This window comes from Aegilops tauschii, chromosome 4 (genome assembly GCF_002575655.3).
Source record: "Aegilops tauschii subsp. strangulata cultivar AL8/78 chromosome 4, Aet v6.0, whole genome shotgun sequence".
NCBI classification, from domain to species: Eukaryota; Viridiplantae; Streptophyta; class Magnoliopsida; order Poales; family Poaceae; genus Aegilops; species Aegilops tauschii.
Window position 1 is genome coordinate 305,466,924 of NC_053038.3, and position 71,392 is coordinate 305,538,315.

The 71,392-nt window shown below is 48.7% G+C and overlaps 2 protein-coding genes across 12 annotated transcripts; one reads left to right on the top strand and one right to left on the bottom strand.

Moving 5' to 3' along the window:
- Positions 1-9,101: 9,101 nt before the first annotated feature.
- On the top strand, positions 9,102-43,249 carry LOC109771626 (uncharacterized). Of its 11 annotated transcripts, none has more exons than XM_073496638.1 (10): positions 9,102-10,393; positions 10,534-10,681; positions 13,961-14,826; positions 14,920-14,999; positions 15,108-15,194; positions 15,586-15,702; positions 16,213-16,313; positions 16,867-16,978; positions 17,063-17,124; positions 42,540-43,249. In XM_073496638.1, exons 5-10 carry the CDS (start codon positions 15,158-15,160, stop codon positions 42,792-42,794), a joined length of 684 nt encoding a protein of 227 aa, XP_073352739.1. In that variant the 5' UTR covers positions 9,102-10,393; positions 10,534-10,681; positions 13,961-14,826; positions 14,920-14,999; positions 15,108-15,157; the 3' UTR covers positions 42,795-43,249. The 11 variants fall into 11 exon arrangements, 8 of the variants coding, with proteins under 8 accessions (XP_073352739.1, XP_073352740.1, XP_073352741.1 ...); XM_073496639.1 differs by having other exon boundaries at positions 9,102-10,382; positions 10,554-10,681; XM_073496637.1 differs by having other exon boundaries at positions 9,110-10,393; positions 10,554-10,681.
- Positions 43,250-43,377: 128 nt separating this feature from the next.
- On the bottom strand, positions 43,378-47,175 carry LOC109771624 (uncharacterized). Its single transcript, XM_020330321.4, has 3 exons — positions 47,020-47,175; positions 45,259-46,926; positions 43,378-45,145 (listed from the first exon to the last, which is right to left on the bottom strand). The coding sequence occupies exons 2-3, from the start codon at positions 46,710-46,712 to the stop codon at positions 43,678-43,680; spliced, it is 2,922 nt and encodes a 973-aa protein (XP_020185910.1). The 5' UTR covers positions 46,713-46,926; positions 47,020-47,175; the 3' UTR covers positions 43,378-43,677.
- Between the last annotated feature and the right edge of the window lie 24,217 nt (positions 47,176-71,392).

Genomic DNA, 71,392 nt, shown 5'->3' on the forward strand with positions numbered 1-71,392 from the left:
TATTTCTTTGCCGTCTGCTTTGGAGAAACTGACGACAAAGAAGCTATTTGCCGTCAGCTAGCTGACGACAAAGAAGAGGCAGACGGGAAAGATGTAGATTCCAGTAGTGATAGTTGGCATACAAACAACTCCCCTTTGACCTTCTTAGTAAAAAGAGTGGGGTCGATTTTCCCAATTTCAAACCCACGATCTTGCAACAACTCGGTGAGGTGCTCATACCACGCATGTGGGGCTTGTTTAAGGCCATAGAGTGCCTTATTGAGTTGGTACACATGATTGGGGAACTCGGGATCCTCAAACCCGGGGGGGTTGTTTGACATACACCAACTCATTAATAGGACCATTAAGAAAAGCACTCTTCACATACATTTGTTGCAACTTGAAGTTATGATGAGAAGCATAAGCAATCAACAAACGAATAGATTCAAGGCGAGCAACGGGAGCAAAGGTTTCACCATAGTCGATACCCTCGACTTGGGAGTAGCCTTGTGCTACCAAACGAGCCTTGTTGCGAACGATAATCCCATGAGCATCTTGCTTGTTCTTGAATATCCACTTGGTTCCAATAACATTATGGTTCTCCTTTGGCCTTGGCACCAATCTCGACACCTTGTTGTGCTAGAAGTTGTTGAGTTCTTCATGCATGGCATTAAGCCAATCCGGATCCTCGAGCGCCTCATAGACCTTTTGGGGTTCAACACAAGAAACAAACGCGTGATGTTCACAGTAGTTTGCTAATTGTCTACGAGTGCTTACCCCCCTTTCTTAAGCTTCCAAGCACATTCTTCATGAGATGATCTTTGGTAGTGAGCTTGTACGCAATCTTTGCGGCACGACGCTCCAATTCCTGCTCAAGAGAGAGAGAGAGAGAGAGAGTTGAGGAGCGGTAACTTGATCATCTTGAGCGTCGTCTTGAGCTTGTTCTTGATCTTGAGCTTGCTCTTGATCTTAAATTTTCTCGATGGTAAGAACTTGACCTTGGGCATCACTTGGTGGTTCACCACCATCTTGAGGTTGATCTTGCCCTTGATCTTGTTCATTTGGTTGAGAGCCTTCACTTTGTTCTTCAGAAGCGTGTGGGTCTTGGGTTGGTGATGGTTCCACTTGAGTGGAACATTGTCCTTCTCCTTCGGCCACAAGGGGTTCCTCAATGGGTAGGCCCATTCTTCTTATAGCTTGGGGAGGAATTTCATCACCTACATCACAAGTACCACTTCGCTCCACTTGGGAGCCATTATTCTCATCAAACTCCATGTTACACGTCTCCTCAATGAGTCCGGTGGACTTGTTGAGGACACGGTAAGCATGAGAGTTTGTAGCATAATCAACAAATATTCCCTCATGAGCTCTAGCCTCAAATTTAGACAAACGAACACCCTTTTTGAGGATGAAACACTTACAACCGAACACCCGGAAGTACTTGAGGTTGGGCTTGTTGCCGGTGAGTATCTCATATGGAGTCTTGTTCAAGCCTTTGCGGAGATAGAGCCGATTGGATGCGTGACAAGCGGTGTTGATGGCTTCAGCCCAAAAGTTGTATGGAGACTTGAACTCCGCCATCATGGTTCTTGCCGCATAAATCAAAGTCCGGTTCTTCCTCTCCGCTACACCATTTTGTTGAGGGGTATAAGGTGCGGAATATTAATGCTTGATCCCCTCATCACTAAGAAACTCATCCAAGGTGTAGTTCTTGAACTCGGTGCCGTTGTCACTTCTTATCGTCAAGATCTTTGCATTGTGTTGACGTTTAGCTTCATTTGCAAAGTCGATGACGGTTTGTTGGGTCTCACTCTTCCTCTTGAAGAAATATACCCATGTGTATCTTGAATAATCATCCACAATCACCAAGCAATACTTTCTACCCCCAAGACTATCAAAAGATGGAGGCCCAAAGAGATCCATGTGAAGGAGCTCCAAGGGCCTCTTCGAGTAGATGATATAGTCGTGGGTGGGTGAGCCTTCTCATGTAGCTTTCCTTTGATACAAGCACTGCAAGCACGATCTTTGGCAAAACTAACATTTGTTAGTCCACGAACATGGTCCCCCTTGAGAAGACTTTGCAAAGATCTCATATTGACGTGGGCTAGATGGCGATGCCAAAGCCATCCCACGTCAACTTTAGCCATTACGCATGTCGCGGTCTTAGTGGGTCGCTCCAAAAAGTTAATCACATAAAGACCGTTCTCGACATGCCCAGCAAAGGCTACTTTAAGAGTCTTGCTCCACAAGAGGGCCACGGTATCAATATCAAATAAAGTGGCAAATCCCATGAGTGCAAGTTGACGAACGGAAAGTAAGTTGTATGCAAGGGACTCAACAAGCATGACTTTCTCGATCGTGAGATCATGAGAAATGACAACCTTGCCAAGACCCAATACCTTAGAAGATGAGGCATCACCCCACTCGACATTGGTGGGCATAAATGAAAGCTTGTGCACGTCCACCACCAAGTCCTTGCTTCCGGTCATATGATTTGTGGCTCCACTATCGAGCAATCATGATCCCTCACCGGAAGCAAACACCTACAAGAGATCAATGCTTGGTTTTAGGTACCCATTTTGTAATGGGTCCTTTGATGTTAGTAACAAGGGTCTTAGGAACCCAAATAGACCATTCAATGTACTCATAAAGAGAACCAACAAATTTGGCATAAACATGTCCATCACTAGCGCGGCATGACACATAAGAAGGGTTAGAGTCGCCGGCTTTGTTGGAAGGAGCGGCATTGCCCTTCTTGACACCACCACCCTTCACATTGTTCTTCTTCTCCTTAGAAGTACCCTCTCCCTCCTTCACAAAAGTTTGCTTGAGAGGAGGAGGTCGTTTGGCCTTGTCATTCTTCTTCTTGTTTTTGGACTTGGGTGCAAACCCAATTCCCTCCTTGCCCACAACTTCCTTTTGATTGCTCAAAAGGTCGTTAAGGTTCTTCTCACCTTGTATGAAAGACACAAGGGCTTTCTCAAGTTGCTCCTTCAACTTGGCATTCTCCTCCACAAGATGCACATGCTCACAACACGGGTTAGTAGCATTTGCATTATCAATTAAAACCATATGAGGAAATGTGGCTTTCTCATTGGTTAGCTTCACTTGGAGTTGATCATGAGACTCTTTGAGGCTAGCATGAGCACTCTTCAAGCCCTTGTGAGCCTTGTCAAGTATATCAAACTCCTCCTTGAGTCTAGCATGGTCAACCCCAAGTTTGGCCTTCTCAGAATTGAGCACACGAGATACAACAAGAGCATGATCAAGATCTTTATTTACTTTAGCATGATCATCATTGTGTGACTCCTCAAGAGCCAAACGATGACCATGCTCTTCCTCAAGAGCATTAGAGAGATCGGATATCTCATCGGCATAGTCATGACTATGCCCTTCCATCTTAGAGATGGTTTCTTCATGAGCCTCGATCATGTCATTGGCTTCACCAAGTTGTTCCAATAGAGCAACGAAGTGCTTCTTGGATTTACCCTTGAGCTTACTCATAAAAGACTCAAACTCATTTTCCTCCTCCTTCGTCCCCTCACTTTCATCAATGCAATCCGTCAAGGAAGGATTAGTAGTGATGGTAGTTTTGATGTTGGGGGTTACCTTGTTGGTGGCTTTAGCCATGAGGCACTTGGCGGTGATGTTCTCGTTGGGTGAATCAAAGAGGGACACCCGTGGAGTTGTTGCAATGGCAACGGAGGCCATGGCAACCGTCTCACCATCTTCATCATACTCGTTGTACTCTTCTTGTGCCACCAACCCCTTGGGAGGAGTCTTCTTGGTGAAGTTGTTCTTGTTGGGGAAGGACTTGGCCTTGTCTTTTCGGATAAGCTTGCCACCATTTTCTTCCCTCTTATCGTACAGGCACTCCGCAACAAAGTGGATCACATTGCCACAATTATAGCATGTCCTCACACGTTGCTTGCCCTTGGCACCACTTGAGTTGTTCTTGTTGAAGTTGGGCCTTGAGTTCTTCTTACTCCAAAATTGCCGTGAAGCGAGAGCCATGTGCTCATGATAGGCATATTTGGTATCTTTGGGGCAACACTCCTCTTCTTCCTCTTCACCCTCTTCTTCCACACTAACCTTGGCCTTCAAAGCAAGGTTGGGCTTCTTTGCTCGTTGAGAACGCAACACCGCATTGTCAGCAGTCTTGTCCAAGATCCTCATTGCAACAAACTCATCCAACACTTCACTGAGGACAAGGCGTCAAAGTCCGGCCTTTGACGGATGACGGAAGACATGGCGTTATGATACGGCATCATGGCCTTGAGAAACTTTCACTTGATCCAATTATCATCTGTATCCTTGCTCCCATGATCTCGGAGTGAGACCGCGAGAGTGGTTAATCTTCAGTAAAGCTCTCGAGGTTCTTCATCTTCAATCATTGCAAACTCATCGGCTTCATCTTGCACCACTTCAAAGTTTGAGCAGTGAATGCTTGTGCTTCCCTTGTAAATGGACACAACATGTTGCCATGCTTCCTTGGCCACGGTGAAAGGTCGGAGGTGCGCAATATCTTCGGGTGGAATTGCTTCTTGTAGAATGAAGAGAGTGGACTCGTTGAATTGATGATCCGCGACTTCTCTAGGAGTGAAGTTTCTTGGGTCGTGCGGGTAGAAACCTTGCTCAACAATTCTCCAAAGATTAGTAGAACTATAATTTAAATGACGTTTAAAGCAATACACCCAAGAGGCAAAATGCTCATTTTTCACAAGCTTAGGAGGAGGACCAACATGGTTCATATGTATGGAGGGAACCGGTCATCCATAAGTAAGAGGAGGTTCAACATGGGCAAAGATGTCATTCCCACTTCTACCACTAGTCAAAGGAACTTTATCACTAGTAGCTTCTTCCTTGTCGGAGTTAGCATCCGTCACCTTGTTAGTGGGATCGACCACTTCCAACGGTGCGGTGGATAATTTAAGACCATCAAGAAAATTCTTAAGCATGCCTTTGACCTCGGCCGTCATGGAGGTTTTCAATGTGTCCAAGGCCACATTGAATTCCTCACGAGAGACCGAGGATCCCCCTTCGGCCGCAGACAAAGTGGAACTCGCACCGGGGTGCTCCTCCACCTCGTTTATGGTGTCAACCATACTCTTCAGACGACAAAGTCCTTAATAAAGAGACGAGGCTCTGATACCAATTGAAAGGACCGATAAGGTTGACTAGAGGGGGGTGAATAGGCAACTAACAATTTTTAGCTTTTCTTTACCAAATTAAACTTAGCATCAAAGTAGGTTATCTAGATATGCAACTAGGTGAGCACCTATAAGATGCAACTACAACAAGCACACAAGCAAGCAAGGGATACAACACAATATAAGCTTGCACAAGTAAAGGTAAGAGATAACCAAGAGTGGAACCGGTGGAGACGAGGATGTGTTACCGAAGTTCCTTCCCTTTGAGAGGAAGTATGTCTCCATTGGAGTGGTGTGGAGGCACAATGCTCCCCAAGAAGCCACTAGGGCCACCGTATTCTGCTCATGCCCTCACACAATGCGAGAAGTCGTGATTCCACTATTGGTGCCCTTGAAGGCGGCGACCGAACCTTTACAAACAAGGTTGGGGCTCTCTCAACAACCGAATTGGAGGCTCCCAACGAAACCACGGAGCTTCACCACAATGGAATATGGCTCCGAGGTCACCTCAACCGTCTAGGGTGCTCAAACACCCAAGAGTAACAAGATCCGCAAGGGATTAGTGGGGGGATCAAATTTCTCTTAGTCGAAGTGTAAATCGGCGCCTTCTCAACCAATCCCTAGAAAATCAACAAGTTTGATTGGCTAGGGAGAGAGATCGGGCAAGAATGAGCTTTTGAAAGGCAATGGAGCTTGGGGGGGGGGTCAACCCTAAGAAGAAGAAGACCCCCCCCCTTTATATAGGGGAACCAAAATCCAACCGTTTTCTGCCCAGGCCCGCAACTAAGCGGTACTACCGCTTAGGCGGTTCTACTCCGCACAAGCCTAAAAATATGCAGAGTGTATCTACGGTAGTGTCGCCTGAGCGGTACTACCGCTGACCCCGGTGGTACTACCGCCTTGGGTTTTAGACCTGGAGAGGCAGCGGTAGTAGAGGGTTCCAGGGGCGGCAGTACCGTGCCAAGCAGTACTACCGTCCTTGTGCCTCTCTACTACCGCTTGGAGCAAAGTGGGAACAGAACCTTGCATAGAGGAAAACCCCGCAAGCGGTAGTGGAGACGGTGGTACGGGCTGTAGTACCGCCGGAGCGGTACTACCGCGCTACTACCGCCCTACTACCGTGAATTATAGACCGACAACCGAATGTTGCAAGCTCGGGGAAACCCATAGCGGTAGTGCCACGGAAGTACCTAGCGGTACTACCGTGGGCACTAGCGGTACTACCGCTGGCAAGATGCTGAAAACACGACAGAAAACATGGAAAAGCTCCAGAGAGGGGAAAGGAGGCTGTGGGTCCATATGGGGTTGTGTACGTGTTGATTCCAACCATACCTTTCCGAAGCAGACCCCCTCTTAATAGTACGGCTTTCCTACGACTCAAATCCACCGAAAAGAAACATAGAGAACCGCCATCTTCGAAAGGCTCCGAGGGGCATCGAATCGTCTAGTGCCTAGACATGAGATATCTGAAATGCTCAATGCACATGATTAGTCCGCAAATGCATTGTCATCAATCACCAAAACCACGTAGGGAGAAATATGCCCTTACAGAGAGCATCTCCACTCGCCCCCCCCCCCACCACAGGCCCCTTTTTTGTCGCCGGCTCCAAAAAATGGCCCAGTCGCGTCCACAGGAGCTCAAATTTCGGTGGTTAGGGTCAAAATTGGCGCCGGCGGACTTGGGCCAAACCCAGCGCGCTAGGGGGCGCCTGGGGGCACCGGGGGAAAGAAATTTGACGCGAAAACAAATTCCTCCCACGTGGACCCGCCGAGTCAGCGACTGGGCGATGCCGAGAACCTTCGCCGTCCTCATTGCCTCGGCTCCCGCGCCAGTTTCCAAGGTCTGGAGGCGTAGTGATGGCGAGTCGTCGCGCGTCCTGCCCTTTCCCACCGCGTGGCAGCACCGCTCCCGCCCTCCCCTGGCTATAAAAGTCGTGCCTTGCCGCACACTCGCATCGCCGAAACCCTCTCTCGCCTGAATCTCCATCGCCGGAAAACTCTCTCTTGCCTCAGGCCCCCCCCCACCACCACCCGAGATGGCGGAAAGATTCCCCGGCGACGGAGCGGCGGCCAATGGCTTCGGCCGCCGCCATCTGCACGAGTGGGAGGCACGCGCTCTCCACGAGGCAAACTACCCGGCGTCGCCCGACATGCGCGTGTCGGGCGCTTGGAGGCTTAGCGCCGGAGGCGTCCCCGTGCCCCCGCCGCCCTCCGACGCCGAACGCCGCGGCGAGATCGCACGGATCTGGGCGTCCTTGCTGGAGGAAGCACGACAGCAGCCGAAGTATGCCCCCGATAACCACCCTCTGTGGATGGCGTACTTCCAGCGCCACCATGCCGACCAGCTCGCGTCCACCAACGGCGCTCCGGCACCAAGGGGGCGCCACAACTCCAACGGCTGCCGTCAGTGGTGGGGCGTCCCCGGGCGCACGCTCCACGCCGTCCTGGAGCACATCAAGGGCGGCAACGAGCTGCCGCTGGAGTACCCGGCGTCGTTGTTCTCGCGCCGGAGCGGCAGCTCGTGGTTGTCGAGGCGCATGGCAGGGGCGTCCTCCTCTTCCTCCGTCTCCCGCTCCTCCGGCACGACGCCGCTCGCCGCCGTCAAGCCCGAGCCCCAGGAGACGCTGGAGCGCCGGCGCAGTCGCGGCGGCAGCTTCGTCATAAACGAGGGCCGCCGCCAACCTTCACCTCCCCGCGGCCATCTTCGCCTGGTCAGGCCGTAGAAGGAGCCGGCGACACACGTGGTCGTCAAGCAAGAGCACGGTGAGATGGCCGCAGACCTCGAAACCGGCCTGAAATGGGCGCGATGACTACGTGCGGGAGGAGATGGAGCGCCAGCGTTGCGCTCTGGAGGAGATCGCTGAGCGACGCCGAGGCCGCAAAGTGGGTGGCATCATCCTCCTCGATAGCGACGAGGAGGAGTCGCCGGCGCCGACCAACCCTGTCGGCAACGGCGATCCTGGGAAGGGCTGCAGCAAGGACGGTGGCGTGTAGGACGACGACGGCGACTACACCGCCTTCTACAAGCTCCTCGGCATGCATTAGGCTCGGGGCGGCGGCGGCGGCGTAGTGTTTTTAAGTTTTTTTTATGTCTTTAAATTCATACAAATATAAATGAAATCGTCTAAATTTTGTCCAAAATAGCGCCGGTTAGCTCACAGACGGCGCTATTTCAGTTCCTTATGGGGCCGAACGGGCTGGAGATGCACTGGCCTCCTTAGCACTACTTGGTTGGACTGGACCTACCTAGTAGCGTATGCACTATCCAGGAAGAGTCGGTGGCTTGTCCCGCCTTGTGGTTTCTTGTGCCGAAACTGAAAAGTTGCAGTAGGAAACGGGGAGAAAGCTAGACCTGATTGGACTGGCAGGTCCACTCCAAGTCCAAAGGCGTGGTGCCAAAGCTGCTCTTGCTTGGTGAGCTCTGAGCTGTTATGCACTAGTAGTTGCCATCGCCCATCGGTGCATAAACATCTTGGTCACGACGTGCTCAGGTGACTCCGGAGACGACGCAACGAATACAATGGGGAACTGGCCGTCCCTCAAACAAAATACTGGTACTGGTAAAAATGCGAGGCAAGCGGTGACTGACGTATGCTTGAGAGGCAGCCAGCGACTTGACGACAGACAGCCGGCCAAGCAATGCAGAGCTTGCATTGCCTAGATGAAGGATAGATAGATCGGCTCTTCATTTGATGGACGGTCAAAAAGCTGCATCATATACTAAAACTAAGAGCCCGATTATATATATATAGAGTAGTAAAACTTTCTTATGGTTGGCTGATGGGAACAGGCTTAGTTTACTCAAGACAGGCCGCTCTCATTCTTTGGGTGTAGGAGTCGAGAGATTAAAAGAAGAAAGATACTCCTACAGCTGTAGCGGCACGAGGAAGGGGACACATAAGCAACTTTCATTATGCACTAGAGTCTAGAGTTACAGTTAGTCTCCAGCGTGTGGTCAAATCCATATCAACCTCTTATGCTCTGTCTGCTCTGTCTGTCTGTATAATTCCAAGCAGAGTCAGGTTAAATCAAGAGACAAAACATCAGACCTTCTCACACATCACTTGCTATGCACACAAATCGCTATGTATGTAGTGTAGTACTTGTGGACTGGTTCAAGTACAACAAAAAATGGTTAAAATTTTAAACGAAGGCATTTCTGAACCAGATGACACATACTGGGCGCTGAAATTGCCGGAGGACATGAAATGAAAGCATCGTTGTTTCCCTCTTTGATAGAGAAACAAGGGAGCTTCTACGGCAATACAAGGCTTGGCTGAAATGCAAAAGCATTTCAGGTGAAGCACTACATACACAAGAATTTTATAGTAGCTCAAGTGCATATAAAGTTTTAATTTACAGCTAGACCTTGCTAGAGATGACAGGATTAGATCAACTGGACCCGCCATACATCTAATCTAACATATAAAGCCTCCTAGACTACCCGCGTAACTGGAGGCATCGAGCGCGCAAGAAGTTTTTGACCGCCCGATCAAATTACCGGTGGAGCGACAGTGTTCTTTTTGGCCGCTGGCGTCTGCCCAGCCGTCGGTTTGTTTTCATGTCCTTGGCCGCTTCAGCAGAGGATGACGGGTGGGGTCGTGAGACCATGGGGGCCAGCGACCAGAGGTTGGGTTTCTCTCGGTACTACGTGAAGGTTGACAGAGGGTGGGCTGTTTCTGATTGGCTAAGGGCGAAGCACGCGAACCCTAGCCCCAATCCACAACCCCCACGCCGCTCCCTCCTCCCTCCCTCAGCCGCCTCCATGCTCCCTCCCACCTTCTCCTCCTCCTCCTTCTCCGCCTAGGAGCCTCGCCGCCGACGGCTACTCCTCCACCGCCTCGCCTCTTCCTCCTTCTCGCCTTCCCATCGCTCGCGCGCAGGTCACCCGACGGCAGGGGTGGTCATGAAGGCTTCCCAGACTGACGGAGGAGCACGCCGCCGCCGCAGGCCGCCCGTCCCGACGCGCGTCCGCATCCGCCCCGACGCAGCCTGGCCGATCTTTCTCGGGAGGCAGCGAGAGTTGCAGGCGCCGCGGTTGGCGTGCACGCGCTGCTCAACTGGGTCGTCGTGGCCAGGCTCTGCCGCGGCCTCCTGGGCGCGGCCATGGTCGGCAACGCCTCCTGGTGACTCATCAACGCGGCTCAGTTTGTGTACGTCGTCGGCGGCTCCTTCCCGGAGGCGTGGACGGGGTTCTCGCGCAAGGCGTTCGCCAGCCTCGGCGGCTTCATCAGGCTCTGCCTCACGTCGGCAGTTATGCTCTGGTTTTTACTTCCGTTGCTTCCTGGTCTAATTAGTATATACAAACGCTTTGGGTCGTACTTCCGTTGCTTCCTAATCTAATTAGTATCTACAGACGAAATTCTTTCATCACCCATCAGCGCTTCTGTTTCCTTCTGAGTAGGAGTGATTTCTGTGCTGCAGCTTAGAGATGTGGTACTACACGGCAGTAATTGATGGCACGGCCGAGCAAGAGGATTCCGGTGCTGTGCACGCACCTGATCGGGTGGTCGTCATTTTCTCCGCCTTGGGCAGCACCAGTTGAGCTATAGGTTGTCAGATCTGTTGTATGAGGCAATAATGAATAAGAACAATATCAGCCTTTTAATGTGCAGGTTTATGACTGCATTACGGATCTTGGTGGCTGCCTGTACATGTCATTTCTGTAGTTCGATTATGCATTACCTGCAATTAGTCAAGTGATTAGTTATTACCTGTAGTATCTGGACCTTATTTGGTTTGGTCAACTTAGTCATTCATCATCCATTTTTCTAAATTTATTGGTATTTTTAATATGTCATTTGTGTCAGCATACTAATGTCACATCTTGTAATTGTTTGTCTACCAGGAAATCAAATTATTAAGCTGCCTCTGTTGCTAATGGATAATGAGTAAAAACTACATTTATGAATATTATATGCAAAACTCTTCCTTTGTGCTGCTCCTGTGTAGATTGGGTCAAATATGTAGTACATGCACTAATTTGGCTCATTGCCTCGCTTCATCGTTGTGTAGATGCAAAACATTTTTCCCTTGTGCTGAATGTTTGCCACTGTTTCCATTTTTGCTCATTTTGATATAACCAAACGGACCCCATGGATTTGAGGTTGTCATGCATGTAATGCTTGGATATGCCCTTATTTGTATCTAAATATATGCAGAGCCGGTCCTGAGATTCTAGGGGCCCGGGGCAAAACTAAAACTCGGGGCCCTTTAATATAACATCAATAGTTACTATTACTAATATATTTTTAAATGCATTCAAAATCAATATTATACTAGATAACTTGTACGTATTACCTTAACATTTTTTTTTCTAATTCTCGATGCAAAGTCTATCATGAGGGGGTTGATCTTAATTTCAAACATTAATTTATTTCTGAATTACCAATATTAATCTTGAAAATTTTGTAAATAGCTTCTCTCCGTGATTCTATAACACTTAGTGGCAAAGCTATAAACATATGATAACTAACTTATAACATGCAAAAAATTATCTAATTACAACAAAAAATGTTATAGTAAAAATTATATATTTGGCACCAACATACTTGTTATATAGTCCACTCGAGAACCAAAAATAGACAAGATTGAGTATGATGGCAAATTCATAAATAAATAGCATGCCTGGATCTAGGTAAGTTCTCACAATGGTTTAGGTGACATGAATATGCAACTGTTTTAACCGTGAAAGCACGGCATAATGATGTTCTCTTTATTCTCTCTAACGATGACTTCCTGAATGCAGGTAGGGGAATGTTCTCCATAATTACCTACCGTCCTACTCCTATATAACAATTCAATCATTAGAACACTACTCATCTTGGTACATATCCATTCTCATTCGAGGGGATGAAAATTAGAAAATAGCAAACCTCTTAGTGGCAGGATCGGCGGAAGCACGTGCAGGCTGCAGACGTGAGGAGCAGCTGATTGTGGATCATAGCAGTGGAACGCAGATTGAGGGAAGCCAAACGGTGGCGTGTACTCGTGTGTTTGTAGCAGATCGATGACCTCAAGGATGCGGGGGCTGAGGGCACCACGAGAGATTGTTGGCGGCGTGCCATGGGAACCTCAGATTAGGGCTTTTGGAAAAGGGCGCTGATAGGCGCCGGCGCACCGGCCGAATAGCTGGGCCGGTCAACACGCGAGCGTCCGATTCAGCATATTTCACCCATTCGATCTGGGTCTCGCAATAGAAAAAAAAAGTGCATCGCGCTCCGCTTTCGATCTCGGTTCCTCCTTCCTCGTGGGAACACAGCGCTGCCGCCGTGCCTGCAGCAGGCGCTCCGGTCTTGCCGGTCCCCGCCCTTGCCACCGGTTGCCGCCCCTCGCCGCCGCAAAAACTGGAGATGGGGGTTCCAGCAAAACACACAACACGGTAGCAAAAAAATGACTGGTTCCAGCAAAAAATGAAGACCATGGTAGCAAAAAAAAATATCGATCAGCAAAAAGAAGGTGGTTGCAGCAAAAAATCATCGTCGTCGCCGTCCTCGTCTGCAGCTTCGTCGTGATTGGATGTAGAAAATCATCTCGCCGGTTGTAACAAAAAGAGATTACGGTTGTAGCAAAATCATCATGACCAAAAATGCAGTAGAAAAACAGAGTAGCGCTCGCCATGGTCACCATGGTTGCAACTCTCACACCTGCCGGTTCCAGCACGAGGTGACTACGGTTGCAACATCAATAGCATCATCGCCTCCGGCTCGCCGCGGGTCGGAGTGCCAAGCAACAAAAATCTTTAGTTGGTCGGTTGAAGCAAAAAATTACTAGGTTCCAGCAAAAACAAAAGCCGATTCCAGCAAAAACAAAGTCAGCATGAAAAAGCTCCCAGTGACGATTGTAGCAAAAAAATAGCTAGTTCCAGCAAAAACACACAGTGGTTCCAACAAAAATAAGGTTGTCGCCGGCGGCAAGGGCCCATCGGGATTTGCCGCCATGGTTCCAGCATCTGGAAGCCACGGGTTCCAACATTTCTAACCGCTGGGTGTAGCACCGCAGGAGCTGCTCGATGCAATCGCCGTTGAATCACCATCGATGCAGCCCACTGTCGACGCAGCGCAGCCGCCATGGGAACTCCTCTCGCTCTTTTTTGCAGCAAAAACAACAAGGATGGGAGAGGCGAGGGGGTTCGGTGAGCGGCCATGGCTGGCTCCAAGTAGCAGCGGCCGGTGCTAAATCTCATGGAGGGGGATTTCTCTCGCTGGAGAAAGAAAGAGAGAGAGATGTGGAGGGGATGGGGGTGAAGGGAGGAAGAGGATAAGGGAGGGAGGTGGAAAGAAGAAGATAAGGCGGAGAAAAAAAAGCTGGGCGTGCGGTGGAGTCACGGGGCGTACGATTGTGGTGGGATCGAACGCTGCGCGTGGGACCGGCCCAATGTTCCGCCGGTGCCCCGGCCCCAAACGTTTCCCTTTGGAAAATAGGGACTGAGGAGATTAGACGACCTGATTTTCCGTTGCATTCCTTTACATTCCCTACGTACAACTAGGAGGGCAGGAAGCAATACAGATGTAATCTCAGTCGTGCGCTCGTGCGTCTACCTCTCAGCATGATCGATCGATTGGGCCCTCGCCTGTACACCAGGCTCAAGAAGTTCATGGGCTAGCCTGCCTACTTGGTCGGGAGGGGGGCCCTGGATGTTGGGGGCCCGGGGCGGCCGCCCCCTCTGCCCCCTTCTCAGGGCCGGCCCTGAATATATGGATGGTTGCCTTTTTATCATTTCCATGTATACATTTCACCTGACTTGCCATGTGTCATGGGTTTGCTACCAAATAAACAGTGTTTTTATTTGCATTGTTTGTCATTCTCATGCTTATTATTTTTTGTTTCAGTTTGTAGGGGTTGTACGCTCCATCGTCTAAAATAAATCTAGCCAACAGGTGGTTTAGAGGCATTTTGTGGTGCCACTATTTTCTTTCAGGTTTAGGCACTTTGACTCTACTAACTTTAGCCCGGTTTGTATCATTAGATTGCACGCTGCCTTTCATTGATGTATTTACAAGCTATAGACAATTGCAGATCAACATGTTCAAAGTTTTATCATCTTATGTTTTGCTGCCAATTTCTATGTTCACTTCAGTAATGTCTAATTTGGTGTTCTTTTATTCCTTCTGTACTGATGCTATTCAATACAACCTTCATGTGCACCTTGACTTACATCGATAATCTTGCACGTAATTCCCTCTTTTTTATTGATGTGTGGTTTTATCGTTGTGATTAGTTCCCTCTCTTTTTACTTTTTCATGTCAGGTACTACATGTACTTTTTGTGATGGCAAGGGTAAATTAGCAGCCAATTTTGGTGCTAGCCAGATCAAAGATTTATGTCCTAAAAATGATTTGCTCGGCTTCATGCAATTGAATTGTTATCACATATTTACGAGCAAGCTCATATTTATATCTCCATGATCTCTTAACAGCGAGAAAAGGGCTTACTGCTCCCCTCTAAACTCATATATTTATTGATAAGTGCTGCAGTTTATGTATCTATTTCTCTCTAGAGCTAGCTGAGTGGTCAACACTGAGGAAGATGGGGAAGACAGAGCCAGCGAGGAAGATGGCTCAGCCCTGCCACCGATGCCCACCGGCCACTCCCGTCGGTCGCCATCGTAGGAGGGGCGCACCATCGAGGAGCAGCAGGGGAGGAGAAGAGGATACACCGCCGGACTCCCTCTTCACTTTATGGCCGCATCTCCCCCGTGAGCTCTTTCCTCCATTCCCTTGCTTCCCTACCGTGCTCCTCATGTGTATTTTTGATTTGGTTGTGTAATTGGACTCCATGGTGCTTGCAGGTCCGTGTACAATTTATTCTAGTGCTCGACTCGGTGTTCGTCTCAACAAAACCTAACATGTCGGTGCGAAATTCTGCTAGGTATGCTTCTCCCTCCCATCAACTCCTTCTGATTATTCATATAGATACATTTTTCTCATTTTACTGATGCCCTTTTGTTGCCATGTTTTTGGGTGTTCCTTCCTACAGCCAGCTTGACCATTTGCTTTGGAAGGAGTAATTCAACTCAGAAAGGACAAATGATTGGCGACTATTTTTTCCCTACAATCTCTTTAGGTCGATTATTCTTTTTTTCCTGTCATGTTTTCTTTGCTTTGGCAGTGTATTTGGTTATTTCCTTCTCTGGAGCTTGGGCATATTGGTTGTCTTGTTGGCTCTTTTACTAGCAGTCTTTCCTTTTCAGTATATGGAAGAGATTACTAGCTCACACATGTAGTTTAGTTATTATGCTTCTAAATAAGTTCTGCCTGAGAGTACATATTTTGTATCCATTGCTTATTTAATCCATTGAGATTTATTCTCTCCGGTTCATACAGTATGTTTGCATTTAACTTGGAAATTGCATGCTTACTTCAAAATTGGAATGTGACTTTTGCTTGCTGATAGATTCAGTTATGGTGTGGTTGCCTGCTACTCAAAATTAGTTATATCGCATCATAAATTTCAAGAACCGCATCACAACAGATCAATGGCATTGTAGGTTCAGTGGACATGTATGCTGAATATCCCCTCACTAGACAAGATTGGATTTTAATCTATACAAGCCATCCTCTCAGCTGCTCAGGTAGTTCTTCTTCCTCATTATCAATGAATAATTAAGTTGGTTACAAAATATGCTTGAAGATTGCAACACAGAGATTGCCTGGCAGACTAAAATAATTAGGAGCTTCTTATTGGACCCTTCAAGCAATAGTGTAGTTAATATGTTAATTATTAGATTATGTTACTAGAGTATTAGAAGAATTTTTTGATATATGTATTTATAGGATTCTGTGATATTTGATGCAAAAAAAATGATGGCCAGGCACTATACTGCGCATAAGTAAAATTTCCAGTTTTTTCTTTTTGTGGTCAGTACCAGAACCTATAAAGAATGTTAGCTTCTGATTGGACCCTTGCTGATTCATTTACTAGAACCCAGAACCCAGGTTGTTACAACTCCACTTTGTAGTTTTGTTCCCCGGTAGAAAGTCGCTTAGCTGACGTTACAGCATGAGGTCTGTTGAACTTTCCCTGTCATGCCTTTGGTACCTACACGTTGTTGCATTTGTCCGACAGTGTCGTGTCTCTCTAGACACAGGTGAATGCACTGGACTTTATGAGATCGAGGCCACCAACGGCATATGCCAAGGGCGTCCATTGATTACCTGCCCAAGGTCTGGATTCACCGAGGAGGTACAACCGGACACTTGGTCGGCTGCCTGCTGGTCTGGAAACTACACAATATCTCTGAAACCCACTATCCTCTAATGCATGAATCTCTATGCTCAGTTGGGCTACAACTAATTTATCATCGTTTCATCTTATTCTATAATGCAAACATCATGTTTTTTCATCGAGAGAAAGAACATTAAGAAAAAATTATCATTCTATTGTAGCAATAGCGATTGTACAAATAGCGGTACTGTGTTTGGTCGGTTGTTCTTGTGGCTTCCTGGCCATGGGCACTTTACTGCTTTGTTCCAAAAAAAACCTGGTATGTTTATTCTGCTGGTACAGCTACTCTTTGGCTGGGACATTTTGGCTTGGAATAACATAAATGAACCTAAAATTTCTTATTATTTTATACCACCTTTTGTATTTATGTCCTTGTGCACACCATCTGGATGCTTTGAAAGTATTTACCCAGCTTTCTTTTGATTTGAGTTGTCTTTATGTCAAGGACTATTACATAGAATTAAGAAAGGCCATAGTTAACCAGAATAACAACTGCGGCATTTCCTTGCAGAAAATCTATAATGTTATTTGCAGTGGTGATGATAGCGGGTCTTCCGAATCGCTTCCTCAGCCTAACAACGCAGCCTACAAACCAACTTTTATCAACATCAGTAATGATGCTGGTAAGCACACCACGACAGATTTACTTTTTAAAACCTACTGCTTATACTCACCTTTTAAACCTCTTACTGTTTATAACTCTGTAGGCCCTTCGCACCGTCGCCTGAAAGCCAAGAAAAAGAAAAGAAAAAGGAGCACACATTGCATGGTACAAAACCGTCTACCATTACCGTTGTCATGCTATTATGCCTAATTTTATTTGCCTGCCTATTCATACTAATCTTTCAAGCCCTCTTCATGATTATCATCATACAACACCTACAACTAAATCCATAAAACCTAAGAAGGCTGAACACAAGGATTACATAACCCGTACGATCAAACAATGTTTTCATTTGCTCTACTAATACCAGTACATGCATATGCTTACACCAACCATTTTATATACCATTGAATAGGGGCACCAGGCACTATCTACTTTCTAAGTTTTGATAGTCATTGCAGATGGGGAAACAAATGAGGCTATTGTAACACCCCGGATGTAACTTTCCATATTTGTAACTCCAACTCTTGCCATTTTCGATATGTGTTATGATATTCCCTCCGTGGTTGGGTTTTGTCTTTCGTTTTGCATTTTGTTCATGTCATGCATCTCATATCATGTCATCATGTGCATCTCATTTGCATACGTGTTCGTCTCATGCATCCGAGCATTTTCCCCGTTGTCCGTTTTGCAATCCGGCACTCCCACATGCACCGGCGCCCCCCTCTTGTTTCTTTTCGTGAGCGGGTGTTAAACATTCTCGGAATGGACCGAGGTTTGCCAAGTGGCCTTGGTATACCACCGGTAGACCACCTGTCAAGTTTCGTTTCATTTGGAGGTCGTTTGATGCTCCAACGGTTAACCGGGTAACCACAAAGTCCTTTTCTATGTTGCAGAAAAAAAAACCTCCAAACAGCCCAAACCCCATCTAAGTCCCCTCCATGCTCTCGGTCGTTCGATCACGATCGTGTGGGCGAAAACCGCACTCCATTTGGAGCCTCCTAGCTCCCTCTACCTATAAAAACACCCCCTCCGAAATTTCGGATCAAACCCTAGATCAAATCGTCCTCCGCGCCGCCGGACGCGTCCACTCCGCGCCGGACGAACCCGCCGCCGCGCCCGCGCCAACCACAGCCTGCCACGTGGCAGCCGCCGCCGCCCGCGGCCCGCTCGGCCCGTGTGGGGCCCTCCCGGCCCGCGTGCTCCGCTGCCTCCCGCGCGCCGCCCGTGCCCGCCAGTCGCCGTCCCCGCCGCCCGTCGCCGCGCGACCTCGCCGCCGCCCGTCACCGCGGCCCCGACGTCCGCCGCCGCCTCCACCGCGCGCCCGGCGTGCCCCCTCGCCGGATCCCGCCGTTCCCCGCTCTGGTGTCCTCTCCGGCCGCGTCTCCCTCTCCCTCCTCCGGCCGCCGCGTCCCTCTTCTCCGGCGAGCTCGAGCCCGCGCCGATCCAGATCTGGAGCCCGAGGGTTGACTTCTTCCTCCCCTCAATTTTCTCCAAGTTCCGTAATTTTTGCAACATGTAGCCATGTTCATTGCATCATAACTCTCTGCATAGATCCGTTTCGTGCGTGTAATATATCAAAATGTTCGCCTCGAGATGCTCTTCATTTTGTTCTATTATGTGATGCTCATTTTAGTCCATCTTGGTGCCCAAATCTCTGGTGCAAGAGTGCTATATGCTGTTACCTGCTGTTACTTATCAGAACTTGAGGAATTGTTATTTTTGTTGCTTTTGATGTGTGCATCTTATGGGCATGAGCTCTACACGTGTTTTGATGTATGCCATGCCATCTTTACAGCGGTGTATGCCATGTATTTTTGTGATCTCTGTGGTCACTAGCACAAGCATGCAAACTAGGCTTCATGATGTTTCTGTTTTCAGGGACTTAGTAATTTCACCAAGTCTGTTACTACTGTTATTTTGTTGCCATATATCCATGTGTCTACAAAGAGATCCATGCTTCTTTTGGGCATGTTCAGTAAAGATGTTTTGTAGATATGGTTGTGCTCTATCCATCCATGCCCCTGTTTGCAATTATGGAGTGCCTAGCGTGACTCAATCTTGTTCTACTTTTGCTATAAAATATTCCTGGCAGATTGTTAACATGATATTCAATTTTGCCAAGCTTGTTATAGTTGATGCATACATGCTATGTATTTGCTCTTGCCATGGATAACTTCATTAACATGCCATCTTTCTGTAGGTATACTTGTTTTGTCATGCATTGCTTTGTGGTGAGTGAATCAAGCTCATAAATATGCCTTTATAATACTCTGCCAAGTCTGAAACCTGTTAACGAAACTTGCTATGTTTACATGGGTGCCATCATATCTTCTGATCCTTTTGGGCTCATGGTCAGTAAGGGACTTTTGTTCTATGCATTTAGTAGATTAATGCCAGGCCTTGTTTTGCTATGTTAAGTTCCTGTAGCATATTGTTTGCTTGCTCTGAACATTGCTACCTGATGCTGTTTATGCCATGTCCAGTAATTTCACCAAGTCTGTGATCCTGATATCTTTTGCACTTTTGCCATGCTTGTTGAAACCTATTATGTTGTGATCTAGCCGTAGCTCAGTGTTCATATTTTGTCAAGAATCTCCTGTAGATTACTGACATATGTTTTGTTGCTACGTTGGGGTTCTGTAGTATAGTTACTTATTGCATTCTAAGTGCTATCATGCTGTTAATCGCATAATCGTGTCATTCTTGTTTTGCTTGCCATTTGCAAACCGTGCATCCGTTTCCGGTGATCTTTATATCGATTTCGACCGAAATCATCTCATATTTCCAGTGGCATACTTGGTTTGCCAAGTTACTGCCTTGTTCCTCCTTTTTTTCCGGAGCACGCATATGCATCGCATATCATATCTCGCATATCATGCATGTTTTGCATCATGTTGCTTGTGCATTTCCCGTGATTGATTGTGGTTTCTTTGCTTGTATTCTTGCTGTGGGTAGAGCCGGGAGACGAGTTCGTGAACGAGGAACCTGTTGAGTACGCTTACGAGGATCAAGTTTTTGACAACTCTGAGAACCTTGCAGGCAAGATGACCATACCCTCGAAATCACTTCTATCTTTGCTTTGCTAGTTGTTCGTTCTATTGCCATGCTGCGCTACCTACCACTTGCTATATCATGCCTCCCATGTTTCCATGTCAAGCCTCTAACCATCCTTTCCTAGCAAACCGTTGTTTGGCTAAGTTACCGCTTTTGCTCAGCCCTTCTTATAGCGTTGCTAGTTACAGGTGAAGTTGAAGTTGGTTCCATGTTGGAACATGGATATTTTGGAATATCACAATATCTATTATTATATTAATGCATCTATATATTTGGTAAAGGGTGAAAGGCTCGGCCTTATGCCTGGTGTTTTGTTTCACTCTTGCCGCCCTAGTTTCCGTCATACCGGTATTATGTTCCTTGAGTTTGCGTTCCTTACGCGGTTGGGTGATTTATGGGACCCCCTTGACAGTTCGCCTTGAATAAAACTCCTCCAGCAAGGCCCAACCTTGGTTTTACCATTTGCCACCTAAGCCTTTTCCCTTGGGTTTTCGCGAGCCCGAGGGTCATCTTTATTTTTTAAACCCCCCCGGGCCGGTGCTCCTTCGAGTGTTGGTCCGAACCGAGTAGACTGCGGGGCCACCTCGGGGAAACTTGAGGCCTGGTTTTACTCATAGGATGTCTCATCCGTTGTGCCCTGAGAACGAGATATGTGCAGCTCCTATCGGGATTTGTCGGCACATCGGGCGGCTTTGCTGGTCTTGTTTTACCATTGTCGAATGTCTTCTAAACCGGCATTCCGAGACTGATCGGGTCTTCCCGGGAGAAGGTTTATCCTTCGTTGACCGTGAGAGCTTATAATGGGCTAAGTTGGGACACCCCTGTAGGGTATTATCTTTCGAAAGCCATGCCCGCGGTTATGGGGCAGATGGGAATTTGTTAATGTCCGGTTGTAGAGAACTTGACACTTGACTTAATTAAAATCTATCAACCGTGTGTGTAGCTGTGATGGTCTCTTCTCGGCGGAGTCCGGGAAGTGAACACGGTTTGAGTTATGCATGAACGTAAGTAGTTTCAGGATCACTTCTTGATCATTTCTCGCTTCGCGACCGTTGCGTTGCTTCTCTTCTCGCTCTCATTTGCGTATGTTAGCCACCATATATGCTTAGTGCCTGCTGCAGCTCCACCTCATTACACCATTCTTTCCTATAAGCTTAAATAGTCTTGATCTCGCGTGTGTGAGATTGCTGAGTCCTCGTGACTCACAGATTCTACCAAAACAGTTGCAGGTGCCGACGATGCCAGTGCAGATGACGCAACCGAGCTCAAGTGGGAGTTCGACGAGGAACGTGGTCGTTACTATGTTTCTTTTCCTGATGATCAGTAGTGGAGCCCAGTGGGGACGATCGGGGAACTAGCATTTGGGGTTAACTTATTTTCATTTGGATTTGACCGTGGTCGGTCTATGTGTGGATTTTGGATGATGTATGAATTATATTTATGTATTGTGTGAAGTGGCGATTGTAAGCCAACTCTCGTTATCCCATTCTTGGTCATTACATGGGATTGTTTTAAGATAACCCTTCTTGCGACAATACCACAATGCGGTTATGCCTCTAATTCGTGCCTCGACACGTGGGAGATATAGCCGCATCGTGGGCATTACAAGTTGGTAATCAGAGCCATCCCCGACTTAGGAGCCCCCTACTTGATCGAATCGCTGACGTTGTTGAGTCTAGAACAAAAATGTTTTGAGTCTTAGGATTATATATATCGGAGAGTAGGATTCTTTTTAATCCTCAGTCCCTTTGTCGCTCTGGTGAGGTCTCCTGACGTAGAATTTTTGACTTTTCTCTCCTCAAATTTCACTAAAAAAAATTTAGGATCACGCGGGTATCTTGGAATCGTTCCGATGGTTTTGTGACGAGAACATTGTTCTTGGTGCCTCCTGACATTTAGGGGTTGTGGCAGTGTCCCGGGGAGTTGAGCTCCGAGGTGTTGTCGTCACAATTTTATCGTTGCAGTTCTGGAATACCTGAGTTTCGCCGACATCGAAATCTCTTTTATGCAGTTGTTGGTGAGATCACCTCGACGCCACCCAGTACTGGGGCAGGAGTTCGGGAGTATTGCCATAACTCGTATAACACATGCTGTTGAGGATATAACCATTAGAGTCACCCGCCCAGGAGGGGCCGGGTTACGTCATAATGGTCGTCACGCGAAGCCCAGTACCAAGCTTGAAGACGGCGGGTCGATAATGGGCTTAAGACCCGGAGATGGCTTAAGGCCCGTAGTGATAAACTGCCGTATGGCAAGACTTGTAGTGTAAGGCAAGAATAGCTAAGAGTCCGAGCCGGACACTGTTATGAGCTGGCCGGGACTCTGAGAGCCGCTGGGCGTCAACCTCTCTATATAAAGGGACGACCCGGCGGCGGTTTGGGGACAAGAAAGACAAGATCGATAACCAGGCAGGACGGTATAGCTCCTGGTGGTCGAAACCCTAAGCAATACAATCTCAAACTGGACGTAGGCTTTTACCTTCACCGTAAGGGGCCGAACCAGTATAACCCTCGTGTTCCTTGTCCCGCTTAACCCCTTTAAGCTTCCTAGCTGCGATGGCTCCACGACTAAGTCCTAGCACGAGGACATCTGACGTGACAATTCCACGACAGTTGGCGCCCACCGTGGGGTTGGCGCACGGTGGATTTGAGTTCTTGAAGGGCAGCTTCGAAGGGCTCAAGGGATACGCTGTGGGCCGGATGACCAAGAGTTTTCGTGGCAAGCACTACATCGACGATGCAAACTGGGGCCCCGACGCCGGCTCAATTGAGTACGGGTACCGGGTCCCCTTCGGCGGAATTCATGTATTCATTGGCAAGATTGGCGAGTCGGGCCCTGAGCCGGATCTCTGCGCCGATCTCATCGAGACGGCTCAGCATGCACGACCCGCCCGGGCTTTACCTGCCTTGAAGCATGCCTTCGTGGGATGTATCCACGGAGGACTCTCTGGAGGATCTGGACCTGGTGATGAGACGGCCGCCGGCTCTGACGGCGAGTCGTCTACAGATGAGTCAAATTCGTTGTATCAACTTCAAGACGGCAGGCTCAGAGGTTGTTCTGATGGATACAGCATTCCGGATCCCTTTGAGCCGCCGAGCCGGGTTGGAATCTTCATGGCCGGCGCGCAACCTGTTCAAAACCCCGCCGCCGGGTCAGGAAGCCCGGCGCCTTCGCCGGCTCAGGTGCTGATGGATCTCACAGACAAGATGACGGTCCTGTTGACCGCTACGGTTGCCCCGGCGGATCAAGTTCAGCATGACGCAGAGGTGGCACAGTTAAAGTTGGATCTAGCAAAGGCCAAGGAGGATCTGGCGGCGGAGGGGATCAGGATGGCTGCAGAGAGGGCGGCTCTCGACGCCCAAACTCAGCTGATTCAGGCATAATCCTTCCGGCTCACGATGGATCAAAACGCGTCCAATGAGGTCATGAGAAGGAGGCATCAAAAGGCCCAATCTCGACTCCCTCCGGTTTACGATCCTCGAAACCTCTTCAACACGCCAGGTGCAGGGTCTAGTAACCCGCCAGAGATCATAGTGCCCGGGGCTGGGACGCCAATTCCGCCCCAAGTGATGGGACCTCCCCGGATGAACCCTGCCCCGCCTCAGTACGTACCAATACCACCGGGTCATTATGCCAACCCGTTGGAAAACATGGTCGCCGCGGCGGCGCGGCTGGCGGCTCTCCCAATTGATGGTGACTCTCCAACGGCGGTTGAAACCCGCCGGGTCAGAGAACTCCTTCAGACGGCTCTGGCGCAGCAAGAGGCGTATTCTTATAGCCGGGACAGGATTCATTCAACCCCTCGTCCAGGCCAGAGCCCGAGTTATAGCAGACACATGGTCTCAGCGACCGGCTCAAGTAATGTCCGACGCCATGACTTGCCTCCTGGCCACGGCCCGGCTCATAACGGAGCCTTTCACGCAGCAGACCAAGACAGGGCACGGCAAGAGGCGGAGCAGGTGCCTCAGTTGACAGCTTACCAGCCACCCCCGGCTTATCCGACGGCTTCCATCGACGTGGGTATCCCTACGAGGACTGGAGGTGTCCCTTGTCTAGTGCCGGCTCTCCGCAATGAACGTCTACCCAAGGACTTCAAAGGGCCTAGGAAGGTGCCTAATTACACGGCTGATTTACAACCCGGAGCCTGGATCGAGAGTTACGAGATGGCCATGGAATTTCTGGAGGTCAGCGAAGCGGCGATGGCCAAGTACTTCACCATGATGTTAGATGGGACTGCCCGCACTTGGTTGAAAGGGCTGCCACCGAATTCTATCGGGTCTTGGGCTGAGCTGAAAGCCCGGTTCATCCAAAACTTCAAGGATACCTGTAGGCAGTCTATGTCAATTGTGGATTTGACTAACTGTAAACAGCAGGAGGGTGAGTCTACAACACATTGGGTTCGCCGGGTCAAAGAGATAATACATTCATCTGATAAGATGGATGCCGGCTCTGCAGTCTTAATGTTGGAGCAGAATTGTCGTTTCCTGCCCCTGAAGATGAAACTCGGGCGGCTCAAGCGCGACTGCAATGATATGGGTACGCTGATGGCGGCTCTCGTCAAGTACGCCGACTCTGATAGTACCAAGGACCCCGCGTCAGATGATGAAAGGACAGGGAAGGGAAAGAAGAACGGCAATGGCAAGGGCCCTCAGCCTAACCCGGCGAACCAAGGAGGCAGCAAGCGTAAGGCTGATGGCAGCATAGAGTTTGTGGCCAATGCCAGCTCACAGGGTAACAACCAGTGACGTAAGGGGAGGCCACCTCCCCGAGCCGGCGGTTCAGGCCCAACGCTTGAGCAGCTGTTGAATGAGCCTTGTCCAAGGCATGGCTCTAGGGAGAAGCCAGCTACTCATCTATGGAAATATTGCGCAATCATGAAGGCCTTTAAGAATTCCAATGCCTTTAATGGCAACAATGTCTCGGGCGGCGGCTCAGGCGCTGGCGGCTTTCATGGCTCGGGCGGCGGCTCAAGTTTCAATCCTCAGAATGTTCAAGGGGGCTTTAATCAGCAGTCCGGCCAGGGTCATCAACAGCAGCAGGGGGATACCAGACCAATCCAAAGCAGCTCAATGGTGGACAGTATCATGTGTTTACCACCAGTCTGTGTAAACGAGATCAGAAGCTTCATAAGAGGGCCGTGAATGCTGTTGAGCCGGCGGTTCCACGCTATCTGAGATGGTCTGAGCAGCCTGTTGTGTGGAGTAGGGAGGATCACCCTCCCCGGGTGGATAATCCGGGTCACCTGGCCCTGGTGGTGGCTCCTCAGGTGGGAGGATATAAGTTCACTAAGGTGCTCATGGATGGAGGCAGGAGCATCAACATCCTCTATTATGAGACCTTCCGTCGTATGGGGTTGATTGATAAGAACCTCAGCCAGTCCAATACTGTTTTCCATGGTGTGGTGCCTGGTAAGTCGGCTTATCCAGTTGGTAAGATCGAGCTGGAGGTGGCCTTTGGAGATGAGTACAACTACAGGGCGGAAAAATTGACCTTTGAGGTGGTCAAGATAAGAAGTCCGTATCATACCATATTTGGGCGGCCGGCTTATGCCAAATTCATGGCACGGTCGTGTTACGTATACTTACAGCTCAAGATGCCGGGTCACAATGGGACCATTACGGTTCATGGCAGCCGAAAGATAGCCTTGGAGTGTGAGGAAGGTGATGCGGCTTATGCGGAATCTGTTTGTGCAACAGAGGAGTTGAAGTTTTACAAAGACAATGTTGACCCAACAGATATGACATCTCTGAAAAATCCGACCACAGAGCATGAGCCGGCAATGAAATTTAAGTCAGCTGATGAGACTAAACTTGTTGATTTCGTTCCAGGTGACTCATCTCAGCAGTTCAGCATCAGTGCCAATCTGGATCCAAAATAGGAAAGCGTGCTCATCGAGTTCATCCGTGAGAACAGTGACATTTTTGCATGGAAACCTTCTGACATGCCAGGTGTACCTAGAGAACTCGCTGAGCACACTCTTAATATTGATCCGAAATTTAAGCCGGTCAGGCAATTCCTTCGGCGGTTTAATGAGGAGAGGCGGAAAGCCATTGGTGAGGAGGTGGCCCGGCTCTTGGCGGCCGGGTTTATTGTCGAGGTCTTTCATCCGGAATGGTTAGCTAACCCGGTGCTCGTGCTCAAGAAGAATGGCACCTGGCGGATGTGTGTGGACTACACGGACTTAAACAAGGCATGTCTGGCTGATCCTTTTGCTCTCCCCCGTATTGATCAAATCATTGATGCTACGGCGGGTTGTGAGCGCTTAAGTTTCTTGGATGCTTATTCTGGATACCATCAGATTAAAATGGCAGTTAAGGACCAGGAGAAGACAGCGTTCATCACTCCCTTTGGAGCCTTCTGTTATGTGTCTATGCCTTTTGGACTCAAGAGTGCACAGGCGACTTACCAGCGTTGTGTGCAGAATTGTCTTCATAACCAGATTGGGCGCAATGTTCATGCCTATGTGGATGACATCGTGGTTAAGTCCGGGGAGAAGGAGACCCTGGTCGATGACCTTAGAGAAACCTTTGATAATCTCCGGGTTTACAAGATGATGCTTAACCCGGCCAAATGTGTTTTTGGTGTTCCTGCAGGCAAGCTCTTGGGTTTCCTGGTTTCTAACAGAGGCATTGAAGCTAACCCGGAAAAAATCAAGGCCATCACCTCTCTGGCTAAGCCGGCGTGTATAAACGACGTCCAGCGTCTAGCAGGCCGCATCGCTGCTTTGAGTCGGTTTATAAGCCTTTTGGGTGAAAAGGCCATGCCACTGTACCAGTTGATGAAGAAAACTGATGACTTTATCTGGAATGATGCTGCTAATGCTGCTTTTGAGGATTTGAAGAGACAGCTGGCTGAGCCCCAGTTCTTGCTGCTCCGATTGACAAAGAGCCCTTATTACTGTATGTAGCTGCTAACACACGAGCCGTCAGTGTGGCTGTGGTGGTGGAGCGCAAGGAAGAGGGTAAGGAGTATCCAGTTCAGCGGCCGGTTTATTACGTCAGTGAAATGCTCATCGAGTCCAAACAGCGGTATCCACATTGGCAGAAGCTTGTTTATGGTGTGTTCATGGCAAGCCGGAAGCTTAAGCATTATTCCCAAGGTCACCCCATCACTGTGGTTAGTTCTACTCCCCTTGGAGATATCATCCAAAACAGAGAAGCCACAGGAAGAGTGGCTAAGTGGGCTATAGAGCTTGGGCCTCATGGTCTGAAATACGTACCACGCACTGCTGTTAAATCTCAAGCTTTGGTGGATTTCATCAACGATTGGACAGAGATACAGGTGCCCGAAGAAAAGCCGGATAATACATATTGGACTATTCACTTCGATGGGTCTAGGAAATTGGAGGGCTCGGGGGCTGGAGTTGTATTGGCTTCCCCTAAAGGTGACAAGTTTCATTATGTGCTACGGTTGATGTTTCCTTGTACTAACAATGCGGCTGAGTACGAGGCCTTGCTCCATGGTCTTCGGATGGCTAAGGAGATGAGCTTGAGCCGGGTAAGGTGCTTCGGCGACTTAGACTTAGTGGCTCAACAAGTATCAGGCAAGTGGGATTCCAAGGACCCTCTCATGGCGGCTTATCGCCGTGAAGTTGATGCCATTGCTGGACACTTTCAGGGTTACCAAGTAGAGCACATCGATCACAGGAAGAACGAGGCGGCTGATGCACTAAGCCGGCTGGGCTCTCAGCGAAAGCCGGTGCCGCCTAATACTTTCTTGGACATCTTGCATAACCCTTCTGTTAAGTTACCTACAGAGGAAGACTTGGCTGTCCCTGACCCGGAAGCACAGTTGGTGGCGGCTCTTCACTTCACCCCAGACTGGACAGTATCATATTTGGCTTACATGACCTGGGGAGAGTTGCCTGAGGATGAAACTTTGGCCAGACAAATAACCCGGCGGTCTAAGTCAATGATAATTATCAATGGTGAGCTACATCGCCGCAGTGTCACTGGAACTTTCCAGCGTTGTGTTTCCCCTGAGGAAGGCCAAGATATTTTGCGTGAGATTCACGAGGGGGATTGTGGCCATCATGCCGGCTCAAAATCCCTTGTGGCCAAAGCTTTTCGTCATGGTTTTTATTGGCTGACGGCTCATGCTGATGCGGAAGACTTGGTCAGTAAATGTGATGGTTGCCAGAGGTTCTCGCGACGGGCTCATGTGCCGGCTCAGGAGCTAAGGATGATTCCAATTACTTGGCCATTTGCGGTCTGGGGGCTTGATATGGTTGGGCCTTTTAAAAGGTCCAAGGATAAGAAGACCCACCTCTTGGTGGCAGTTGACAAGTTCACAAAGTGGGTTGAGGCGGAGCCAGTTAGCAAGTGTGACGCAGCCACTGCAGTTCAGTTCATGAAAAGGGTGATATTTCGCTTTGGTTTTCCACACAGCATTATAACTGACAATGGTACCAATCTGTCTAAGGGCGCCGTGGAGGAGTTTTGTCAGCGAGAGCATATTCGACTTGATGTTTCGTCAGTGGCTCACCCTCAATCCAATGGTCAAGCTGAGAGAGCTAATCAGGAGATTTTGAAGGGCATCAAGCCCCGGCTTTTGGTCCCTTTGCAACGGACGCCGGGTTGTTGGGTGGAGGAGTTACCCTCCGTGTTATGGAGCATCAATACTACTCCTAAAGATCTACGGGTTGCACGCCGTTCTTCATGGTTTATGGAGCGGAGGCAGTCCTCCCTAGCGACATCCGTCATGACTCACCTAGAGTGGCGGCTTATGTTGTGGCGGATAATGAGCGGGCGCGCCAAGATGCTCTTGACTTGTTGGACGAACAGCGTGATGTGGCAGCAGCTCGCTCGGCGATTTACCAACAAGACCTGCGCCGTTATCACAGCCGCCGGGTTAAGTCCCGGGTCTTCCAGGAAGGTGATCTGGTGCTCCGGCTCATCCAAGATCAAACAGATGCACACAAGTTATCCCCGCCTTGGGAAGGGCCCTTTGTGGTCAGCAAGAACTTGCACAACGGGTCATACTACCTTATCGACGTTCGGGAGCACAAAGATTCACGCAAGTCGGAGGAAGAGACCCGTCGGCCGTGGAACATAGCTCAGCTTTGGCCTTATTACACTTGAGCCACCGGCTCTCACAATGTACATATTTCTATAGCCATGTATATATTATGTTAAATAATAAAACAGGACCTCTGTCCTTTTCTCCTCCAAAGGTAAACGTGTTATTTCCGTTACAACATCACATGGTCACTTGGAGGTGGATCCGGCTTATGATCGTATTCGAATCTAGCCGTAAACAATATAATCACCTGGGGGCTTCCTGTTCAAACATAGGTTGTATTCGAACCAAAAAGAACATAGCTGTCGATACCCACTTGATTGGCAAAGTGCCGAGCTCATTGGGGAGTTTTCTTTGATCATATTTGAATCATAGCTCAACCCCCTTTGGGAACCGACGTGGATCGTATTCGAATCAGCGTCGTTAAACAACTCTTAAGGTCATTTGGGGGCTTCCTGTTCAAACATGGGTCGTATTCGAACCAAAGAGAACATAGCTGTCGGTACCCTCTTGATCGGCATCGCCAAAGCCACTGGGGGCTATATGATCGCATTCGAATCTTAGCTTAACCCCTTTGGGACGGTTCTCTGGTCGTATTCGAACCGGAAGCCCCTAAGTTTTTGATCTTCTAACTTACAACAAGTTCTTTTGGTCACATCAAACAGTGTGCAAGGGCGGCTTTTACTTTGCTGACTTAATTTTGATTCACAACGTTGATAACACATAGTAAGTATTCTTGATGCTGGTAAACCGGAATTGGGATCTTCATCTCATTATTCGGGTTACATAAACCGGAAGTATACTTGAAGGCTTGTAAGTATGCTATTATGGTTACATCAAAGATATAATTGAGGGCCAGTCTTTGGTGACTTTTGTTCATATTCCGGGTTATATATATAAGGTCTATGATTCTCAGTGCGGTAAGCCGCCTAGAGACTTGTGACTTGTTTTCTATGCAGGATGGTTAAAGACAGCTATTCGAGCTTAAGGAAAATAACTGATCAATTATAACCCGGAGGAATAAGAAGAAGCAGCTTCAATGGAGTTAAGCATTCAACACGTGCACGCTGGCACGACAAAATTAAGTGTTTGTCCTACTCTATTACAAGACTCCCCGAGTCCAAAAGGTGAGGCATTGTTTTAAGGTGCAACCATGAGCCGCCTAAAAATCAAGGTGCTTGTGGAGTTGAAGCTTCCGGCTCATCCCTCTCCGCTCCTCCGGCTGATTCCATGACCTGGAAGGTTGATGATTTCCAGTCAATACCGCTCAAGGCTTCAAATTGAGCCTCGTCATCAATTAACCCGGCCGGGTCAACTTCTGGGGCGAAGGTGTGCTTACGCGTCGGAGGGATCAAGCTGATGGCTTCATAACATGGAGTGGGGATCCTCTGATTTTCCGCGTCATAGCCCGGCTGATACTTGGTAAGGTCGGTGTCATTCCCAATCAGGGTGGCCACCGGGCGCACGCTCTTCACACAGGCAGCAAAGTCTTTTTGGTCAAAGGGGGTGTCGTCTTCCTTCAGACTGGGGTATCCAAGAGCGATGTCGGCCGGGTCTAGCTCCGGAAGGAAAGCCTTGGCCCGGCTCAGAGCAGCTATAGCTCCGGCTCTTGCAGAGGCCCGTCTTAGCTCTTGGAAGCGCTGAGGAAGGACGGCCAGCCGCCTGAGTACATCCGCCAGGTGAGTCGGAACCTCGTTGGACAGAGCCACAACGGCTAACGCACGCTGTGACCCGGTATAGAGTTGCTCCACCAAGGTGTACACGGCCTTCAGCTTGGTCAGAACATTCTGGTTAAGGTTGGAGCTTCTGGGACCTGTTTAAACAAAGTCAGGTAAGCCGGAGACAGTAGGGGGCTTATGAGACATAAAGAATGAAAACTTGGTAAAAGCTTGCAGAATGACTTACCGAAGATTGCGGAGACCATCTGTGACACATGGCGCTTTAAGCCGGAGAGTTCGGCGGTTCTCTCAGTTAGAGCAGCCTCTGCTTTTTTGGCCCGGCTCAGCAAGGCGGTTCTCTCCTCGGCCCAAGTTTTTCTTTCTGTTTCAAATTTCTTCTTCAGTTTTTCCTGTGCAGCAACACTGAACTCGAATTTAGCATTGGCCTTCCGGGTCTCGGTTTCCTGAGTCTTCAGGCGGTTCTTCAGCTCAGAGATTTCAGATTCAAATGTCTTGCAGGCATCCTGTACAAATTCCGGGTTATAGTATGAGTGACTATTATGCAACATTAAAGTCCCAAGCACTTTACAAGCAAAGGCACTTGGCACTTGGGGGCTAATGTATGTTGAAAGATTCAATTGGAGATTGCCGGGTCATGAAGGTAAGCCGGAAGCTAAGTCTACAACGTACTCAATCATAAGTAATAGACTTGGGGGCTAGCATGGTAAGGTTGGCTATGGAGTAAGCAAGAGAGTTGTACCTCAGATTTTTGTTGTATCTGCTTTACCATGTCAATCTCCAGGTCCCGGCTGTTGTGCACCTGATTAACATAGCCGGAGACGATATCTCCAATGCTCAAGTTAGCATAGTTGGTGATATCCAGCTTGGCCCTGCGGCGCTCTAGCAACTCTTCCTTGGCAGAGCATTTAGCCAGCGCAGTGGGTCTCCCCGGCTCGACAAATTCCGTCCGGGTGATTACAACGTCCGGGTCATCGGTCGGCTGAGCTGGGCTGGGGATCTCCGGGTTAGTTGAAGCCTCTATGACTGGCTCGTCAGTTGGAGCGGTGGCTTCAGGAGCTGAGGCAGATGGCGGTTCTTGAGCTGAAGCTTCCGGTTCAGTCAGGACCGGCTCTTCGACCGGTTTATTCTTCTTCGCCCTCTTGCTGAGCTTTGCTTGAGCACTGAAAGGACAAGAGGTTAGTACAAAAGCATGAGTAAAGATAAGCACAACATAAGACGATCATCATTACCCGGGTGCGGTCTTGAAAGCCGGCAGGTTAGATATCATAGAATCACCAGAGGAAGGTGAAGTTTCCTGATAATTTGAATCAGAAGAATTGAACGGTTGACGAGTAACGCCCGCCAAAGGATGAAAAGGATATAAGTTGGAGATAACCTCGGTCCGGCGCTTCCTTGATGCTTCAGGTAAGCCGGAGGAGAGGTCTGCATCCTTGTTGGTCCGGGTGTGCCGCCGGCTCTCATGAATCTGTCGCTTCAAAAGAAATTGAGGATCTTGATAAGCTAAATGATGTGAAAATCTTACTTTCCGGGTTACTCTTCGGACTTTCAGCCTTGGCAAGGGCTCCGAGTCGGAGGAAAGTGTAGTTACCTCTTCAGTCACTGGGTTACTCGCTCCGGTGTCCTCCTGCTGATAATCAGTATCGATAAGGCGGATAGGAATAAATAAGAAACAAAAGAAGAGCCTAAAGAATCAAGGGTTACCTCTGACTCGGAGCTATCACTTAGCTGAAGCAGCTCTGAGGCAGTAGGCCTGCTTCCCTTCTTGCGGGGAGCGGCTCTCCTAGCGGCTTTCTTAGCCTTCCTGGCTTTTTTAGCCGCCTCATGGTCATATTTGACCTTCCAGAACTTGTCATTAGCCTGAAAAATACAACAAAGATTTCTTAAAGTTCAGATGAAAACTATTAAAAGTAAAACCAAGGTGTTCAGGTCAGTGGCTTACCGCCGGAGCCGGGTTAGCTTTGCAGAAGGGGTCTAAGCCGGTCCTCCCACAGTCGGCTAAGCTCTCATTCAGGAGAGACTTGGTCATGTCGTCCACGACGTCCTCGGGAATCGTTGGGGCTGTGCCGCAGAGGGTCATCCTTCCGGCCCGTGTAATCACACATTAAGCCGGGGCGACGGCTCAAGGGGATCACCCGCCAAGAGATCCAGACCCGGACCAGATCAATGCCGTTGAGGCCATTTCCCAGGAGAGCCTTGATCTTATTGATGGTGGGGATCAGAGGTTGATGCTCAGCTTGAGATAGTTTGTCTGGCAGGGGGTGATTTGGCTCCAGACGCAGGGCACGAAAGCCGGGCAGAGGGCTCTCGTCAGTCGGAGAAGTATCCTGGCAATAGAACCATGTCTGGTTCCAGTCCTTTGGATGGCTTGGCGGCTCAGCGTAAGGAAAGAGGCAATCTCTCCGTCGTTGAATGGAGATTCCACCAAGTTCCAAGCTCGGCCCGTTGGCGCACTCGTTCTGGCGGTTCAGATAAACAGCTCCCTAAAGAGCAGTAGGCTGGGCTCTTCTCCAAGATAGACTTCACAGAATACTTGAAAATTGCAAATATTCGACACGGAATTGGGTCCTATGTCTTGCGGCCGCAGATCAAAGAAGTTCAGAACCTCTCTAAAGAATTTTGAGTCGGGCGGTGCGAAGCCCCGGCTCATGTGATCAACAAATATCACCACCTCGCCATCTCTAGGTTGAGGTCTTTCCTCTGACGAGTCAGGAGCACGATAAGACATGACCTCCTTCTTGGGCAGGTAACCCGTCTTCACGAAATCGGCTAAAGTGTCATCAGTAACATTGGATCTCATCCAGTTGCACGTGATGGGTGCCTTGGGAGCCTTGGGTGGCATTGTGAAAGATGAAGCCTATGACAAAAGGGAAATGTCCGGTTCAATTATAAGCCGGAAGAAATTTATAGTTCAACACTCAAAATGGCGGCTTATGAAGGGGCCTAATGACATATGGCTAATTGCGTCGGGTTATCTAAGCCGCTGTGGGTGTCGTGAGTAATTCAAGTTGTCTACAGTTTGATCATAAATGAGCCGGAAATTTTATAGCGCGTGGCCTCTTTTAAGCCAGAGATATGAGCCGCCATAGCTAAACAGATGCAATTTTTGACTAAGTGTGGCGCAAACAAGTTTCACAGATTGCAGTAATTATTTTGGATCAAACGGTCGGCTAAAAAGAAAATTTCTAGACCTAGAAAGCTGATACTAAGAAGTTCATGGATTCAGAACGAGATCTTATTGCAGACAAAGGGGATCTACTAGCATAAAAATGGATGCGCAACAACTATCGCAGGAGCTCCGTACTACTTTTGGATCAAACATGACTGTAGTGGAAGAACTACAAGGAACTCGAGAAGAACAGCGGAACCCTAAATGCGGATCTACGGTGGAGAGGTGCAGGGACTTACCGGTGCTGAGGAGTTGCGGAGGTCGCCGCCGTTTCTCTGGACAGGTCAGGGTGATGCAGCGGCCGAGGTTGACGAAGGCCAGGAGAGCGGCGGCGGCGGAGCTCGAGCGGCAGTACAGTAGCGAGAGGAGGAAGACGATGGAGGCGACAGGTGAAGGAAGGCTCATGGGCCGGGCTTATTTATAAGGTGCGGCTAGTAAGTGGGCGCGAGAAACGAGGAGACCACGGCGTGATTATCTCACCGCAGAAGCGCCTCGATTTCCGGGATGGCCATTAAAGATAAGATCCGTTGGAGTATAACAGAATAAAAATGGACTTAATGGAAGATGACGTCATGGCGGGTTACCAGGAATCCAGAAGATGACGTCACGGCGGGTTATAACCTTCGCAGACCATAAGCCGGAAGATTTTTTTCTCTCAAAGGAATTGAAGATTGACATGAACCAGTTCAAATCAATCTGGGGCCTAATGTTGAGGATATAACCATTAGAGTCACCCGCCCAGGAGGGGCCGAGTTACGTCATAATGGTCATCACGCGAAGCCCAGTACCAAGCTTGAAGACGGCGGGTCAATAATGGGCTTAAGACCCGGAGATGGCTTAAGGCCCGTAGTGATAAACCGCCATATGGCAAGACTTGTAGTGTAAGGCAAGAATAGCTAAGAGTCCGAGCCGGACACTGTTATGAGCCGGCCGGGACTCTGAGAGCCGCTGGGCGTCAACCTCTCTATATAAAGGGACGACCCGACGGCGGTTTGGGGACAAGAAAGACAAGATCGATAACCAGGCAGGACGGTTTAGCTCCTGGTGGTCGAAACCCTAAGCAATACAATCTCAAACTGCACGTAGGCTTTTACCTTCACCGTAAGGGGCCGAACCAGTATAACCCTCGTGTTCCTTGTCCTGCTTAACCCCTTTAAGCTTCCTAGCTGCGATGGCTCCACGACTAAGTCCTAGCACGAGGACATCTGACGTGACAATTCCACGACAGATGCTTTTCGAAGGTTGAGGTACACGATTTCCGAAGGTTTCTTGGTTATGTGTTGACGGATGGATACAGCTGGATCTAGGGATTGTTAGTTTGGGTGATATATTTTATGTCCCCTGTATCCCCTACACCAGATTGCATAACCAGAAAGTTTTGGGAGTTTATAGGTGGGATTCAAGTAGCTCTTAGGATATCTTTCCGACAGATGCATGATGTGAGATTGGGGTTCGACGTCTAGTGGTCCGCCTTTCCACGGTTGGTTTTACAGTGGTCTCGTAGTGTCTTAAAGAGTCCTTGGCTATGCCGACTCGGGGACGCTTCGTATGTCATGTGCACTGCCTTGTACATGATGGTGCTGTACGACCGAGCCCGTGTGGGCCCCACCACGAAAACTTCGGACGAAATCTCTATCATATGTTTGTTCCGGCTTATTCTGCAAGCCAATCCTTTGTTTTGTTTTGTTTTGTGGTATTCGAGTTGCTTCAATGCCAAGTGTTGATTCTATACCTTATTCTAAGCGGTGTTCTCATATTTCTATGTGGTTGCTAATCCTTTCGATCATCGAGGTTGTCATATTAAATTTTTTTTCAACCGGCGTGCTTCTCTTCAAGTGCATCCAGTCATCCCAACATTCACAAGATCAATTCTAAGTTTTCTCAACGATATCCATTCCATCTGCCCAAGTTGCCTTGTTTTCCCGCCCTCCCACCCTTTTTCTTCAAGGACTCAGATTTCTTAATCAAGTATCCATCTTATAGATGGGAAGTCTCTCCATTCTTTTCCGTCAATGTTCTTATCCGGTGATTTCCCATGAAGATACTAACGGAGCTTCAAGTTTATCATTCTTTGTTCTCTTATCTTCCTCGGTGGTTTCAATGCAAGCTTTCGGTGTTGATCGTATCCTTTCATCGTTTCAAATGTTTTCTCATGCCGGTGCACCTCTTAATCTTCCACCTCTTGCTATTCATGTTTATCTGGAGTGCTGAAGGTATCCCAGAGGATTCATGTTTCTATTCTTAATCCTTTCTAGCTATTTCGAGATCTTACCTTATTCAAGCCATTTAATTGAACCGACGCAATCTCTCTTTTAAATCGTTCAACGGTGTATATGTTGAGTGGGACCTAACCCACAGGGCTTTTCCCAGGATCTTACCTGACTCTTCTAATTTTCCCGGAGCTATTCACAAATTCATTTCAAAGTTTGACGTAAGAATGAGTTATCATCAGTCAGATGTCTTTTTCTAAGATCTTCCAAATTCTTTTCATTGTTGGTTCAACCTTTCTTATTTTCATCCCGGAGTATCTCAACAATTCATGGTGGTGTTTCTCGTCATCATTCTCAACATTTGAAGACCGAAGAAGAGTTCCTCTTCAATCTAATCCGTTCTCTCAAAGATGCGTGGTTCTAACTTGTTGCCGTCCTCTCATAATTGTTTTGAGTGTGAGAATTCTTTTCACCCATCCGGAGCAATTCAGGAGTCTTTTCAGTTTGATTCTTTGGAACTCATCATCTCAGAATTATTCATTCTCAGCTTTCAGCTCTCGTTCTCAAATTCTTCCAGTGCATCATTCAAGTATTATCTAGTCAGCTCGGGATCTCTGCGTTCACTTGTATCTAAATTCTTTCAAGTATCTTCGTTCATTGTCAAATTCTTCCCGATGTTTCTTTATCTTTTCTTCGTTCATTTTCAATTCTTACGGTGGTTCGTTCAAGATTTCTATTCCTTCGTGATCATATCAATTCATTCATTGTTTCCAAATCCTACCGGTGGTCCCATCAAGACCTTCCCAAGTTTGCGCCATATCTATCTTAATCCTTTCTACGAGAATAAGTAGTATGACAAATCCATTGCTTGTCATCAATTAATTGGTGAAGGATGAGCATAATGTAATTCTTATTCTTGTTTCATCGAGTAAATTCAATTCCTTATTCCGGAGGTTCATCAAAATTCTTGATTTCATTTGTTCATCTTTCTTTCCGGAGTTCCAAGTTTTCTCGGTTATATCATTTCAAAGCTTCATCTTATCACTGCAAGGCTTCACCTGGTGTTTTCAACTTCTCTTTCTTTCTATCATCCTTTTATTACCGGAGTTCTTCATGGAGTTTTTTTTCATGGTGGTTCATCAAGGATTTAATTCATTCTCGAAGTGTTCTCAAGATTCTTGTTGGAAGAGCTCAAATATTTTTCTTCCTGCATTCCAAAGTGCAATTCTTTCTCTCTTATCTTTTGAGGTGGTGTTATGTCATTCTTGATAATTTTCTTCATGTTTCATGATTCATAAGTTATCAAGAATGAGATATTTAAACCCATCGTTTCTTCATTGGAGTTATCTTGGGTTGTATTTCACCTAAAGCCTTACCTAAGGAATGTTGCTATTGTGGTGCTCATCAATGATCCAAGTTTTCTCCTATCCTCTCGGCGAGAGAAGTTTTCATCTCTTCGTTGATCTCAAGCAAGCAATTGTTTTCGTTAGTGGCACAATTTCACCTCAAGTTTTGAGATATCTCTATAAGCCCACGAAGATCATATCCTTTCTTTGTTGATTTTTCAACAACTCCGTTCTTCTCCGTTCTTTTCATTGCATTCTTTCATTTCTACCGGAGGCATTGTGATATCGCTCTCTTCGACCCATCTTCTCGTTTTGTCAAGATCATCTTCATTCCTTGCTTATCCTTTTAACCGGAGTGTGGTGTCATCTCTTCAATTTCTTTTCATCTTATCAAGTTTCCTTCTCTTTTTCAACCGGAGTGCTGTCAAAATTATGTCATTCTTGTTCCTTGGCTATCTCATTATATCGGTGTGGTTTCATATTCTTTTGGTTCGTTAAGCCCTTGTTTCATGTCTTTCAACCCACAAGGTTCTCATAATGTTCCTTGTTCTCCTTTTCTAACGGAGTGTTTGTAATCTCGTTCATCTCCGTTGTATTCTTTTCTAAAAATTGTTTAACCTCTCAAGGTTCTTTGGTTTCAATCGTTTGTCAAAGAAGCAACTTTGTTTTACCTTTTCCTCTTCCGTTTCCTCCGGTGCCATCCTAGATCTCGGGACGAGATCCTCTCGTAGTGGTGGAGTGTTGTAACACCCCGGATGTAACTTTCCATATTTGTAACTCCAACTCTTGCCATTTTCGGCTATGTGTTATGATATTCCCTCCGTGGTTGGGTTTTGTCTTTCGTTTTGCATTTTGTTCATGTCATGCATCTCATATCATATCATCATGTGCATCTCATTTGCATACGTGTTCGTCTCATGCATCCGAGCATTTTCCCCGTTGTCCGTTTTGCAATCCGGCTAACCCACATGCACCGCCCCCCCTCTTGTTTCTTTTCGTGAGCGGGTGTTGAATGTTCTCGGAATGGACCGAGGTTTGCCAAGTGGCCTTGGTATACCACCGGTAGACTACCTGTCAAGTTTTGTTTCATTTGGAGGTCGTTTGATGCTCCAACGGTTAACCGGGTAACCGCAAAGTCCTTTTGTGTGTTGCAGCAAAAAACCCCTCCAAACAGACCAAAACCCATCTAAGTCCCCTCCATGCTCTCGGTCGTTCGATCACGATCATGTGGGCGAAAACCGCAATCCATTTGGAGTCTCCTAGCTCCCTCTACCTATAAAAACACCCCCCTCCGAAATTTCGGATCAAACCCTAGATCAAATCGTCCTCCGCGCCGCCGGACGCGTCCACTCCGCGCCGGACGAACGTGCCGCCGCGCCCGCGCCAACCACAGCCTGCCACGTGGCAGCCGGCGCCGCCGCCGCCCGCTCGGCCCGTGCGGGGCCCTCCCGGCCCGCGTGCTCCGCCGCCCGTCCTCCGCCCGCGCCCGCCGTTCGCCGTCCCCACTGCCCGTCACCGCGGCCCCGACGTCCGCCGCCGCCTCCACCGCGCGCCCGGCGTGCCCCCTCGCCGGATCCCGCCGTTCCCCGCTCCGGTGTCCTCTCCGGCCGCGTCTCCCTCTCCCTCCTCCGGCCGCCGCGTCCCTCTTCTCTGGCGAGCTCGAGCCCGCGCCGATCCATATCTCGAGCCCGAGGGTTGACTTCTTCCTCCCCTCAATTTTCTCCAAGTCCCGTAATTTTTGCAACATGTAGCCCTGTTCATTGCATCATAAATCTCTGCATATAGCTCTGTTTCGTGCGTGTAATATATTGAAATGTTCGTCTTGAGATGCTCTTCATTTTGTTCCATTATGCCATGCTCATTTGTGTCCATCTTGTTGCCCAAATCTCTGGTGCAAGAGTGCTATATGCTGTTACCTGCTGTTACTTATCAGAACTTGAGGAATTGTTATTTTTGTTGCTTTTGACGTGTGCATCTTATGGGCATGAGCTCTATATGTGTTTTGATGGATGCCATGCCATCTTTACAGAGGTGTATGCCATGTATTTTTGTGATCTCTGTGGTCACTAGTACAAGCATGCAAATTAGGCTTCATGATGTTTCTGTTTTCAGGGACTTGGTAATTTCACTGTCTGTTACTGCTGTTATTTTGTTGCCATGTATCCATGTGTCTACAGAGAGATCCATGCATCTTTTGGGCATGTTCAGTAAGGATGTTTTGTAGATATGGTTGTGCTCTATCCATACATGCCCCTGTTTGCAATTATGGAGTGCCCTAGCATGACTCAATCGTGCTATACTTTTGCTATAAAATATTCCTGGCAGATTGCTAACATGATATTCAATTTTGCCAAGCTTATTGTAGTTGATCCATACATGCTATGTATTTGCTCTTGCCATGGATAGCTTCCTAAACATGCCATCTTTTCGTAGGTATGCTTGTTTTTTCATGCATTGCTTTGCGGTGAGTGAATCAAACTCACAAAGATGCCTCCATAATACGGTTTCTGCCATGCTCTGTTTTCTGCTAAGTCTGAAACCTGTTAACGAAAATTGCTATGTTTACATGGGTGCCATCATATCTTCTGATCCTTTTAGGCTCATGGTCAGTAAGGGACTTTTGTTCTATGCATTCAATAGATTCATGCCATGCCTCGCTTTACTATGTTAAGTTCCCACATCATGTTGTTTGCTTGCTCTGAATATTGCTACCTGATGCTGTTTATGCCATGTCCAGTAATTTCACCAAGTCTGTGATTCTGATATCTTTTGCACTTTTGTCATGCTTGTTTGAACCTGTTATGTTGTGATCTAGCCGTAGCTCAGTGTTCATCTTTTGTCAAGCATCTCCAGTAGATTACTGCCATATGTTTTATTGCTATGTTGGGGTGCTGTAGCATAGTTACTTGTTGCATTCTAAGTGCTATCATGCTATTAATCGCAGAATCGTGTCATTCTTGTTTTGCTTGCCATTTGCAAACCGTGCATCCGTTTCCGGTGATCTTTATATCGATTTCGACCGAAATCATCTCATCTTTCTAGTGGCATACTTGGTTTGCCAAGTTACTGCCTTGTTCATCCTTTTTCTTCCGGAGCACGCATATGCATCGCATATCATATCTCGCATATCATGCATGTTTTGCATCATGTTGCTTGTGCATTTCCCGTGATTGATTGTGGTTTCTTTGCTTGTATTCTTGCTGTGGGTAGAGCCGGGAGACGAGTTCGTGAACGAGGAACCTGTTGAGTACGCTTACGAGGATCAAGTTTTTGACAACTCTGAGAACCTTGCAGGCAAGATGACCATACCCTCGAAATCACTTCTATCTTTGCTTTGCTAGTTGTTCGTTCTATTGCCATGCTGCGCTACCTACCACTTGCTATATCATGCCTCCCATGTTTCCATGTCAAGCCTCTAACCATCCTTTCCTAGCAAACCGTTGTTTGGCTAAGTTACCGCTTTTGCTCAGCCCTTCTTATAGCGTTGCTAGTTACAGGTGAAGTTGAAGTTGGTTCCATGTTGGAACATGGATATTTTGGAATATCACAATATCTCTTATTATATTAATGCATCTATATATTTGGTAAAGGGTGGAAGGCTCGGCCTTATGCCTGGTGTTTTGTTCCACTCTTGCCGCCCTAGTTTCCGTCATACCGGTATTATGTTCCTTGAGTTTGCGTTCCTTACGCGGTTGGGTGATTTATGGGACCCCCTTGATAGTTCGCCTTGAATAAAACTCCTCCATCAAGGCCCAACCTTGGTTTTACCATTTGCCACCTAAGCCTTTTCCCTTGGGTTTTCGCGAGCCCGAGGGTCATCTTTATTTTTTAAACCCCCCCAGGCCAGTGCTCCTTCAAGTGTTGGTCCGAACCGAGTAGACTGCGGGGCCACCTCGGGAAAACTTGAGGCCTGGTTTTACTCGTAGGATGTCTCATCCGTTGTGCCCTGAGAACGAGATATGTGCAGCTCCTATCGGGATTTATCGGCACATCGGGCGGCTTTGCTGGTCTTGTTTTACCATTGTCGAAATGTCTTGTAAACCGGGATTCCGAGACTGATCGGGTCTTCCCGGGAGAAGGTTTATCCTTCGTTGACCATGAGAGCTTATAATGGGCTAAGTTGGGACACCCCTGCAGGGTATTATCTTCCGAAAGCCGTGCCCGCGGTTATGGGGCAGATGGGAATTTGTTAATGTCCGGTTGTAGAGAACTTGACACTTGACTTAATTAAAATCTATCAACCGTGTGTGTAGCCGTGATGGTCTCTTCTCGGCGGAGTCCGGGAAGTGAACACGGTTTGAGTTATGCATGAACGTAAGTAGTTTCAGGATCACTTCTTGATCATTTCTAGCTTCGCGACCGTTGCGTTGCTTCTCTTCTCGCTCTCATTTGCGTATGTTAGCCACCATATATGCTTAGTGCCTGCTGCAACTCCACCTCATTACACCATTCTTTCCTATAAGCTTAAATAGTCTTGATCTCGCGGGTGTGAGATTGCTGAGTTCTCGTGACTCACAGATTCTACCAAAACAATTGCAGGTGCCGACGATGCCAGTGCAGATGACGCAACCGAGCTCAAGTGGGAGTTCGACGAGGAACGTGGTCGTTACTATGTTTCTTTTCCTGATGATCGGTAGTGGAGCCCAGTGGGGTTGATCGGGGATCTAGCATTTGGGGTTATCTTATTTTCATTTGGATTTGACCGTAGTTGGTATATGTGTGGATTTTGAATGATGTATGAATTATATTTATGTATTGTGTGAAGTGGCGATTGTAAGCCAACTCTCGTTATCCCATTCTTATTCATTACATGGGATTGTGTGAAGATAACCCTTCTTGCGACAATACCACAATGCGGTTATGCCTCTAAGTCGTGCCTCGACACGTGGGAGATATAGCCGCATCGTGGGCGTTACAGCTATACAAGAAGCGGCTCACACGTTTGCCACTCAAAGAATGCCAAGACCCTATATACATCACCTGCAATTATATATAGCATTCTTCTTAGTGTTGTTACCTTTCATTTCCAATATTTCTTTTCTCAGTGTTATTACCTTTCATTTCCAATATTTCTTTTCTCACTGTTGTTACCTTTTATTTGCAGTATTCCTCGGTCAGTTTTACTAAGAAATATCTCCGCCGCTGTATTGACCCAAAGCTTTATGACTTGCCAATAAAATCTAGAGATGGAAATCCCTGCATCAAAGCCCGTCTAATCAAAGGAGTCAACAACAAGGCAAAAATTACTAGAGGCTGGGCAGGCTTCTTCCCCGCAGCTAATATGAAGGAAAGAGAAATATATGCCTTCGCCTTCAAGCGCAACTACAAGCGCTTGGGTCTCATCATGCATGCCCTCTGAGCATCGTGTTCAGTCTACTAAACTACGTAATTAGCCTATGAAGTTCTATGTGTATAGCTTCACCCTAAAAATCTGTTTGCTTTTGGCACTGGACTCTTTGGTCATCATGTTCAGTCTACTAAACTACCTAAATAGCCTATGAAGTTCACCTTTGACCAAAAGAATCCATTTACATTGCCCTATATATAATCGTTAATCAATATCCTAGAAGATCTAGAAGGGAAACTAATACTTTCTACAATCCAAGTTTAACACTATTATTGTACCCGCCATCATATCAACAATTGCTTACTTCCTCTTCTAAACATTCTGTTTTTTTCGTCTGCAAATCAATTTAAGTCATCTTACTATTTGTAATACAATCCTCATTGCATTATCTTTTCATCTACATCTCCTACTTACTCACAACTAACATCACTTCTAACTCGCTTCTTGCGCCATGGGCGCAACCGGGTCATCTAGTGGTTTGAAAAGGAGACACCAGAGGACAACACAAGTAGCATCACTCCATCATCACACTGCACAGCTGAAACTAACAACTACAGACAACTTGTGGACAAGACACCACAAAAAATACGAATACTTTTGAAATAAGTCTCATGCTTATAAAACTGATGTGAGAGGATCCACAACAGGCATCATACTGATGAGGATCAAAGTCAAACACATCAACAGCCATAGGCCATGAGACCGTTGGAATCCATTACATAATTTCTTGCCGCCTATCAAAGACTAGCGTTGGCACTTGCCATTCTGCTCCTACTACCTAAAGCACACTAGATAGAACTTCCTTCGTCTTTCGTCGCTTAAATGGTTACCAAGCAAAGAAGGATACCCAAAATGAAACAAGCCCCAACGAGAAGAGGGCCAAAGCAGATAGACCTTAACCTAATTCGGCTTCTGGGCTGTCCTGTGGGCATCTGATCAACTCCAATATGTTCACCACCTCACTCATGTCTGGCCTATTGGAGGGAACCTGAGAAGTACAAACTAAGCCAAGTTTCATGATCGGAACAGCCTCTTCCAGTGGGAATTTTCCGCAGAGCTTCCCATCAACACACTCTTCCACTTTGCCTTCATCCAAAGCAGCCCTCACCACATCACACAGTACAATAACATCATCTTCCATGTACTCCACTGGTGCCCTCCCTGTCATGACCTCCAGCACAAGAACTCCAAATCCATACACATCACATTTCTCGGTTATCTTCACAGTCCTGCATGTAAATTCTGGTGCCATGTAACCAAGTGCACTCTGTACCTTGCTGCTTAGAACATACTGATCCAACATTGGCAGTAGCTTCGCCAATCCGTAGTCCCCCACCTTGGCCTCGCCCGAACCATCAAGCATAATGTTGCTTGACTTCAGGTTGTAGTGGATAATGTCATGCCTGTGGAGGTGAGCCAGGCTTCTTGCCATACCAAGAACTATGTCAAATCTTTCCTTCCATGAAAGGTAATTTGCATTGGAAGATTCATGAAGTTGTTTATGCAAGTTACCCCCAGACACAAACTCGTAGATAAGAAGCTGAAGTGATGGCGTCCAGTAATAGCCCATGAGTGCAACAAGGTTACGGTGGCGTAACTTGCCCAGCATCTTCACTTCCCTCTCAAATTCATCTTGAGATTTGACCAAGCTTGACACTGTCAGTTTCTTGATGGCAACAGGTTGGCCATCTCGGAGAGTGGTCTTGTAAACAGTGCCAAAACCACCACGGCCGAGCTCACAGTCCTTGTTCAGAAGAGCATGGGTACTGGCACTGAATTCTGGATTGCCTCCTCCAAACATGACAAGCTTGCCTGCATTCACGTCAGTTGTTGGAGACTGACTGAGATATCCATCTGAGAGTTCCAGCGCAGCAGCAGCAGCAGCAGAATGAGAGCCTGGGGCGCGAACTTGAAGGTTAAGAACTGTAATAGTTATGATACCAACAGCAATGAGAACAGCAGCACCAATTGCAACAAGGGCTGAGATGCTCAGTATGGTTTTCTTGTGATGGAGCCCCCCAGGCACAGGCTCTTTCTGTGCTAGCGGATTGGACGAAGAGTCTGGATTCAGTACAATTGGTTTTGGTAGTACGCCAGGACAAGATGAGTTGAGCTTTGCACCGCAAAGGCCAGGATTGTCGGACACAGATGAGAGGGAGATAGTGTCAAAAAAGCTACCAGGAGGGAGATCCCCGGAGAGCTGGTTATGTGAAATGTTGAAGCGAACGAGGTGGGCAAGGTTGGAGAGCTGTTTTGGCAGACCACCCGTGAGCTTGTTCCGAGAAAGATCAGCAGTCTGAAGGTTGGTGAGATTGGCCATTGTTGCTGGAATGGCTCCGGTTAAACCATTGTGTGATAGATCCCTGCACATAGTAACCAAGCATACAAATACAATTAAAGGCAGAAATGCATGAACAACTCCAAATATCAGCCTAGCGAATCGAGTCGAATAAGAAAGAGGTGCGCTTAAACTTACAGTGACGTGAGGGCAGAGCAATCCCCAATCTGGGGTGGGATTTCTCCAGTGAGGGAGTTCTTGGCAAGGCTCAGCACTTTGAACGACTTCCCTCCAATGGTAGATGGAATGCTCCCATTGAGCCTATTGGCACTCAAATCAAGCAGCTCCAGTGACTTCATCTCCACAATGCTGGCTGGAACACTCCCAGACAGCGAGTTCCAAGACATGTTCAGCGACTGCAAGGTGAGCAGTTGCGAGAGTTCGGACGGGATCCGTCCTGAAAACGAATTGCTTGACAGGTCCACGCCTTGAATCACAGAGGATGCATTCACAGGCACCATCACCACACCACTGAATGTGTTGTAGGACACCGACACCCATTGCACACCGGAAGCAAATACCCAGGTAGGCAGGCTGCCAGTGAGGGAATTCCAGCTCACGTCAACGTGCACTAGGCTTCTACATCCACCGATTGACTCAGGCAAGCCACCGGTGAACCCATTTCCGGACAGCCTCAGCTCCCTCAGTGACATGAGCCCACCAATTGACCCCGGAATCTCCCCGGAGAATTTGTTCCCCGACAAATCTAGCGTCTCCAGGCTCACCATTTCTCCAACCCAAGTTGGAACATTTCCGGTGAGCTCATTTGAGCTCAAGTCAAGGTCTGTGCAAGTGGAGAGCCTCCGCAGGGACTCTGGCAAGTTGCCGGAGAGCGAGTTAGAGCTCAGGTCCACTGACCGCAGCAGCGGACAGTCCCCAATGTCATCCGGGAGGCTGCCTGTGAGGCGGTTCCTCCGCAGGTTCAGCGCCCGCAGGTTGAACATCTTGCTGATGCCCACAGGCAACTCGCCGGTGATGGTATTGCCAGAGAGGTCCAGAGTTCGCAGCGCATTCAGGGACCAGATGCCGCTGGGCAGCATGCTGGCCAGGCGGTTGGAAGACAGGTTCAGAGACGCGAGCGTGCCGCACGCGCCCACATCCGGGGTGTCACCGGTGAAGGCGTTGTTGGCCAGGGAGACGTCGCGGAGGGCGTGGCACTTGCCGAAGAATCCATCCGGGATGGCGCCCGAGAAGGCGTTGGAGCTGAGGTCGAGCGACTGGAGGTCCGGGAGGCGGGCGAGGTCGGGTGGGATGTCGCCGGAGAAGTTGTTGGCGGAGAGGGAGAGCGACTGGAGCGACTCGAGGCGCAGGAGACCGCGTCCGAGCTTGCCGGAGAGGCCGAAGCCGGCGAGGTTGAGCCCCGAGACGCGGCCGGTGCGCGGGTCGCAGGTGATGCCGGCCCAGGCGCAGGCCCGCTCGTCGTCCTCGCTCCACGTCGCGAGGCGCCCCTCCGGGTCCACCACGTCGGCCTTGAACACAATCAGCCCCAGGACGTCGTCGTTCAGCGCCGCCGCCAGGCCCGCGCGGCCGCCGCCCTTGGCCTCCGCCAGGAAGACGAGGTGGACGAGGAGCAGCAGCACGAGGGACCGCATTGCTGCGAGTTGGATCCCAGATGGCAAGGCCCGGACAGCACGGCAGCAAGAAGTGAGGGCCTTTGTGGGCTCGGAAGAAGGAGGAGACGCCCCCAAAATGCCGCAAGAAGGCGATTCCGGAGAAGCGGATGAGCTAGGAGAGATGGGATTCAGTCAAATCTGCAGCAGAGGACCTCCAGGCTTGGGACGCCGCCCTCCCCTCCCCTCCCCTCCCCTACAAATTCAAACAGGAGAAGAAACCAAGTGTAAGTAATTGAGCTGCGGAAATTCGGACTCTAGGGAGTAGCCGAGGTGGGTAAGGACGTACCGGCACGGGAACCTCCGCCGTCTACTTGTAGGGCGCAGCCGCCTCACCGGAGAACGCCATTGTTGCAGGTCGGAGAGGAGCCAAGGGTTGGGGGGAGCGGCGTGGAGTGTCGAGTGAACCGTGGTGGTATATGTTCGTGACAAAAGGAAAAAAGGCGAGGGGGAAAAAGCTGCTGCAACGCAGGAGTGATCGGACGGCCATGCGCTGCTGTAGCACGCCATCGAGGGTTCGGATGGGCCGGGCGCGCGGGCCAAAAGTTTGTGCGCTGCGTCGGGCGGGGGCGCTTGGGCCGTGAGTACGGACCGAGAGCGGCTTCCCGAGCCCGACCAAGAAAAAAAAAATAGGCTCGGAGTCGTCGGCGGGGGGTGCACGGTTCGAGGCTTGGTGAACCGCACCCGCGCGACTAGAAAGAATCTCGGGACTTTTCGGTGCTTTTGAGGTGGACGGAGCTGCATTGGATTCTCTCCCAGAGGCGTCAATGCCCGTTTTCATCTTTGCTTCAAGATCAAAAATCAGCACCTCCAACCGCCGCGACTCGCAAATTTCCTCCCGTTTTTGTTCCAATCTAAGGAGACGGATGCAGGAGGCGCCATCTAATGCTAGCCTAAATTCTTTTTCAACCAATCGAATGAAATTTATGCAAACACGGCCGGATTTCATACAAACATGACGAATTTCATGCGAACCGGACGAAAACGGTTACATTTTAGACATATTTTAACTAAAACGGTAAAACTATGTGCACGTACGTCGTGCGGAGCTTCATTCTTACGACACGGATACACTACACTAGTCTACGGCTGGCCGCGACAGATCCTTTTTGTCTTTCTCATGTCCGCCAGCCCGCTGACCGGACTGTCGGAAGTCCCGGAGGCATATTCTTCCCTCGTGTCTTCCCTATGTCCGATTGGGCCGCTCATCGAAGGGTGCTTCCGTGGAGCCCAGACGGGTGTGCCCAGGATGGTCCGAGATAAAGACCGGGCAGGTCACCGGTTGTACAAGTCGGCGACGCGCCGGCGGTGGCCCCCCATGGGATACAAGCGGCAGCAGCCTCACATGTTCTACTTTTCCTCAATGATGGCGGCGGACGCGGACGTGCTGGCCGCCACCTCGTCCACAGTCACGCGCCCGACTTCTTTCTCTGTCTACGTGGTGCGGCTACGCGCGCGTCGACGGCGGATCGCGCAGTAGCAGGCACTGAAGGCGCGGTACGACGCACCGTCGTCGACAACAGCGACGATGCCCGTGCCGTCGTGCTCCCCACCATGCTGGCTTGGAGCAACTCGCCACTCATGCGCGAGCTTGGAGCGCCGAGTTGATGAACCACACGTCGGCTTGGGGCGGCAACTTGCTCCGTCAGGCCTGGAGGTGGAGCAGCGAGCTTTCTCGCCCGTATCCGGCGGGCTCGACGGGCCACCCGGTCGGCTTTCATGCCGTAGAACTGCTCTTCCGACTCGTTGGATGCCATCAAAATAGTGGAGAAAATGGTGGAAGGAGGAGATGGCGAGCAGGCGGAGTGGTGCAATTCTTGCCCGGCGGCTGGCATTGTTTAAATAGAGGGAGGACGGGAGGAGCTTGCCCGGCGTTGCTGAAAGGAACGAGAAGATGGGTCTAGAGGGGCGTGATTAGACCCTTAAACAAGCAAAAGTGGCAGTTTTTAATTTCTTTAAGTTAAGGTTGAGTTTGGCACAAGTTAAAGCACACACAATACATTTCAAGTAAGCATGACAAGAGTATAAGTAGCGGAAAAAGTAAAGCATGCAATTTGCAAGAAAATAAGAGGATGGGATTGGAGTATGCAAACACAATCGAGACGCGGAGAATTTTTGGCGTGGTTCCGATAGGTGGTGCTATCGTACGTTCACGTTGATGGAGACTTCAACCCATAAAGGGTAACTGCTGCGCGAGTCCACGGAGGGCTCCACCCACGAAGGGTCCACAAAGAAGCAACCTTGTCTATCCCACCATGGCCATCGCCCACGAAGGACTTGAAGGAAATATGCCCTAGAGGCAATAATAAAGTTGTTATTTTATATTTCCTTATATCATTATAAAGGTTTATTATTCATGCTAGAATTGTATTAACCGGAAGCTTGATACATCTGTGAATACATAGACAAAACACCGTGTCCCTAGTAAGCCTCTACTAGACTAGCTCGTTAATCAAAAATGGTTAAGTTTCCTAACCATAGACATGTGTTGTCATTTGATGAACGGGATCACATCATTAGGAGAATGATGTGATGGACAAGACCCATCCGTTAGCTTAGCATAATGATCATTAAGTTTTATTGCTATTGCTTTCTTCATGTCATATACATATTCCTTTGACTATGAGATTATGCAACTCCCGGATACCGAAGGAATACCTTGTGTGCTATCAAACGTCACAACGTAACTGGGTGATTATAAAGATGCTCTACAGGTATCTCCAAAGATGTTTGTTGGGTTGGCATAGATCGAGATTAGGATTTGTCACTCCGAGTATCCGAGAGGTATCTCTGGGCCCTCTCGGTAATGCACATCATAATAAGCCTTGCAAGCAATGTGACTAATGAGTTAGTTGTGGGATGATGTATTACGGAACGAGTAAAGAGACTTGTCGGTAATGAGATTGAACTATGTATGAATATACCAAGGATCGAATCTCGGGCAAGTAACATACCGATGACAAAGGGAATAACGTATGTTGTCATTGCGGTACGACCGATAAAGATCTTCATAGAATATGTAGGAACCAATATGAGCATCCAGGTTCCACGGTTGGTTATTGACCAGAGAGGTTTCTCGGTCATGTCTACATAGTTCTCGAACCCGTAGGGTCTGCACGCTTAACGTTCGATGACGATTTTGTATTATATGAGTTATGTGATTTGGTGACCAAATGTTGTTCGGAGTCCCGGACGAGATCACGGGCATGACGAGGAGTCTCGAAATGGTTGAGAGGTAAAGATTTCTATATAGGACGATAGTATTTGGACACCGGAAGTGTTCCGGGGGTACCGGGTACGTATCGGGTCACCGGAAGGGGTTCTGGGCATCCCCTGCAACTACATGGGCCTAATGGGCCAAGTAGGGGACAGGCCATCCCCTAGGGGGCTGGTGTGCCCCATGTAGGCCGAAATAAATGGGGAAGGAAAGAGGAGAAGAGGGAAAGGAAGGGGAGGGATTCGGCCTCCCCCTTCCTTCTCTCCTCCCTCCTCCTACCTTCCCCCTCCGGATGAATATGGAAGGGGGGAGGCCGAATTGGGAGGCGCCCAAGTAGGATTCCTCCTACTTGGGGTGCCCCTTGGCTACCTCTCCTCCCCTCTATCGGTGTCAAAACCGGCGGATCTCGGGTAGGGGGTCCCGAACTGTGCGTCTAAGGCGGATGGTAACAGGAGGCGGGGGACACGATGTTTACCGAGGTTCGGGCCCTCTCGATGGAGGTAATACCCTACTTCCTGCTTGATTGATCTTGATGATATGAGTATTACAAGAGTTGATCTACCACGAGATCGTAGAGGCTAAACCCTAGAAGCTAGCCTATGGTATGATTGTTGTTGTCCTACGGACTAAACCCTCCGGTTTATATAGACACCAAAGGGGGCTAGGGTTACACAGAGTCGGTTACAAGGGAGGAGATCTGCATATCCGCGTCGCCAAGATTGCCTTCCATGCCAAGGAGAGTCCCATCCGGACACGGGTCGAAGTCTTGAGTCTTGTATCTTCATAGTCCAACAGTCCGGCCAAAGGATATAGTCCGGCTGTCCGAGGACCCCCTAATCCAGGACTCCCTCAGTAGCCCCCGAACCAGGCTTCAATGGCGATGAGTCCGGCGTGCAGATTGTCTTCGGCATTGCAAGGCAGGTTCTTCTCCAAATTCTAAATACCTGTTGAGTAGTGTCTGGCTTCCCATAAATGTTGCACTCCTTGGCTTCCGCGCCTAATCATGGCTATCTTCCACGTGTCGAGCGAATGCGAGAAGCCGGGGCGTTTTTACATTTGCCACCCTAGCCATGCGAGTAAATCGTCTATTAAAGAGACGGGGATTCTCAGATCCAGATCACACCATCCTCCCACAGCGAGTATCCATCGGAGCGCGCCCGGAAAAAATCCATTCCAACATGGCCGATCGTCGCAGCTCCTCCTCTCGCTCCCGTAGCCCTAAGCCCGGCAATTGGAAGAAGTGTTTCGTCCCCCACAACCAATTAGTAGAGTTACAGACCCAGGGATTTCTCCCTCCAGCGTATATGGTCCCCGTTCGAGCCGGGCTCGCCACCTACAATGTCGGGGAGCAAGCGGAGAGCTTTCCCAACCCATCCATGGGGGAGCGGGTATGCCTTGTCCCTTACTTATTAAGAGGGCTTGGATTGTCAATTCATCCGTTCCTCCGTGGGCTCCTGGAGTTCTACGGCCTCCAGCCGCATAATTTCACTCCCGCCTCCATATTACACATCGCTGGCTATGTTGCCCTTTGCGAGCTGTTTCTGGGCTGCGAAGCTCATTTCGAGCTATGGAAGAGGCTATTCTACCTCGTACCCCGTACACAGGAGGGGTCAATATATCAAGTGGGCGGAGCCGAAATATGGCGCATCGCCGGGACCGGTGTTGGAAATATGCCCTAGAGGCAATAATAAATGGTTATTATTATATTTCTTTGTTCATGATAATTGTCTATTGTTCATGCTATAATTGTGTTATCCGGAAATCGTAATACATGTGTGAATACATAGACCACAACGTGTCCCTAGTAAGCCTCTAGTTGACTAGCTCGTTGATCAACAGATAGTCATGGTTTCCTGACTATGGACATTGGATGTCATTGATAACGAGATCACATCATTAGGAGAATGATGTGATGGACAAGACCCAATCCTAAGCATAGCACAAAAGATCGTGTAGTTCGTTTGCTAGAGCTTTTCCAATGTCAAGTATCATTTCCTTAGACCATGAGATCGTGCAACTCCCGGATGCCGTAGGAGTGCTTTGGGTGTGCCAAACGTCACAACGTAACTGGGTGACTATAAAGGTGCACTACGGGTATCTCCGAAAGTGTCTGTTGGGTTGGCACGAATCGAGACTGGGATTTGTCACTCCGTATGACGGAGAGGTATCTCTGGGCCCACTCGGTAATGCATCATCATAATGAGCTCAATGTGACTAAGGAGTTAGCCACGGGATCATGCAATACGGTACGAGTAAAGTGACTTGCCGGTAACAAGATTGAACAAGGTATTGGGATACCGACGATCGAATCTCGGGCAAGTAACGTACCGATTGACAAAGGGAATTGTATACGGGATTGATTGAATCCTCGACATCGTGGTTCATCCGATGAGATCATCGTGGAACATGTGGGAGCCAACATGGGTATCTAGATCCTGCTGTTGGTTATTGACCGGAGAGGCGTCTCGGTCATGTCTGCATGTCTCCCGAACCCGTAGGGTCTACACACTTAAGGTTCGGTGACGCTAGGGTTGTAGAGATATTAGTATGCGGAAACCCGAAAGTTGTTCGGAGTCCCGGATGAGATCCCGGACATCACGAGGAGTTCTGGAATGGTCCGGAGGTGAAGAATTATATATAGGAAGTCCAGTTTCGGCCGCCGGGAAAGTTTCGGAGGTCCACCGGGTGGGGCCACCTATCCCGGAGGGCCCCATGGGCTGAAGTGGGAAGGGAACCAGCCCTTAGTGGGCTGGGGCGCCCCCCTTGGGCCTCCCCCTGCGCCTAGGGTTGGAAACCCTAGGGGTGGGGGGCGCCCCACTTGCCTTGGGGGGCAAGCCACCCCCTTGGCCGCCACCCCCCCTCAGATGGGATCTCCAGGGTGGCCGGCGCCCCCCCAGGACCCCTATAAATAGTGGAGGGAGGGAGGGCAGCAGTAACAGAACCCCTAGCGCCTCCCTCTTCCCCTGCAACACCTCTCCCTCCCGCTTGCGCTTGGCGAAGCCCTGCCGGGATCCCCGCTACTTCCACCACCACGCCGTCGTGCTGCTGGATCTCCATCAACCTCTCCTTCCCCCTTGCTGGATCAAGAAGGAGGAGACGTCGCTGCTCCGTACGTGTGTTGAACGCGGAGGTGCCGTCCGTTCGGCACTTGGTCATCGGTGATTTGGATCACGGCGAGTACGACTCCATCAACCCCGTTCACTTGACCGCTTCCGCTCGCGATCTACAAGGGTATGTAGATGCACTCCTTTCCCCTCGTTGCTAGTATACTCCATAGATGGATCTTGGTGATGCGTAGAAAATTTTAAAATTCTGCAACGATCCCCAACAGTGGCATCATGAGCCAGGCCTATGCGTAGTTACTATGCACGAGTAGAACACAAAGCAGTTGTGGGCGTAGATGTTGTCAATTTTTCTTGCCACTACTAGTCTTATCTTGTTTCGGCGATATTGTGGGATGAAGCGGCCCGGACCGACCTTACATGTACGCTTACGTGAGACAGGTTCCACCGACTGACATGCACTAGTTGCATAAGGTGGCTAGCGGGTGTCTGTCTCTCCCACTTTAGTCGGAACGGATTCGATGAAAAGGGTCCTTATGAAGGGTAAATAGAAATTGGCATATCACGTTGTGTTTTTACGTAGGTAAGAAACGTTCTTGCTAGAAACCTATACAAGCCACGTAAAAACTTGCAACAACAGTTAGAGGACGTCTAACTTGTTTTTGTAGCATGTGCCTTGTGATGTGATATGGCCAAAAGATGTGATGAATGATATATGTGATGTATGAGATTGATCATATTCTTGTAATAGGAATCACGACTTGCATGTCGATGAGTATGACAACCGGCAGGAGCCATAGGATTGTCTTTATTTTTTGTATGACCTGCGTGTCATTGAATAACGCCATGTAAATTACTTTACTTTATTGCTAAACGCGTTAGCCATAGAAGTAGAAGTAATTGTTGGCGTGACAACTTCATGAAGACACAATGATGGAGATCATGATGATGGAGATCATGGTGTCATGCTGGTGACGAAGATGATCATGGCGCCCCGAAGATGGAGATCAAAGGAGCAAAATGATAATGGCCATATCATGTCACTATTTGATTGCATGTGATGTTTATCATGTTTTGCATCTTATTTGCTTAGAACGACGGTAGTAAGTAAGATGATCCCTTATAATAATTTCAAGAAAGTGTTCCCCCTAACTGTGCACCGTTGCGAAGGTTCGTTGTTTCGAAGCACCACGTGATGATCGGGTGTGATAGATTCTAACGTTCGCATACAACGGGTGTTGACGAGCCTAGCATGTACAGACATGGCCTCGGAACACACGCAATACACTTAGGTTCACTTGACGAGCCTAGCATGTACAGACATGGCCTCGGAACACGGAAGACCGAAAGGTCGAGCATGAGTCGTATAGAAGATACGATCAACATGGAGATGTTCACCGATCTTGACTAGTCCGTCTCACGTGATGATCGGACACGGCCTAGTTAACTCGGATCATGTTTCACTTAGATGACTAGAGGGATGTCTATCTGAGTGGGAGTTCATTGAATAATTTGATTAGATGAACTTAATTATCATGAACTTAGTCTAAAATCTTTACTATATGTCTTGTAGACCAAATGGCCCACGTCGTCCTCAACTTCAACGCGTTCCTAGAGAAAACCAAGCTGAAAGATGATGGCAGCAACTATACGGACTGGGTCCGGAACCTGAGGATCATCCTCATAGCTGCCAAGAAAGATTATGTCCTAGAAGCACCGCTAGGTGAAGCACCCATCCCAGAGAACCAAGACGTTATGAACGCTTGGCAATCACGTGCTGATGATTACTCCCTCGTTCAGTGCGGCATGCTTTACAGCTTAGAACCGGGGCTCCAAAAGCGTTTTGAGAAGCATGGAGCATATGAGATGTTCGAAGAGCTGAAAATGGTTTTCCAAGCTCATGCCCGGGTCGAGAGATATGAAGTCTCCGACAAGTTCTTCAGCTGTAAAATGGAGGAAAATAGTTCTGTTAGTGAGCACATACTCAGAATGTCTGGGTTACACAACCGCTTGTCTCAGCTGGGAGTTAACCTCTCGGATGACACGGTCATTGACAGAATCCTTCAGTCGCTTCCACCGAGCTACAAGAGCTTTGTGATGAACTTCAATATGCAGGGGATGGAAAAGACCATTCCTGAGGTATATTCGATGCTGAAATCAGCGGAGGCGGAGATCAGAAAGGAACATCAAGTGTTGATGGTGAATAAAACCACTAAGTTCAAGAAAGGCAAGGGTAAGAAGAACTTCAAGAAGAACGGCAAGGGAGTTGCCGCGCCCGGTAAGCCAGTTGCCGGGAAGAAGTCGAAGAATGGACCCAAGCCTGAGACTGAGTGCTTTTATTGCAAGGGAAGTGGTCACTGGAAGCGGAACTGCCCCAAATACTTAGCGGACAAGAAGGCCGGCAACACCAAAGGTATATGTGATATACATGTAATTGATGTGTACCTTACCAGTACTCGTAGTAGCTCCTGGGTATTTGATACCGGTGCGGTTGCTCATATTTGTAACTCAAAACAGGAACTGCGGAATAAGCGGAGACTGGCAAAGGACGAGGTGACGATGCGCGTCGGGAATGGTTCCAAGGTCGATGTGATCGCCATCGGCACGCTACCTCTGCATTTACCTACGGGATTAGTTTTAAACCTCAATAATTGTTATTTAGTGCGAGCTTTGAGCATGAACATTGTATCTGGATCTCGTTTAATTCGAGATGGCTACTCATTTAAATCCGAGAATAATGGTTGTTCTATTTATATGAGAGATATGTTTTATGGTCATGCCCCGCTGGTCAATGGTTTATTCTTGATGAATCTCGAACGTGATGTTACACATATTCATAGTGTGAATACCAAAAGATGTAAAGTTGATAACGATAGTCCCACATACTTGTGGCACTGCCACCTTGGTCACATTGGTGTCAAACGCATGAAGAAGCTCCATGCAGATGGACTTTTGGAGTCTCTTGATTACGAATCATTTGACACGTGCGAACCATGCCTCTTGGGTAAGATGACCAAGACTCCGTTCTCCGGAACAATGGAGCGAGCAACCAATTTATTGGAAATCATACATACCGATGTGTGCGGTTCAATGAGTGTTGAGGCTCACGGAGGATATCGTTATGTTCTCACTCTCACTGATGACTTAAGTAGATATGGGTATGTCTACCTAATGAAACACAAGTCTGAAACCTTTGAAAAGTTCAAGGAATTTCAGAGTGAGGTTGAGAATCAACGTGACAGGAAAATAAAGTTCTTATGATCAGATCATGGTGGAGAATATTTAAGTCACGAATTTGGTACGCACTTAAGGAAATGTGGAATCGTTTCACAACTCATGCCGCCTGGAACACCTCAGCGAAACGGTGTGTCCGAACATCGTAATCGCACTCTATTGGATATGGTGCGATCTATGATGTCTCTTACCGATCTACCGCTCTCATTTTGGGGCTATGCTTTAGAGACTGCCGCATTCACTTTAAATAGGGCTCCGTCGAAATCCGTTGAGACGACACCGTATGAATTATGGTTTGGGAAGAAACCTAAGCTGTCGTTTCTAAAAGTTTGGGGATGCGATGCGTATGTCAAGAAACTTCAACCAGAAAAGCTCGAACCCAAGTCGGAAAAATGCGTCTTCATAGGATACCCTAAGGAAACCATTGGGTATACCTTCTACCTCAGATCCGAAGGCAAGATCTTTGTTGCCAAGAATGGGTCCTTTCTGGAGAAAGAGTTTCTCTCGAAAGAAGTGAGTGGGAGGAAAGTGGAACTTGATGAGGTGATAGTCACCCCTTCCGAACCGGAAAGTAGCGCAGCGCGGGAAGATGTTCCTGTGGTGCCTACACCGACTGGGGAGGAAGTTAATGATGATGATCATGAAGCTTCGGATCAAGTTACTGCTGAACTTCGTAGGTCCACAAGGACATGTTCCGCACCAGAGTGGTACGGCAACCCTGTCCTGGAAATCATGTTGTTGGACAACGGTGAACCTTCGAACTATGAAGAAGCGATGGCAGGCCCGGATTCTGACAAATGGCTAGAAGCCATGAAATCCGAGATAGGATCCATGTATGAAAACGAAGTATGGACTTTGACTGACTTGCCCGATGATCGGCGAGCCATAGAAAATAAATGGATCTTTAAGAAGAAGACAGACGCGGATGGTAATGTGACCATCTATAAGGCTCGACTTGTCGCTAAGGGTTATCGACAAGTTCAAGGGGTTGACTACGATGAGACTTTCTCGCCCGTAGCGAAGCTGAAGTCCGTCCGAATCATGTTAGCAATTGCCGCATTCTATGATTATGAGATATGGCAAATGGACGTCAAAACGGCATTCCTTAACGGCTTTCTTAAGGAAGAATTGTATATGATGCAGCCGGAAGGTTTTGTCGATCCTAAGAATGCTAACAAGGTATGCAAGCTCCAGCGCTCCATCTATGGGCTGGTGCAAGCATCTCGGAGTTGGAACATTCGTTTTGATGAGATGATCAAAGCGTTTGGGTTTACACAGACTTATGGAGAAGCCTGTGTTTACAAGAAAGTGAGTGGGAGCTCTGTAGCATTTCTCTTATTATATGTGGATGACATACTATTGATGGGAAATGATATAGAATTCTTGGAAAGTATAAAGGCCTATTTGAATAAGTGTTTTTCAATGAAGGACCTTGGAGAAGCTGCTTATATATTAGGCATCAAGATCTATAGACATAGATCAAGACGCCTCATTGGTCTTTCACAGAGTACGTACCTTGACAAGATATTGAAGAAGTTCAATATGGATCAGTCCAAGAAGGGGTTCTTGCCTGTATTGCAAGGTGTGCAATTGAGCACGGCTCAATGCCCGGCCACGGCAGAAGATAGAGAAAAGATGAGTGTCATCCCCTATGCCTCGGCCATAGGGTCTATTATGTATGCCATGCTGTGTACCCGACCTGATGTAAACCTTGCCGTAAGTTTGGTAGGAAGGTACCAAAGTAATCCCGGCATGGAACACTGGACAACGGTCAAGAATATCCTGAAGTACCTGAAGAGGACTAAGGATATGTTTCTCGTTTATGGAGGTGACGAAGAGCTCGTCGTAAAGGGTTACGTCGACGCTAGCTTCGACACAGATCTGGATGACTCGAAGTCACAAACCGGATACGTGTATATTTTGAATGGAGGGGTAGTAAGCTGGTGCAGTTGCAAGCAAAGCGTCGTGGCGGGATCTACATGTGAAGCGGAGTACATGGCAGCCTCAGAGGCAGCGCAAGAAGCAATCTGGATGAAGGAGTTCATTACCGACATAGGGGTGATTCCCAATGCGTCGGGCCTGATGACTCTCTTCTGTGACAACACTGGAGCTATTGCTCTTGCCAAGGAGCCCAGGTTTCACAGGAAGACCAGGCATATCAAGCGTCGCTTCAACACCATTCGTGAAAGTGTTCAAAATGGAGACATAGATATTTGTAAAGTACATACGGACCTGAATGTAGCAGATCCATTGACTAAACCTCTCCCTAGAGCAAAACATGATCAACACCAGAACTCTATGGGTGTTCGATTCATCACAATGTAACTAGATTATTGACTCTAGTGCAAGTGGGAGACTGTTGGAAATATGCCCTAGAGGCAATAATAAATGGTTATTATTATATTTCTTTGTTCATGATAATTGTCTATTGTTCATGCTATAATTGTGTTATCCGGAAATCATAGTACATGTGTGAATACATAGACCACAACGTGTCCCTAGTAAGCCTCTAGTTGACTAGCTCACTGATCAACAGATAGTCATGGTTTCTTGACTATGGACATTGGATGTCATTGATAACGAGATCACATCATTAGGAGAATGATGTGATGGACAAGACCCAATCCTAAGCATAGCACAAAAGATCGTGTAGTTCGTTTGCTAGAGCTTTTCCAATGTCAAGTATCATTTCCTTAGACCATGAGATCGTGCAACTCCCGGATGCTGTAGGAGTGCTTTGGGTGTGCCAAACGTCACAACGTAACTGGGTGACTATAAAGGTGCACTACGGGTATCTCCGAAAGTGTCTGTTGGGTTGGCACGGATCGAGACTGGGATTTGTCACTCCGTATGACGGAGAGGTATCTCTGGGCCCACTCGGTAATGCATCATCATAATGAGCTCAATGTGACTAAGGAGTTAGCCACGGGATCATGCATTACGGTAAGAGTAAAGTGACTTGCCGGTAACGAGATTGAACAAGGTATTGGGATACCGACGATCGAATCTCGGGCAAGTAACGTACCGATTGACAAAGGGAATTGTATACGGGATTGATTGAATCCTCGACATCGTGGTTCATCCGATGAGATCATCGTGGAACATGTGGGAGCCAACATGGGTATCCAGATCCCGCTGTTGGTTATTGACCGGAGAGGCGTCTCGGTCATGTCTGCATGTCTCCCGAACCCGTAGGGTCTACACACTTAAGGTTCGGTGACGCTAGGGTTGTAGAGATATTAGTATGCGGAAACCCGAAAGTTGTTTGGAGTCCCGGATGAGATCCCGGACGTCACGAGGAGTTCCGGAATGGTCCGGAGGTGAAGAATTATATATAGGAAGTCCAGTTTCGGCCACCGGGAAAGTTTCGGGGGTTATCGGTATTGTACCGGGACCACCGGAAGGGTCCCGGGGGTCCACCTATCCCGGAGGGCCCCATGGGCTGAAGTGGGAAGGGAACCAGCCCTTAGTGGGCTGGGGCGCCCCCCTTGGGCCTCCCCTGCGCCTAGGGTTGGAAACCCTAGGGGTGGGGGGCGCCCCACTTGCCTTGGGGGGCAAGCCACCCCCTTGGCCGCCACCCCCCTCAGATGGGATCTCCAGGGTGGCCGGCGCCCCCCAGGACCCCTATAAATAGTGGGGGGAGGGAGGGCAGCAGTAACACAGCCCCTGGTGCCTCCCTCTTCCCCTGCAACACCTCTCCCTCCCGCTTGCGCTTGGCGAAGCCCTGCCGGGATCCCCGCTACTTCCACCACCACGCCGTCGTGCTGCTGGATCTCCATCAACCTCTCCTTCCCCCTTGCTAGATCAAGAAGGAGGAGACGTCGCTGCTCCATACGTGTGTTGAACGCGGAGGTGCCGTCCGTTCGGCACTCGGTCATCGGTGATTTGGATCACGGCGAGTACGACTCCATCAACCCCGTTCACTTGAACGCTTCCGCTCGCGATCTACAAGGGTATGTAGATGCACTCCTTTCCCCTCGTTGCTAGTATACTCCATAGATGGATCTTGGTGATGCGTAGAAAATTTTAAAATTCTGCAACGATCCCCAACAACCGGATACCTGTCCGGTACTCCGAAGAAGACATCCGAGGACTGGCCCTCGGAGTGGTTTTATATGGAGGACGTCCCCCTTCCAGACCCTATTCGGATGGGCCTTCCTGAGTTCGACAACGCTCCCCTGAAGAAATGCCGCAGCTGGCGCCCTCGGAGCCCCCAGGAGGAAGATAACGGAGAAGTCCTTTACCTGATGGGCTGGATAAAAATGATGGCTCAATCAGGACTGACAATAATCGAGGTTATGTCAATATGTATAATGCAGGGGGTGCAGCCACTTCAATATCGGGGACACCCCATGTGGCACTTCAATGGAGAAGACGATGCTACCCGCTGCGGTCGTAAGGGGCCGGACTCCTCGCTGCTCTAGCGAAGATACTGTCCGATTTATATAAGGGGGAGGAAGAGGAGTTCATCCGCATTAAGCCACGAGATGGATTCTCCATGTACAACCCTCCAAGTTGGGTGAGCTGTCACTTTTTACTCCAGGCCTTCCCGCATTCTTTGTCATAAATATTTACCTTGCCATTTCATAGCAGGAGCTGCGAAAAGCTGTGAGGGAGGTCCACAGCCCGCCTCCACAACCAGAGGACCCTGACCGGGCCCTCGACCCCGGACTGGAAGAGGATCCGGACATATTTGTGGAGCTGATTGACAGGACATTCTATCAATTGAGCTGCGACGATGCCATGGTGGCCATCACAGCCAATTATCCTAGACTACTCCCTGCATCGCACGTAAGTAAAACCGGAGTCCCAACTTCCGAGAAGGATCTCTTTTTCTGCGCTTCACCTACCGCACACATATGGCGTTTTACAGGGAAGGCCCTCGGGACGCCATGCCGAACCCGCAGTGACTCACCAACGAGGGGCACCGAAGCCGGGTAGGCTTAAAAGGAAGGCGGTCAGGACTGAGACGCTGTCGCAGAGGTATGATACAGAACCCCGCTCCGTGGTTGTCATCTTTTAAAATATAATAACGTCCATGTTTCCTAGTAGGAAAAACGCTCGCTGGACTATATCCGGAGAGGTTGCCGATCACGCCTCCACCAGTCGGGCTCCAGGGCCGGACATAGAGGCGGACGCTAACATGGGGCGAACGCCGGATGTTCCTCCTACAGAGGATGCAGATAGGCTATCCGCTACAAATTCCGAAGTGGAGAGCGCCATGGATCACAGGCGTCGCCGGGCCGTACTTCGTGACGCTTGTTTCTCCCAAGAGGCGTTCGATGCCTTCAATTCAGGAGACGCGTACATTCGAGCTGCTCAAAATGGTCTTGCCAGAGCCACGGACCAGTATGTAAAGGATATACGGGTGAGGAAATCTAATAATTATGTATATCAGTAGCCCCTGAGACTTGAAACAGTTGACACAACTGATTTAAGGATCATTATTTGTGCAGGTTCTTACGGAGAAGAATACCCAATTGCCTCAAGAGCTGGAAGAGTGCAAAGCCCAGCTACGGGCCGCAGTTGCCGCAATGAAGGAGTCCGAGAAGGCCCCCTCTGGTAACACTTGTCTCTATCAAAAAGAATGACATGTACCGATTAGTATGCGGCATGCATGCAAATCTAACAATAGATTCTGCAGATGATCCCGGGGTTAATCTGGAGGTAGTGCAAGGGGATGAGCAACATGCCCAACAACAGTTAAAGGCTGGCGAGCACGTGCTTAAGCAGGAGAAAAACGATCTCCAAGATGCCAATATCCGGCTGAGTGTTGAACTGAAAGATGTTCGGGCCCAACTTGCTGACTCCGTAAAGGAGAATAAGAGGCTTCGACGCGGCATTTTTAGTAAGTGCTTGAACGAACTTTTTATGGAGTTCGGCGAAGAAACCGGTTAACAGAGTTATATCTGTAGGTATGCTCACGGGTCGTCCCGCAGAGGAAATGCCCGGGTCTGCAGGTGATCTTCTGCCGGAGCTCTCACAACTGCACGAACAAGTTCGGCAGGTGATGCAGAGCATTTCCCAAGCCTTGTGCCCATCCGCCTCCCTACCGGGAGGCATGGGGGAGCTCGTAGAGAAGCTCAAGGAAGCACGGCAGCGCTTCCGATTATGGAAGATATCAGCCTGCCGACAAGGTGCAAGGGAAGCCTGGGCCATGGTGAAGACGCGATATACCAAGGCTGACCCGAACCACATGGCCGAGGTCGGACCTGTGGGGCCCGATGGGAAAGAAATCCCCGTCAGTTTTGTGTATGACCAAGTAGAATTAGCCGCAAAGTATTCCCAACAGGATTGTAGGCTAGACAGCCTGTTGGATGGTATAGAAGAAGAATTTAGTCAGTTTAAGTGACTGTGTACTTCAAGTGACATGTATTGTCCCTAGCCGGATTGTAAATCATTTGTCATGGCGGACCTTTTCGCTTCAACCTCTGGACTCGACAGTCCGGAGTGTATCCGAATACCCGCTCAGTTATGAAAAAACCGGGGTACGCGTGGAAACCAGGCGTAGGGGTCATAAGTGCTTGAACAGACAAGTACCCAACTAGCTATGTTATATTACATGGATAGTAAGAAACATCTTCCAGGGAGAATAGTTCCGTTAAGGGTTCCTTTCCCTGGGTACGCATGCCCTAATGTGCATGTCCGAACTGCGAAAAGAGACGCAGGATATAAACATATGGGGGCATGTATTAAAATAAATAAAAGTCATCTTTTGTTCACCGACCGAGTATTCCCTTAAGAACGCTAGCTTTCGGCTTCACCCAGTCTGAGGTACACATCCGGCTGACCCGGCAGTAACAATCGCAGAGGTGCTCCCTTTATGCCCTAGCCGAATTAACGGGAACGTAGGGCATAAACACAAGAGCCAGGCAACCCAGCTTGGCCAAAACTTAAGTCATATCGATGCATATAATGGCAAAAAAGGTACATGTGGAAGAATAACACATGTGTGGGGCATAGAGCCTGAAAAATAGTTATATTAAGCTTTTGTATAAGAAGCCCCCAGGTATAATGAGCGCGGTTAGCGCGTCAAGATTGTGTAGTCAAGACACAATTTAGCCTTTTAAGGCCTTGAAGAAAAAGGAAAAAGGAAAGAGATAAAAGACAGATAACGAATATGTAAAAATTGACGTAGGTAAGGAGACAAACATAGAGTCCGCCACTAGGCGTAGAACCTTTGGAGTCTGGCTGCGTTCCATGGGTTTGGCTCGAGTCGATTGTCCGATGCATCCCGCAGATGGTACGCTCCACTGGTTAGAACTTGGTCAATAATGAAGGGACCTTCCCATTTGGGCTTGAGCTTGTTCTTTTTCTTCTCCGGTAGGCGTAGAACGAGTTCGCCAACGTTATAAGTTTTGGCCCGTACTTCTCTACTTTGATACCTTCGAGCCTGTTGCTGATAGAATGCGGAACGGGCTTTTGCCACGTCACGCTCCTCCTCCAGGGCGTCCAAACTATCCTGCCGATCAAGCTCAGCTTCTTTCTCTTCATACAGGCGCACTCGAGGTGATTCATGAATTATGTCGCAGGGCAGTACTGCCTCTGCGCCGTACACCATAAAAAATGGTGTGTATCCGGTAGCGCGATTCGGCGAGGTCCACATCCCCCATAGTACGGAGTCGAGCTCCTCTACCCAGTGCGTGTTTGATTCCTTTAAGGACCGCACTAATTTGGGTTTAATGCCGCTCATGATAAGACCATTTGCTCGCTCGACTTGACTGTTAGTTTGCGGGTGATAGACAGAAGCATAATCGAGCTTGATGCCCATGTTGCTGCACCAAAGTTTTACCTCGTCAGCTGTAAAGTTCGAGCCGTTATCGGTGATGATGCTGTGGGGGACGCCATAACGGTGTACAACCCCAGATATGAAGTCTATCACTGGTCCGGATTCGGCCGTTTTAGCTGGTTTGGCTTCTATCCATTTGGTGAATTTATCCACCATGACCAATAAGTATTTTTTCTTATGGCTTCCCCCTTTGAGGGGTCCGACCATATCAAGCCCCCAGACCGCAAAGGGCCAAGTAATGGGGATTGTTTGGAGAGCGGTAGGCAGCATATGGCTTTGGTTTGCAAAAAGCTGGCAACCGACGCAACGTTGGACAAGGTCCTATGCGTCTGCTCGGGCCGTCGGCCAGTAGAAACCTGTACGGAAGGCCTTGCTTACAAGGGCCCGAGCTGCGACGTGATGACCGCCGAGTCCACCATGAATTTCTGCCAAAAGTTGTCGTCCTTCCTCTTCGGAGATGCACCTTTGAAGGACTCTGGTTGCGCTTTTCTTATAAAGTTCTCCCTCGTGGACCTTGTAGGCTTTAGACCGCCGCACAATGCAACGTGCCTCGTTTGGGTCCTCAGGTAGTTCCTGCCTAGTTAGGTAGGCCAGGAAGTGTTCTGTCCACGGGGCGATGACAACCATAATCACTTGGGCGGAAGGTGTTATTTCGGTGGCGGAGCCTCCGATTACGTCAGGGTGTTCGGTATCTGGTTTTGTGGCCAAGTCCGGACTGTTGTTGCCGGTCTCTCCTTCCCATACCACGGATGGCTTAAACAGCCTTCCAAGAAGATATTGGGTGGGACAGGGTCGCGCTTAGCGCCGATGCGGGCGAGGATGTCCGCCGCTTGATTATTTTCTCAGACCACATGGTGGAATTCGAGCCCCTCGAACCGAGCTGACATTTTGAGGACGGCGTTGCGGTAAGCCGCCATTTTTGGGTCCTTGGCATCAAAGTCTCCATTTATTTGAGATATTGCGAGATTCGAATCCCCACGCACCTCTAGGCGTTGAATGCCATGGAGACTGCTATCCGAAGACCATGCAATAGGGCCTCATATTCTCCTGCATTGTTGGAGTCTGTGTATAATATTTGGAGTACGTATTGGACTATGTCTCCGATGGGGGATGTCAGGACGACGCCTGCCCCCAGACCCGCCAGCATCTTTGAACCGTCAAAGTGCATGATCCAATTGGAGTACGCGCCGTACTCTTTAGGGAGTTCGGCTTCCGTCCATTCGGCGACGAAATCGGCCAATACTTGTGACTTAATGGCTCGCCGTAGTTTATATGTTATGTCGAACGGGAGGAGCTCGATAGCCCATTTAGCAATCCGGCCCATGGCATCGCGGTTATTTATTATGTCGTTGAGTGGTACTTCCGAGGCCACCGTAATTGAACAATCTTGAAAGTAGTGTCGTAATTTCCGGGATGCCATGAATACCACGTATGCTGTCTTTTGATAATGTGGGTACCATGATTTGCATGGAGTGAGGACAGTGGATACATAGTATACCGGCTTTTGAAGTGGGAATTTATGTCCGTCCGTCTCTCGTTCAACAACGAGCAGTGCGCTTAAAACTTGGTGAGTTGCCGCTATATATAACAGCATCGGTTCGCCGAAATTTGGCGCGGCCAAGATTGGGTTGGTGGCCAGGATGGCTTTTATTTCTTCCAATCCGGCCATGGCCGCATCCGTCCACTCGAAGTGTTCGGTGCGCCGAAGAAGGCGATAAAGGGGTAGTGCCTTTTCTCCTAATCGGGAGATAAAGCGGCTTAAGGCCGCCATGCATCCAGTTAATTTCTGAATTTGCTTGAGGTCTGTTGGGATTGCCAACTGTGACAGAGCTCGGATTTTAGCCGGATTTGCTTAGATTCCTCTACTGGAGACGATGAATCCCAAGAGCTTTCCGGCGGGCACGCCGAAAACGCATTTTTCCGGATTGAGCTTGATGTCGTATGTTCGGAGATTGTCGAACGTGAGCCTCAAGTCGTCTATTAAGGATTCGACGTGTCTGGTTTTAACGACCACATCGTCTACGTATGCCTCCACTGTTTTGCCGATCTGTGTTTCCAGGCATGTCTGAATCATGCGTTGATAGGTTGCACCTGCGTTCTTAAGCCCGAAAGGCATGATGTTAAAACAGAAGGGGTCGTATGGGGTGATAAATGTCGTTGCGGCTTGGTCGGACTCCGCCATCTTGATTTGATGGTATCCGGAGTATGCGTCGAGGAAACACAACGAGTCGTGTCCTGCAGTAGCGTCGATAATTTGATCGATGCGGGGGAGGGGGAAGGGATCCTTGGTGCAAGCCTTGTTAAGGTCCTTGAAATCGACACATAGGCGCCAGGATTTATCCTTCTTTGGTACCATCACCATGTTTGCTAGCCAGTCCGGATGTTTTATTTCTCTAATGAATCCGGCCTCCAGTAACTTGGCTAGCTCCTCTCCCATGGCTTTTCGCTTAGGTTCGGAGAAACGCCGAAGAATCTGCTTGACCGGCTTGAATCCCTTTAGAATATTAAGGCTATGCTCGGCCAGCCTGCATGGGATTCCTGGCATGTCTGAAGGATGCCAGGCGAATATGTCCCAATTCTCGCACAAGAACTCCCGTAGTGCGGCGTCTACAGTGGGGTTTAACTGTGCCCCGATGGATGCTGTTTTTGTAGGGTCCGTTGGGTGTACTTGGAATTTGACTATTTCATCCGCTGGTTTAAAAGAGGTGGACTTGGATCTTTTGTCGAGTGTCACGTCGTCCCTATCCACTGTGGAGCGCAGCGCAGTTAATTCCTCGGCTGCGAGGGCTTCGGATAACGCCTCGAGGGCCAATGCGGCTGTTTTGTTTTCGGCGCGGAGTGCTATGTCCGGATCACTAGCTAGGGTGATGATTCCATTGGGCCCGGGCATTTTGAGCTTCATGTACCCGTAATGGGGTATGGCTTGGAAGATCGTGAATGCCTCCCGCCCTAGAAGGGCGTGGTATCCGCTATTGAACTGGGCCACTTGGAATGTGATTTCTTCGGACCTATAATTCTCCGGCGTGCCGAATACCACATCTAGTGTGATTTTCCCAGCATCGTGCCTCCCGACTAGGGATGATTCCTCTGAAGGTCGTGCTGCTTTGCTCAATGCGGTTTTTGTCTATTTCCATTTTTTGAAGAGTCTCCTCATAGATGAGGTTTAATCCGCTGCCGCCGTCCATGAGCACTTTAGTAAGCCGGAAGCCGTCCACATTTGGACTAAGGACCAAGGCGGCTGGTGCTCGGGCTGTTCGGAATTTAGGTTCGTCACTGGCATTGAAAGTGATAGCCGTATCGCTCCATGGATTTATAGCTGCCACGTGGCAGACTTCGGCAAAGCTGCGGAGTGCTCGCTTACGCCTATTATTTGAGGCGAAGGTCTCGAAGACTGTCAATACTGTATTGTTGTTCTCGACAGGATGGTGCTCTGCGGTATTGTTAATGAGGAGATCCTCACCGCTCTTGGCCACCTGCCGGAGTACCCAACATGCTCTAAGGCTGTGTGTTGGTATGGTATCCGCTGTACTGTGAATTTTGCATGGCCCATTAAGCCATCCCTCCAATACGGTTCCACGCCCTGTAGTGGGATTTTGCTTGTTTGTAATTGGGTCGGGCGACTTACGAGAGTGCACCCTTTTAGTTCGGACTGGGGGTTTTGTTAGAGCCGGAGGATCCCAAAATTTTGTTTGGGTTTTCCAGGCGCTTTCCATCGCACAATACTTCCGTACTATGGCCGCCAAGTCAGCGAAGTGTGCTATGTCACGGCGACTTATGGCGTTGAGGATTCCCTTGTCCGTGCAATTATTGCAAAAGAATGAAATTGCGTCTTCCTCGCGATAATCCTTGACCTTGTTCATTACAAGGAGGAATCTGGCCCAATAGTGGTGTACTGTCTCCTGGGGCTCTTGTCTAATGTGGGAAAGATCGTTTATATCTAGGTGGGTGGGTGGATTTAAGTCCGAACCTTGACCCGATCTGAGACCCAGGGGCGGAGGAGTTTCCGATCTTGGCAGTTCGGGCTCCGGGATGTTGCCCAATAGGTCTGGCCCGCTGCCTGATTCTAGGTTCAGGGTTTGGGCGATGTCCTCCCGTAGACGGGTATCCGGCTGGGAGAGCTCGGGAATCCGGACATAGTTTGTCCTCAAGATAGAGGAAGAATCGCCGCATTGCTCCTCCACCACCGCTATCTGATGGGTGACCGGCGGGGAGTTAATCTCCCTTTGGTCGGGTTTAAGCCCGATCTGATCATAGTCCGTAGCGACTCCCAAAGCGGCGATGCGATCTAAGAGCTCGTTCAAGGAAGAGAGCTCTATTGGATCCAACTGCTCGGCGAGTCCTGAGCCGACATGGAGGCTGTTTTCGATGACCCGAGAAGTCATCGTCGGCGCAGCGGCCGAACAGGCGGTCATGACGAAACCGCCTAGTCGGAGAGTTTGGCCTACAGCCAGAGCTCCCCCAGAGGTGATGTTGTCCTTGACAACAAGGTGAGCCGTCCAGCCTTATGATGACGGGACAGTGGAACTCTCAATGAAAGCACCAATGTCGGTGTCAAAATCGGCGGATCTCGGGTAGGGGGTCCCGAACTGTGCGTCTAAGGCGGATGGTAACAGGAGGCGGGGGACACGATGTTTACCCAGGTTCGGGCCCTCTCGATGGAGGTAATACCCTACTTCCTGCTTGATTGATCTTGATGATATGAGTATTACAAGAGTTGATCTACCACGAGATCGTAGAGGCTAAATCCTAGAAGCTAGCCTATGGTATGATTGTTGTTGTCCTACGGACTAAACCCTCCGGTTTATATAGACACCGAAGGGGGCTAGGGTTACACAAAGTCGGTTACAAGGGGGGAGATCTACATATCCGCATCGCCAAGCTTGCCTTCCACGCCAAGGAGAGTCCCATCCGGACACGGGTCGAAGTCTTCTTGTATCTTCATAGTCCAACAGTCCGGCCAAAGGATATAGTCCGGCTGTCCGAGGACCCCCTAATCCAGGACTCCCTCACCCTCCAACCTATATATATGAGGGAGGCACCGCTAGAACACACAACATTGATTCCTAGCCGTGTGCGGCACTCCCCTCCATAGTTTACGCCTTCGGTCATATTATCGTAGTGCTTAGGCGAAGCCCTGCGCGGATCACTTCACCATCACCGTCACCACGCCGTCATGCTGACGAAACACTCCCTCGACATTTTGCTGGATCAAGAGTTTGAGGGACGTCATCGAGCTGAACGTGTGTAGAACTCGGAGGTGCCGTACGTTCGTTGCTTGATCGGTCGGAACGAGAAGAAGTTCGACTACATCAACTGCGTTGTCAAACGCTTCCGCTTTCGGTCTACGAGGGTACATGGACACACTCTCCCCCTCTCTTTGCTATGCATCTCCTAGATAGATCTTACGTGACTGTAGGAATTTTTTTGAAATTGCATGCTATGTTTCCCAACAGTGGCATCCGAGCCAAGTCTATGCGTAGATTATATGCACGAGTAGAACACAAAGAGTTGTGGGTGGTGATCATCATAGTGCTTACCACCAATGTATTATTTTGATTCAGCGGTATTTTTGGATGAAGCGGCCCGGACCAACCTTACATGACCACGTTCATGATACAAGTTCCACTGACAGACATGCGACTAGTTTTGCTTAAAGGTGGCTGGCGGGTGTCTGTTTCTCCTACTTTAGTTGAATTGAATTTGACCGCGACCGGTCCTTGTTGAAGGTTAAAACAGCAAACTTGATAAATCACCGTTGTGTTTTGATGCGTAGGTAAGAACGGTTCTTGCTAGAAGCCCGTAGCAGCCACGTAAAACTTGCAACAACAAAGTAGAGGACGTCTAACTTGTTTTTGCAGGGCATGTTGTGATGTGATATGGTCAAGATATTATGTGATATACGTTATTGTATGAGATGATCATGTTGTCACGCCCAATATGCGACTCTATCCTAAAGGAACTCGAAAGGTCCCACCAAGGATAGAACCGCATATTGAAACACTTTTGCAGGGTGGATATCATTACATCGTACCATTACATAGTAGTTGGGGATACATACAAGGCATACAAATTCCACAAGAATACATCAAACTTCATACATGAGAACGACATCCGACTACGGATGGAACACAAACAGACACTCAAACGACATCCACCCTGCTAGCCCAGGCTGCCGACCAGGAACCTATCCCATGGTCGACGAAGAAGAAGAGGAACTCCAAAACAAGTAAACATCGCTCTCACGTCATGATCATCGCATTACCTGTACTCGCAACTATGGTTGTAGTAATCTGTGAGCCATGAGGACTCAGCAATCCCATTACCATGGGTATCAAGACTAGCAAAGCTTAATGGGTAGAAAAGGGAAAGTGGTGAGGTTGCAGCAAGCGACTAAGCAATGTATGGTGGCTAACTTACGAATACCAGAGTAAGATGAGAAACTACGCAAATGGTCGCAAACTAGAAATGATCAAGAAGTGATCCTGAACTACTTACGTTCAAACATAACCCAACCGTGTTGTACTCTTGAACTTTCCCGAAAAGAGATAGTCATGGTTACGCACGCGGTTGGTGTATTTTAATTGAGTTAACTTCAAGTCCTCTACAACCGGATATTAACAAATTCCCATCTGCCACATAACCGTGGGCATGGCTTTCGAAAGTTTAAACCCTGCAAGGGTGTCCCAACTTAGCCCATGACAAGCTCACGACCCGCGGAAACAATCCTCCATCGCAGGACCCTCCGACCAGACTCGGAATCCCAGTGCACAAGACATTTCGATAATGGTAAAACTAATCCAGCAAAGCCTCCCGGCGTGTCGACAGCCTGATAGTAGCCGCGCGTATCTCGTCTCAGGCCACGTCTGGATGAGCTAAGCGTACAGGAACCAGATACCCCAAGTTGCCTAGGGGCGGTACCACACGGTGCTCTAGTTTGGGACCAACACCATTAGCATTGGCCCCCCTCTATGTAGAAAGAAACCTCAGGTTCATGACGCCCTATGCCAATTAATTATTTAGTTCAATATTGTTATGGCAAATGTTAAAACCAATGTTGGGCCTTGCTGGAAGAGTTTTATTCAAAGCGAACTGTCAAGAGGGGCCCATAAACCCTCACCGTGTTAGGGATGCAAAATCCGGGAACATAACACCGGTATGAAGAAAACTAGGGCGGCAAGAGTGGAACAAAACACCAGGCATAAGGCCGAGCCTTCCACCCTTTACCAAGTATATATGTGCATTAATTAAATAAGAGATACTGTGATATCCCATGATATCCATGTCCCAACATGGAACAACCTGCACTGCACCTGCAACTAGCAATGCTATAAGAGGGGCTGAGCGAAGCGGTAACATAGCC

What these genes read in the sequence shown, in the direction of transcription:
- LOC109771624 (XM_020330321.4), bottom strand. Translation starts at nt 46,712, where the DNA reads ATGCGGTCCCTCGTGCTGCTGCTCCTCGTCCACCTCGTCTTCCTGGCG. An exon ending in TGCTCTGCCCTCACGTCACT is followed by an intron (nt 45,146 to 45,258) that starts GTAAGTTTAAGC and finishes TACTATGTGCAG; the next exon opens with GGATCTATCACACAATGGTT.
- LOC109771626 (XM_073496638.1), top strand. Translation starts at nt 15,158, where the DNA reads ATGATTGGCGACTATTTTTTCCCTACAATCTCTTTAG. An exon ending in GGTCTGGATTCACCGAGGAG is followed by an intron (nt 16,314 to 16,866) that starts GTACAACCGGAC and finishes ATTTCCTTGCAG; the next exon opens with AAAATCTATAATGTTATTTG. An exon ending in CAACATCAGTAATGATGCTG is followed by an intron (nt 16,979 to 17,062) that starts GTAAGCACACCA and finishes ATAACTCTGTAG; the next exon opens with GCCCTTCGCACCGTCGCCTG.